Consider the following 71,218-nt stretch of genomic DNA (forward strand, 5'->3'; position numbering starts at 1 on the left):
GAGAGATGAACACGATTCTGTCAAAGCAGTGATCCTGTAGAAGGGTCTGGTCTTCCTATGGAGGTCCAATGGTGGTTAGGGAGTTCTTGTCCTCTGGCAATCCAGTAGGCAAGCTGCTCCTGGTGTAGCAAAGTGTCAGCTTATATCCAGGTAGGAATGCTTGGATCCTCCCCCTGGGCGGAGCATCCCACAATGGGAGGATGGAATTTTATCAGTCCTGCAGTGACACTCAATGGCCCATTCACAGGAGATATCTCCCCTGGAGGGCGTTATCAGGGCTGAGTCATGGAAGAGATAAAGAACTCTGCCCCACCTGTTTATAACAGTTGCTGAAGGTGGGGATTGAAAACATGCATTTGGTTACATCTTGCATGGCAACCTGAAACAGTGGGGTAATCCCTGCTCAGGGGGTGAACACCACCCCCCTTACCCAAACTGGCTCAGCTGTAAAACCCTCACCCTGGGAATGCCACGCATACAGGGGGCAATGTCACACTTGCCCTGCCCCAGGGGAGGGCTCTTTTTCCTGTCATTCCCTTCCTGTCCCCCCTTTTCTATCCCATTTACTTTTCAATAAAATTCATTTTGGGTTTGGTCTCATTATCACCTTAATTGGGGCAGAGGAATCTCTCTAACACTTTTCTTAACCAGACTCACCAGACTGTGAAATTATTTTGGCACAGTGAGTTTAGGCACTGTTCTCTGACCCCAAGTGCCTTTGACAACAGCATGGTGCCCTCCTCTGAGGAGGTTGTGGTTCTCTCTGGAGGAACTCTTTGAAACTGGGCTGCAGATTTCTCTGAGTGACTTATGGGAGAACCAATGAGGTAAATCGCCTTTGTGGGCCTGGAGAGTAAAGAAAATATTTTGTTGTCCTTCTATTACAGCGACCTGATGAAGGTCTTCAGGGTGAGAGAAGTGGATGAGAATCTTGGTTCATGATCAGAAGGCTGGATTTATTGATATATGATATATAATACATTATAACTATACTAAAAGGAATAAAGAGAAAAGTTGCCGAGGCTTGCTAAGCTAAGAATAGAAAGAAGAGAATGAATAACAAAATTCTGTGTCCAGCAGAAAGCAAGGACCAACTCTCCCGTGAGTGGTCAGCAAATCCAAACACTCACAGAAGACCGATCACAGATGCTCCTGTTACATTCCAAATCAGCAGATAATTATTGTTTGCATTTTTCTTCTGGGGCCCCAGCTTCACAGAAAGGACAAATCCTAAAAGAGAGGATTTTATGAAAAAATGTCTGCGACATCCTTCCTTGAAATGTTTTTTAAAATCACAGGAGGAAAGGGAGCAAATGATACCAGCGAGACTGACAAGGTTCATTCACCCCATGGTGAGGAACACAAGGCTGCTAAAAGTCCTACAAGAAGCTCAGCTCAAGTAGCTAAATTCCCAAATAACTCCTGAATTCCCAGGCTTGAGTGCTTTGCGAAATGTGAGAATCATTTTTCTCTTCATCCCTGCTCGCCTTTGTGACAGTTACAGAGTTTACTTTCCTTTTAATGATATCTGTATTGGGCTGAATTTACACTTTTATCAGAACGTGCTAGCAGCTGAGCTGGAGCTGTGCAGGAACCAGTGGAACTTGGAATTGCCACAAAATGGCTTGTACTGTCAGTTTATTAATGTTTGGGATTTGTTTGCATTTTCATCACATCTGACTTGTGGGAAAATCAAATATTCATCAAAGTGATTTATGCAGAGTCAAGTTTGATTTCTGCCAAATTATTTTGTCCAGTGCCCAGGGTATGCTCGAGGGGTCCCTGTGCCTCTCGCCATGGGGGATATTTGGCAGGGGTTTGGGGGTTTGTCCCTATCCCTGTCACCCCAGGCCATTCCCCAGGGGGTCTCCATCATTCTCACCCCAGAGAATGCCTGGAGGGTCTCCCTCCCTCTCACCCCTGTGCCAGAGGGTACTCAGGGCAGTCTCTGTCCCTCTCAGCCCAGGGGATGCTCGGGGGTCTCTGTCCTCTCACCCTGGGGGATGCTCAAGGGGTCTCCATCTCTCTGGCCTCAGGCAATGCCTGTGCAGGGCTGGGGACCAGGGGCTCTGTGTCCCTCTCACCGCTGAGGGTGCTCGGGGCTGGGGGGGCTCTCCGACCTTCTCACACCTGGGGAGGCCGGGGGGGTCTCTGTCCCTTTCAGCCCTGCTGTGACCCCACCCAAACATCATTGGGCTCTGGGTGAGCTCAATCCCAAACCCTGATCCTGGTCTCAGTCTCACTCCACATTTAGACACACTCACAGTTCTGTATTTATTCTCATCCCAGTTTCAGACTCATCTATCCCAAGACCCAACCCCAACCCCAGCCCTAAAGCCAATCCCATGTCTAGCCTTAACCCCAATCCCAGCACTAATCCAAATCTCAACCTCAACTGCAATCCCAGCCCCAATTCCAGCCCCTTCCTAAACCCTCAGCCCCAAACCAAATCCCAGGTTCAGCCCTTCTGGGGGTTTGGGGGTGTCTCTGTCCCTCTGAGCCCGATGATGTTTGGGTGGGGTCACAGCAGGGCTGAGAGGGACAGAGACCCCCCCGGCCTCCCCAGGGGTGAGAAGGTCGGAGAGCCCCCCCAGCCCCGAGCACCCTCAGCGGTGAGAGGGACACAGAGCCCCTGGTCCCCAGCCCTGCACAGGCATTGCCTGAGGCCAGAGGGATGGAGACCCCCCGAGCATCCCCCAGGGTGAGGGGACAGAGACCCCCGAGCAACCCCTGGGCTGAGAGGGACAGAGACTGCCCCGAGCACCCCCTGGCACAGGGGTGAGAGGGAGGGAGACCCTCCAGGCATTCCCTGGGGTGAGAATGATGGAGACCCCCTGGGGAATGGCCTGGGGTGAGAGGGACAGGGAAAACCCCCCCCAAGCATCTCCCAGGGCAAGAGGAACAGAGGCTTCACAAGCATCCCCTGGGCATCAGACAAAGTAATGTTTTTTCTTGTCAGAAATCAAAATTGACCGTAGATAAAATGCCTTGAATTTATTTTTCCCACAAGTCACTTGTGATGGAAAGGCAAATAAATCCCAAAATTTTATAAGCTTATAATAGAAGCTATTTTGTGGCAAATCCAAATTCCTTTGGTCTTGTAGAGCTCCAGCTCAGCTGCTGGCACATTCTAAAAAAAGAAAAGTGGAAAATAGGCCCAATACGGATTATGGAAAGGAAGGGGAAGCTATGTGTAGCTGTCACAAAGGTGACAGGGACAAAGAGAAAAAATATTCTAACATTTGGCAAAGTCCCCCAGCCTGTGAAACAGACCTCCCCTGGAGGGGGCCAAGTGTGTCATTGTCCCCTGTGTGTGTGGCCTTTTTGGGGTGGGGGTTTTACAGCTGAGCCAGTTTGGGTAAGGGGGGTGGTGTTCACCCCCTGAGCAGGGATTACCCCACTGTTTCAGGTTGCCATGCAAGATGTAACCAAATGCATGTTTTCAATCCCCACCTTCAGCAACTGTTATAAACAGGTGGGGCAGTGTTCTTTATCTCTTCCATGACTCAGCCCTGATAGCGCCCTCCAGGGGAGATATCTCCTGTGAATGGGCCATTGAGTGTCACTGCAGGACTGATAAAATTCCATCCTCCCATTGTGGGATGCTCCGCCCAGGGGGAGGATCCAAGCATTCCTACCTGGATATACGCTAACACTTTGCTACACCAGGAGCAACTTGCCTACTTAATTCCCAGAGGACAAGAACTCCCTAACCACCACTGGACCTCCATAGGAAGACCAGACCCTTCTACAGGATCACTGCTTTGACAGAATCGTGTTCATCTCTCCAACAGGACTGCACCACCATTTACTGGGACTGCTGCCACCACCCTGAACAACAGGGTGTCAGGTTATATCCTGACTCTGTCTGTTTAAGCCAGTGTTTCTGTAACATTGCCTTGATCCTTATTTTGTTACTGAATTTGAATTCTGGCTTAGACTCTTCCTCAGGTTTGCCTTTAAACCAGTACAAAGTTCATTGTGCTCATCCCTTGTTTTCCTCCCTTGTTTTAGGAATATGCCGTTCCTAAAACTTGGCCAGATGGCGGAAGACACCTCAAGGAAGATGAGGATGCCCCAGGACACCCAGGCAGGTGAGGAGGAAGTCAGTGCCCCTTTCCCCCTCTCTCCTGCTCCATCTCCCAGCCCAGAAAATCCCCTCTATGCAGGACAACCCCGCTGCCAACGCCATCCTGCTGGGGATGCACTGTGGGGATCTCCTTCCCCATCCCTCTTCACGGAGGGAAATCCCATCTTGTGCTTGTCCTTACTCTACCAGAGAAGGAGCTGAGGATCAAGATCAGGGACGACAAATCCCCACAGCAGAACCACATGGAAGAGGCCGGTTTGAGTGGCTCCATGGGAAAAGAATCCAATGGGGAGGAAAAGCCCTGGAGATCCCCCATGAGGAGGAGGTGCTCCAAACCCAACCCAGGGTTCTCTGAGGAGGAAAGACCCACCCTGAGCCAGGAAGGTGGACAGAGCTTCAGCCAGAACTTGGAGCTGGTAGTCCAGAGGCAGCTTCATGATGGGCACAAGCTCCACAAGTGCTTGGAGTGTGGGAAGAGCTTCAGGCAGAGCAGCACCCTGATCAGCCAGAGGATCCACGCTGGGGATTGGCCCTATGAGTGTGGGGAATGTGGGAAGGGCTTCAGCTCCAGCTCTGCCCTTGTCATACATCAACGCATCCACACTGGGGACAGGCCCTACGAGTGTCCCCAGTGTCAGAAGAGGTTTTAGAGCAGTTCCAGTCTCCTCCGGCACAAGCGGATTCACACGGATGAGAGGCCCTTGCGCTGCCCTGAGTGTGGAAAGGGCTTCAAGCACAACTCCAACCTCATCAGGCACCGGCACATCCACACTGGGGAGAGGGAGAGGCCCTACGAGTGTCCCCAGTGTGGGAAAAGCTTCACCCAGATCTCTGTCTTAACCAGACACCAACGGAGGCACCTGGAAGGGTAGCTCTGCCAATGCCCCAATGCAGGAGGACTTTTGTGCACTGCCCCAACTTCATCCATAGTTGGAGGATCCATGTTGGGAAGAGCCCTGGTGATCCATTTTTCCGTCGGATCCATGCTAGAAGACACCTGTCCCTTTTCCTGCCTCTGCCAATGACATGATGTGGGATGGAAGAACATGAGGGTCTTGCCATGACTGTGTCATTACATTCACTCCAACCTCAGGTCATTGCCAGGGACAGGAAAGGGACTCACTCTCTCTCTCTCTCTCTGTCCCTGAGGAGAAGGGTGTGCTTTCCAGGCAGGAGGAAATACGCGGCCAGGCAGACCCAGTAAGTTGTGTTTTAGTTTTCCCTGTAAACAGTTTTATTTATACACTCTGTTATCAATATTGTTTCTGTTCCATTCGTTCCTTATATCATTGTTGTTCCCAAAAAATTGTTCTTATCCCAGACCGGGATCTTTGCCTTTGTGCTTTCCAGGGGAGGTGGGAGGGCAGTGAGGGCAGCGCGGTTTTAGCAAGAGCAGGAAATTGGGGAATCCCATTCCTGAGCCCCGGCCCCTGGAAACCGAGCATCCCAGCTGGTCCCAGCCCTGGTGGCCATGGCAACAGCCTTGGGAGCGGGTCCCTGGTTGGGGCTGTGGGAACCTTTTCCCTCTGGGACCCAGGGACAGGAGTGGAGGGAACGGCTGCAGCTGAGTCAGGGCAGGCTCATGTTGGATGTCAGGAAAAGGTTTTTGCCCAGAGGCTGCTGGGGCCCTGCCCAGGCTCCCCAGGGAAGGGTCCCAGCTCCAGGGCTCTCTGAGCTGCAGCAGCGTTTGGACAGCGCTGCCAGGCCCAGGCTGGCATTGTTGGGGTGTCCTGTGCAGGGCCAGCAGTTGGACTGGAGGATCCTCATGGGTCCCTCCCAGCTCAGCCAATTCTGTGGTTCTGGGATCCCATGAGCCTGGGGATGGGGCTGCCAATGGTATCCATGGCAACGGGCTGTGGCTGCAGGCCTGAGCTGGTGTCCATGGCAACCACCCCGGCATGGGGTCTCCATGGAGCTGCCAAGGGACTGACCATAGCAACAGGGGGCTGGGGATGGTTGCCATGGAAACTGATCATAGCAACAGGGGTCTGGGGATGGTTGCCATGGAAACTGCGCATAGCAACAGGGTCCTGGTGATGGTTGCCTGCTAAGGATCACATTTGTCACAGGCCCTCAGAGGGGTTCTGTGGGGACTTTCCAAGAGTCTCCAGGCTCTTCCAGAGCTGGAATGTCACAGGCACAGACAGGGGCTCCATGGAGACCTCCCTGGGCTTTCTTGGGATGATAAAGAGCCCTGTGGTCAGAGGCAGTCACAGCCATTCCATGGTGACATCCCAGGGGACCTTGTGATGCAAAGGCATCGATCTGTCACAGGCGCTCGCGGGGGCTCCACGGTGACATCCCAGGAGTCTCCAGGGTGCCAAAGAGCTGGGGTGTCCCAGAAACTCACAGGGGTTCCTGTCATGGGCACAGTGGGATCTTCAGGCAAAACCTTTATTTCTTTTTTGGAGAAACTCCTGCTGAGACATGAGATGGAGAAATTACATACTGCAGGCACCATGGATCCTCAAACCCCTGCAGGGCCCCTAGACTTCTAAAATTCCTTCTAAGAGAGGAGACTGGGAGCAGTTGCATCCAATCCCACCTCCAGACTTTGTCAAAGGTGTTAAAGATTAGACACGTGGAATTGAACTTTAATGCAATTTTCCCCCCAGGGTTAAAGATTGAATACCAGATAAATTTATATAAATACAGCTCTGATTTTTTCTGATCATTATTAGACAGAATGGTTCATTCCCACCACAAAGTAAATGAAAAAAGGGAGTTTTTGTTACAGTCTGAGGTGGTCTGCACACAACCTTCCCCCAGAGTTTCTTGTGCCAATGGGTAGGAACCACGAGAGCACCAGCACATAGACACAGACAGACACACACACAGACACACATACACACAGACACACACACACAGAGAAATGCTGAAAGTGTCCAGGGGCCAAAGACAAAAACAAAGCAGAGTCCAGGGTACAAATACAGGGAAAGAGGGTGCAGAGTAGAGCACCGGGGATCCAATGCTCTGAGGGTTCAGGGGCGGTACACATGGAAGGGACCAATAGTAAATGCCAGTGTGGATGGGTAGGGTTACACACCAGTGGGAAAACAGGGAAGGGAGAACTCACCAGAACATGAACATGTAAGAGTTAAAGGGGTAGAGAAGGCCAAGGGAGAGTACAGAACTGGGACAAATTAACATAGTGCTGCAGAGCACCATGGGGAAGCCTCTTTCCTCGCCCTGAGTTGTGAGGAATGCCCAGAGCCTACAGTGTGTCTCTCCAGGGCATTTCTGCTGGCTTTTCCCTGGTAGGCTCACAGGTTTGCACAGTTGTGCAGTGTCACAATGATCTCCTTGGTTCTGCATTCCTGCTGTGGCTGCTGTGTAACAATGGACCTGTGATACCATGAGGCTCCATAGTGTCACCATGGTCCATTTGGTTACACAAGGCCCTGTTGGGACATGGTGGACCCTTGGTTCCATGAGGGGCCTGGGCTCCCACAGCCCCTCACAGACCCCTATGGCCTCTCAGAGTTCCCCATGGCCCCTCATGGCCTCTCAAGGCCCTTCATGACACCTCGTGACTGATGGCCCCTCACAGCCCCTCACAGCCCCTCTCAGCCTCAGGCTTGGGGCTCCACCCAAGGCAGGAGAACAGGTTGGGCCCTACTTGTTCTGCTTTCATTTCAGTCCCTTCACAGCCACGAGTGCAGAAAGGCTGAAATGGAGCCTTTCCCCGGCGTTTCCCTCAGGGTTAACTGCAGGCTGAAGCTCTGTGCTGGTGCTGGCCCGAGCGCCACCATCCCTGCAGCCGCCAGGCCTTTGCTGTCCCCCCGTGTCCGTTCCCTGTCCCCGAGTCCCGCCCGGCTCTGGCAGCAGCAGCAGCCGCAGCGCAGGGGGCGCCGGCCCGGCCCAGCCGGGGCTCCCGGCCAGGAGCAGCAGCAGCGCCGGCCCCTTCCCGCCTGCTCCTGCCTCGGCTCCCAAGGGCTTTTTCCAGCTCAATTCTGGAGCAGAGCAACCAGCACCCACACACAGCCCTGACTGCTCAGGGCCTGCCTGTGTTGCCCCGAGTAAGCCCTCAAAGGAAGAAAGGATCGGGTTCCAGCACTGTTTTCAGCGCTCTTTGACTCACCATGAGGTGACAGGAGGAGGCTGCTGGTGCCTTTGCCTTGGGAATTGCAGATCATGGCTGCTCTTGGCGCTCTTCTGCTTGCCACTTGAACTTTATCCATAAAAATGCAAGTGCCTCTTTCAGTTGGTTCTACCCACGGTGCTTTCATGACAGTGAAGTCAGTATTTTTGTCACAGGCATAAAGATCATCAGATACTGGAATGCCCACCAGCCCCTGAGCACTAAAGTGAGGGGAATTAAAGCCACACAGGCCACATTGGCAGAACTCAAACACAGCCCTGTTGCTGGCGTTGTTGAAATAGAATAAACTGACAGAGGCTGTCACAGAATTTGCCTCCATAATGTGGAATTAAATTTAAAAATCCATCAGGAGAAACAGAAATCAGAACTTCTCAACTCGCTTCATTTCTCCTTCCCAGCAGCAGGAAGCGGAGATGCCCAGAGGTGTTTTGCACTGCTGCTGCCCCCAGTTTGAGCCCAGGCTCTGCCCAGTCCCAGTGGGAACCTGAGCCCAGCCCAGGCAGCTCAGCGCACACGGAGCCAGGCCCAGAGCCCCGGGCACGGCCGCCCATTGCGGGGCAGCGGCGCAGACGGAATGTCCTGCAGCCTAAACCTCCTGCTCCTGCCACACAGCGCCAGCCTTCTCCCCCTCCTCCTCCTCTCCCAGCATGGCACAAATTCCAGCTCGGAGGAGGCTGCCCCAGAGAGGGCTTCAGCTCCTGTTCCAGCCTGAATGTCCCTGCAGAGGAACAGGGCATCTTTCAGCCGCTTCCACAAGCTCAGGCTTCGCACTTCATGGGGAATCTGGGATGCAAATGGCCTTGCTAAGAAAACCAAAAGCCAAAATGTATTAATAATTATTAGAAAAAATTCCCCTTTCTTCCAGGCAAAATTCACCAAGTCATTCTCTGCATTTCTCCTTTTCAGATTCTTTCAGTCAGCTACTCTGAGAGGTCCATCTTGTTCTGGTGCTTATCATGAACTGATTGTGCTCTTGATTTATGCACCAAGGCACCAGATGTGGAATCATCCACACTGAATTCAGAAACAAACTCCCTCTGTCAGAGCATTTTCACATTCCAGGTAATTTTCAAGATGTCCAGTGACAGGTTGGAATGATCATCACAACACTCTCCACTTGTGGCTGCAGGCTCTGCAGATTCTTTCTCTGCATTCAGCCAGGCTTGTATTCCCTAACAATTCTTTGTACCACCTCCTGTTTTCTTAGCCTGGAACAGGAACAATGAAAACCTTACCCATAGCACAACTCCCCAGTCCACCAGGAAAAGAAAGGACAAGTTGTCAAGTTCTCCAAACCTTTGTCCTGCTTTGCTGCAATAGTCCTGCTGCAGGCACAGTGTGGAAAGCCAAGAGAAGCCACAGTTGGTGGCACATCTTGTGACAGGAGCTCGACCTCATTCTCCAGGAAATGTTTTTGAAAAGGGCAGACAGGACTATGGAGAAGATTCCTGGAAAACTGAAACAGCTTTCCAGAAGTGAAATGAAAATGGAAAGAAATCATCTGAAATGTTTTCCTCAGTTTATTTCTGTTTTCCCCTTTTCCATCTTGCACTACTTCTCCATGCCATGAGTTCTAAATGCATCTCACCTCTAAGATCAATGACTTAGCGAGTTTTAGACACTCTAAAATACCATGAGCTGCACAAGGTTTGCCTTCCCCTGTTTTTGTTGGAAAGCAATGCTGGAGCCACAAGTGCAGCGCTTGGGTCGGGCACGAATTCCAATTCAATAACAAAATAAGGATCAAGGCAATGATACAGAAACACTGCCTTAAACTGACAGAGTCAGGATATAACCTGACACCCTGCTGGGCAGGGTGGTGGAAGCAGTCTTATTAAATGGTGGCTGCAGTCCTGTTGGAGTGATCAACGTGATTCTGTCGAAGGAGTGATCCTGTAGAAGGGTCTGGTCCTCCTCTGAAGGTCCAATGGTGGCTATAGAGCTCTTGTCCTCTGGGAATCCAGTAGGCGAGCTGCTCCTGATGTTGAAAGCCTCAGCCTATATCCATGTAGGAATGCTTGGATCCTCCCCCTGGGCGGAGCATCCCACAATGGGAGGATGGAATTTTATCAGTCCTGCAGTGGCACTCAATGGCCCATTAGCAGAACGTATCTCACCTGGAGAGCATTATCAGGGATGAGTCATGGAAGCCATAAAGAACACTGCCCCACCTGTTTATAGCAGTTGATGAAGATGGTGATTGAAAACATGCATTTGGTTACATCTTGCATTGCAACCTGAAACAGTGGGGTAATCCGTGCTTGGGTGGGTGAACACCACCCCCCCTTACCCAAACTGGCTCAGGTGTAAAACCCCCACCCTGGGAAGGCCACACACACAGGGGACAATGTCACACTTTGCCCCCTCCAGGGGAGGTCTCGGTCCCTGTCACGCTTTTTCACAGGCTGGGCGACTTTGCCAAATGTTAGAATAATTTTTCTCTTTGTCCCTGTCACCTTTGCGACAGCTACACAGAGCTTCCCCTTCCTTTTCATATTCTGTATTGGGCCTAATTTCCACTTTTCTTTTATTGGAACCTGCCAGCAGCTGAGCTGGAGCTGTGCAGGACCAATAGAATTTAGATTTGCCACAAAACAGCTTCTATTGTCAGTTTACAAAATTTTGGGATTTGTTTGCGTTTTCATTACGTGACTTGTGGGAAAAGCAAATATTCATTGAAGTATTTTATGCAGAGTTAAGTTTGATTTCTGCAAAGTTTATTTTGTCCGGTGCCCAGGGGATGCTCTGTGCCTCTCACCCTGGGGGATGCTTGGAAGGGGCTGGGGAGGGTCCCTGTCCCTGTCACCCCAGGCCATTCCCCAGGCGTTTGTCCTTTTCACCCCAGGCCATTCTCCAGAGGGTCTCCATCATTCTCACCCCAGGGAATGCCTGGGGGGTCTCCCTCCCTCTCACCTTGTACCAGGGGTGCTCGGGGCAGTCTCTGTCCCTCTCAGCCCAGGGGATGCTCGGGGCAGTCTCTGTCCCCTCCCTCTGGGGGATGCTCGGGGGGTCTCCATCCCTCTGGCCTCAGGCAATGCCTGTGCAGGGCTGGGGACCAGGGGCTCTGTGTCCCTCTCACCGCTGAGGGTGCTCGGGGCTGGGGGGCTCTCCGACGTTCTCACGCCTGAGTGAAGGTGCAAATGACATCGTGAGAACGCAACCTGTCGATCTGCTCGAACTCGGATTGTACTGAACAAGAAATGGAAAGGAGCGAGGGAGAGAAAGAAATCAGAAATGTTCTCAGAGCGAAAGGAAGAGGAAAAAGCCCCAACCCGGACTCCGCAGCTCTCGGGGACACCCGCAGGGCGAGCGCCTTTCAAAATTCCAGCCAATCAGAAGAGGCGCTAACCAATTTCCAGCCAACCAGAGCATTTCTCGCCGATGACTCACCGGTTGCCAGGCGGGCCCGCAGAGCCCGGCGGCCCCGGAGCGGAATTTGGGGCTCGGGCCGGGGGACGGATCCGCCCGGGGGGGTCCCCGAGCCCCTGCCCAGCCCTGGGGCCGATCGGGGGCTCCCCCAGCCAGCAGCCGGTGCTGCGGGGCCGCGGGGCGGAGCGGTGGGAAAGGGGGGTCCGGGCTGGCAGCGGAGGAAATGCGGGAGGAAGAGGAGGGAGAGGAGGAGCGGGAGCGGGAGAATCGCGGCGCTCGCAGCGCCCGCACGCCGAGCCTGCAGCACCCCCTGCCCCGGGAGCATCGCCCCCAGCCCCGAGCCGCAGGGGAGGGCGGAGGCCGAGCTCGCCCCGGCTCCAGCCAGGGGTCTCAGGGAGAATTTTTTGGAGAGGGTTCGGAGCCGGCAGATCCCGGACTCGAGCCCCGGGTATCCCCGGGCTCCCCAAGAGGAGCTTTTTCGGGGGCAGAGAAGCCGCGATCGCCCCTCGGGAGGGTCCCGGGGGGACCACGTGGGGATGGCCCGGTACCGACGGGGCGGGACATTGGTTTTGGGGATCCCCGTGAGACCCGGGGCTGTGGAACGGGGGACCCCCGGGGCGGGGAGAGGGGAAGGGGCGATACCGGAGCTGGGGGACCCCCGGCAGCCCGGAGATGAGGCGGGGACGGGACCCCCTGACCCTGAGAGGGGTGTCCTGGGGTGACTTCATGATGCTCGTACCCCATCAGTCTGTTTAGCCCAGAAATGAGTTCTGCACCTTTAAGTTTGATTCTGAGAGCGCAGGGGAGAAGGGAGAAGCAGTAGTTTGTTTTCATACACTGCACTCACTCCTCCACATTCCTGCTCCTGGACTGTTGTGATGCCTTAAGGAGCTGGAACAGTGGCCAGATGGAGCTGATAGGAATAAAGTGGATTTTTACTGAAATGCTTTCAAAGGCCACACCCTGGCAGTACCGGAGGCACAGCTGTGGCTCTTCCTGGATGGCTCCAAGATGGGAGCAAAAGAGGGCTTGGTCATGAGATCTCACATTTTTATGAGTTTTGGTCTATTTGCATATAGGAGTTAACTGCCCAATTAATAGCTTCAAATTATGAAGTTTAATCCTCCTTGCTTGCTTGCCCGCCCTCGTCTTTTCATGTTGTTTATGCTTTGGGCCTGAAGTTTGAAGAGATTGTCCTTGAGTCTCCAGCTAGAAGATGATTGTTTTGTCTTCAACACTCTGTGAAAAGATCCCAGTAACACTTAATATAAAGCTAAAAGCTGCACACCAAAACAGAACAGAAAAACTTAAAACCTAAGGTATCAGTTGTCTGCTGACAGACAGCAGGACAGAGCTCTCCTTTGCTTTTCATTAGTTTTAACTCTCTGAGGCAGAGAAGTTCCCTGGAGTATGGTTTTTCTTTTTCTTTGGAGCTGTTTAAACCTGCTCTGCACTGAACACCCAGAACACCGCTGGCAGCTCCCAACTGTGGCCCACCTGGCTGAGCCTGGGCCGCAGCATTTCCAGCAGTGGAAGGACTGATAAGAGACTGAGTGAGCAGAGCTACAGCCCACAGAAGGACTTTCTGAGATTGTCATCTCTTTTGTAGCGGCAAGAGGTTTTATTGTTTAATGTTGTTCATTTTTTGTGCTGATGGATGCTTTGCCTGTTAAATAAAGAGGTTTTTTCCCCTTTTCTCTGAGGAAGTCTTTTCCTGATCTGGTTGGGGGAGTGGCTGCTTGAATTTGCTTTTTAGAGAAAACCCCTTTGGAGGTTTTCTCCCAAATTTGCCCTAATCCAGGACAGGGTTGCGGGAAGAGAGAGGACCCCCAAGTGACTGGACTGGGGGGAGGCTGGAGTGGGGGACCCTGAAATCCCCCAGCATCCCTAAGCAGGACCCTGGAGAGAGGGATCCCCAGGACCCATGGTATTCCCAGCAGCCCTGAGACAGGGGACCACCAGAACCCCAGAGGGATGAGACTGGAAATGGGATGCTCCTGGTGGCTTTTTTTAATTCACTCTTGATTTTTGGAAATTTTTATGGGCACCAGATAACTTCTGGAGATGGATTTGGTTGGGAGGAATTCCCAATCCAAGGATTCACACCTTGTTTTACCCCAAACCAGGATTTCCCATTCCCAAACCTTCACCTGATGGAGGAGAAGGCTGCGAGGAAGAGGAAGATGCCCCAGGACACCCAGGCAGGTGAGGAGGAAGTCAGTGCCCCTTTCCCCCTCTCTCCTGCTCCATCTCCCGCCCCAGCATGGCCCCCAGCTGCAGGACAACCCTGCTGCCAACGCCGTCCTGCCAGGGATGCACTGGGGGGATCTCCTTCCCCTTCCCTCTGGCACGGAGGCAAATCCCATCCTCTCCTTGTCCTTCCTTCCCCAGAGAAGGAGCTGAGGATGGAGACCAGGGAGGACAAATCCCTGCACCAGAACCTCGAGGAAGAGGCTGTTTTTAGTGGTGCCACAGTGCAGAATTACAATGGGGAGGAAAAGTTCCAGAGATCCCACAAGAGGAGGGGCTGCAAACCCAGCCCAGGCTGCTCTGAGAAGGAAAGAACCGCATTGAGCCAGGAAGGTGGACAGAGCTTCAGCCAGAGCTTGGAGCTGGTGGCTCATGAGCAACTTCATGATGGGGAGAAGCCCTACAAGTGCTTGGAGTGTGGGAAGAGCCTTAGGTGGAGCTCCCACCTGATCCGCCACCAGATAATCCACACAGGGGAATGGCCCTACAAGTGTGGGGAGTGTGGGAAGGGCTTCAGCTACAGCTCCGCCCTCATCACCCACCAACGCATCCACACTGGTGAGAGGCTCTACGAGTGTCCCCAATGTGGGAAGAAGTTTCAGACCAGCTCCAATCTCCTCCTGCACCAGCGCATTCACACAGAGGAGAGGCCCTTCCGCTGCCCCAGCTGTGGGAAGGGCTTTAAGCACAACTTTACCCTCATGTGGCACCGGTGCATCCACACTGGGGAAAGGCCCTACGAGTGTCCCCAGTGTGGGAAGAGGTTCTCAGACCGCTCGTTCTTTACCCAACACCAACGGAGTCACCGGTAAGGGCAGCCCTGTGAGTACCCCAACTGCAGGAGGAGCTTCATGCACTGCTCCAGCTTCATCCCCCATGGGAGGACCCACGTTGGTCAGAAACCTTGCACTCTACATTCTCTGTGATGCATGTTGGGAAGACACGGGGCTGGTTATTCTTTTGTTTTGGCCCTAATTTTCTTTGCATTCATCTTCATCCCTTTAAAACAGAGAAAATTGGGGTAAAAATCAATAAATTCATCAAAGGCATCTAAAGGCTCACTTTTTACTTGTGTTTCAGGGGAATCTGGGATTCAGGGAGATAATTGGGAGAATTTGGGGGTTTTGGGGGTATTTGGTGTACTTGCTTCCCTTTCTTGGCACTGAAAGAGACAAGAGGGTTCAATCTGTCACCTAAATGCCACTGAAAACTACTCACTCCCACCCCAAAATTCCTCGATTCCACAACTCTTTGGTGTGGAATGGTGTTGGAAGGGGATTGAGCAAAGTGGGCTTCAAATCAGGAGGGTTGAGATGGGCATTAGGTGGGGCAGGATGGGTGGGACGGGGTTTGGGAGGTGGGAAATGGGGGAAATATGCCTTGGGAAGGGGTTGTTGATGTCCAGGAGTGGTGGGATGTGTCAGGGTTGGGATTGGGGAGGTGGGTTGGGGTCTGCAATGAGACAGCCAAAGTTTGAGGATGATGAAGGGAGGGGGAGCCCATTACTGAGTGAGTTTTTTATTAATCCACATTCCTGAAGATATTTTTAGGTATCTCATGTTTCTGAGGCAGTTTTGGGGCACTCCTCAGCTTTCAGGGGCTTTCCTGAGAGCAGCTCCATGGAGCCCCATTGCCAGGGGTGGTTGCCTTGGGCATGATCTCAGAGCTGTATCCAGAGTCCGTTGCCTTGGTGCTGGAGAGCAGAGAAATGATGAACGGCCCCAGACATCTGCAGTGTGTGTTTGGGGGCAGGGAGAGTTCTGCATAGGTGGGGTGGTCACTGCCCCACCCCAGCCACTGCAGCCTCTGGCCCAGCCCCAAAGTGGCTGCCAAGCCCCTGGCACCCCAAAAACCCCAATTGTTAGAGGGACCAGAGCAGGTCAGGCTGTGACACGGGTGTGACACTGACACGTCCCATGGCCCTGGAGCTCACAGCAACTGAGACCCAAGATTGACTGTGGATCTCTCTCTCCCTCTCTCTCTTCTCCTGACTTCCTCTTCTCAAAATCTGGATAACTTGAAGTTGGACAGGTTAGAGTTTGAGAAGTCAGTGCTTTGTCAAGTGATTTTCTGTAATTCAATGCTGTTTAAGATTTCCCAAGTACCTCATTCTCTGAAGTTTGCAACTAAAAGTTTGTTCTCCGCCCTCCTGAGAAGTTTGTTGTTTTCTCCCTCTGGCCATCTGTCCTGCAGGCTGTGCCCCCTGTGCGTGCTGCTCCTCTGCCCTGGCCGGCTGCACTCGCCCATCTCGCTGTGCCCCAGCATTTCTCACCCAGCGTTTCTGTGCCCTCCCTGGGCTCCCTGCACCCAGCGCTGCCGGCTCCTGGCACACAGAGCCAGGGCAGGAGCCCACCCTGCCAAGGGGCTCTGGAGCAGGGCAGGGGCTGCGATGGCTTCTGAGCTCAGCAGCTGCTCCTGGCATGGTTCTATGGAGACCGAGCACAGCAACGCTGCTGAGCATTGTCCCTGCTGAGGGTCACACACTGCTGGGGCACATTCCCTGCCTGCAGGATTGCTGAGCATTGTCCCTGCTGAGGGTCACACACTGCCGGGGCACATTCCCTGCCTGCAGGATTCGTGCCCGACCCAAGCACTGCACTGATGGCTCCAGCATTGCTTTCCAACAAAAACGGGAAGGCAAACTGTGTGTAGCTCATGGTATTTTAGAGTGTCTAAAACTCGCCAAGTCATCGATCTTAGAGGTGAGATCCATTTGGAATTAACTGGATGGGAAAGTATTGCAAGATGGAAAAGGGGAACATGGAAATAAAGAGAGGAAAACATTTCAGATGGTTTCTTTCCATTTTAATTTCACTTCTGGAAAGCTGTTTCAGTTTTCCAGGAATCTTCTCCACAGTCCTGTCTGCTCTTTTCAAGAACCTTTCCTAGCAAACGAGGTTAAGCTCCTGTCACAAGCTGTGTCCCCAACTGCAGCTTCTCTTGGCTTTCAGCACTGTCCGTGCAGCAGGATTCTTGCAGCAAAGCAAGACAAAGCGTTTAGAGAACTGGACAACTTGTCCTTTCTTTTCCTGGTGGACTGGGGAATTGTGCTGTTGGTGAGGTTTTCATTGTGACTATTCCAACCTTGGAAAAAAGGATGTAGTACCAAGACTTGTTGGGGAATGCAACCCTGACTGAATTCAGAGAAAGAATCTCCAGAAGCTGCAGCCGGAAATGGAGAGTTGTGTGATAATCATTCACACATCTCCACAGACACCTGGAAAGTGATCTAGAACATGAAAATTGGTTGTCAGAGGCAGTTTCTTTCTGTTTTCAGTTTAGATGATTGTACATCTCTTGTGCTGGTATAAATCAAGAGCATGAAAACAATAGGTTCATGATAAGCAGCAGAACAAGCTGCATCTCCCAGAGTAGAAGACTGAAAGGATCTGAAAAGGAGAAATGCAGGGAATGACTTGGTGAACCTTGCCTCTAAGAAGGGTAATTTTTTCTAAGATTTTCCAATCCATTTCCTTTTGCTTTTCTCCTTCTTAATATGGCCATTTCCATCTCAGACTCACCATGAAATGAGTAGCCTGACCTTGTGGAAGTGCATGAAAAATGCCCTGTTCCTCTGCAGGGACAGTCAGGGTGGAACAGGAAGCAGTTTTGATATAATTGTGTGATAGATGAGTAATGCGATGGTTGAGTCTCACAATTAAAAGGCAGATATTATGGATATGTTAAGACAAGTTTTATAGATTTACAGTTATGTTTTACACCTCCTTGTGTTGTTATCACAAGGTTACCTGGTAGTTGGGGTATTTGGGAGGGTTGGCTTATTACTATGGCAACACCTGACTGTCAATCAAGATGTAAGGACATGACCTCCACCACTGGACAACAAAGAAAGAGTTGATTAACAAGATTTGAGAGGGGCTAAAGGGTTAAAAGGTGAAACATCCATTGTGTGGACAAGCACATAGTGGGAAAAAATCCTTTGCTCCCAGTGCCGTAATATTTTCTGTATTCAGTCTTCTGTTGTATTTTTTGAGAAGGTTTTAATAATCCTTTTAAATTTTTGGAAGTGAGCATCATTTCTCACAAATGGGGACTTGTCCAGGAAATACACCTGGTGGGCTTAGGAGTTTTCAAAAGGGGCGCCCCCCGCTACAGATTGGGCGTAGTCTGTCGGACTCTCCCAGTTCCACCAGTGGTTGCAGGCTGTAAGCCCCAAGACATCAGGAGACTGGATAATGAAAAGAGGGGAAGAGCGGTGGGTACCATCCACATAACTGATTCTGGCCAGATTGTGACTCTGTAATTCCGGTGTATGAAAGTGAGCTTCATATTAGTAATATACTGGATCCATCCTGGTCCCTTGAAGCATCAGGATATTGGACAGTAGAAAGGAAAAAGGAACAGTGGCATGCATGGCGGGGAGGAAAGCGGGGATCCCATAGACAAGGACCCCATGGCCGGCAGGACACGTAAGACTGAAGGGTTTGTGGGGACTTGTGAATGGGGTTCACCCATTGGGGAAACCGTGTTTGTGCCAGGACGGGGACCCACAGCGGGATTCCCAGCCAGCACACACCAAGGGAGCCAGTGAGCTCTGTTTTTACCATATTTCTAGAGTCCGATACCTTATGGGTGGTTTCCTCACAAGCAGCTCTTCACAGCAGTGTTGTTTCTGCTTCTTCATCAGGGCTCCTCTAAGGCTCTCCCTGGCCGGCCAACCAACCCTTTTGTCCCAGTTATCTTCATTAGCCACAGCTGCTGCCCATTTAGAACAACTAGGTTTGGGGCAAGGCCACTTATGCAATACATATATTTTACTAGGATTCAAAGGCCACCTATACAATACACACTAAGATTCAATGGCCACCTATAAGCTCCACGTGACACTGTGGCTCGCACGGTGCTCAGAGCGGGGGCAGCCTCTGGAGTGCAGCCAGTGCTGTAATTTCCAGGGCCGGACAAAGCCGGGCTGGAAGCAGGGTGATCACCAAGGGGTTTGCTGCAGGGGATCACCCAGGAGCTGGTGCAGCAGTTTGTGTGCTGCCGAGCCAAGGGGGTCGGGGCAGTCTGGCCACCCAGCCAAGTCGCATCAGGGCAGAGCTACCAAACCGAGGAGGTCAGGCTGGGCTGGCTGCTGAGCCGAGCCAAATCTGGGCAGGTGGAGCCGCTGAGGCTGAGCCAAGTCAGGCCAGGGGCAGGACCGCAGCTGCCGAGCTGAACTGGGACGGGCAGAGCCTCCGAGTTGAATTGGGGTGGAGAAACCACTGAAAGCTGAACCAAGTTGGGTCAGAAGTTGGATGGAAACTGCTGAGTCAAATCAAGGCAGGCAGAGCCACCAAAGCTAAGCCAGGTCGGGCCAGGAGTGGGACTGCAGCTGCTGAGGGGAATTGGGCCAGGGGCAGGCCATAACCGAGCTGAGCCAGGCGGGACAAGGAGCAGAGTGTGACCGTGGGACCGGAGCATTGAACCGAGGAGGAGAGGAAGGGCAGGGACCAATCCACTGATGCAGAAGCCCCTGGATCAAAAGTTTTTTTATTTTTACTTGTCAAAATAGAAGTACAGATTTTTGCTTTTTTTCTCTCTCTTCTCTTTCCTTCTCTTTCCTCCTTTCCTTGTTTCTTTTTTTCCCACCCCGCTTTCCTTTTCCCTTCTGAGAGGCAGGCTCTGTCCAGAGGGCCTGTGGTTAGAAAGGTGGGCTCTGTCGGGGCAGGGCCTGTGATCACCAGTCAGGATGGGGCTATGGGCAAATAGAGAATCCCCAAGGGGAGGAGTAGAAATTGAAGAGGTACCAATAGATATACCCCCAGATGGCCCACTGGGAAGGAAACTAGCCCAATGGAAATATGACCCAAATACCAGAGACAAGGATCAGCTCAAAGTGATTCACTATTGCATGGTAGAATGGACCAAAAGGGAAATTAGGAGCAATCATGTATACTGGCCGAGATACAGGTCAGATGAAGGGTGGATGTGTCAGGCATTAAACATCCATGTAAGAGCTAAGAAACCATTCAATCAGGAAGAGAGTGACTACGCTTCCTGCTGTGGGAGGGGGAGACCTCACCCTCAAAGATGAGCATGTTTAAGGTGTCGTGGTCCGTCCGAGTGAATGGGTGACGGATGATTTTTTGTGCAAAAAAAAATAACCAGCAAGGCACAGGAGGTTTGCAGTAACAAATCAACAAAATGCAATTTTATTGAAATAACCACAGCTGATATGCGTTGGTGAGGGAATCTGGGGAAGAGAAGGGTAAGACCAGGGAAGAGGGAGGAAAGGAGGACAGGTAGGGTATAGCTACTGAAACGAGTCGTTGTCCTTCGGGGGTCCAGCTGTCGAAGCTCACTGGTGCACGTCGCAGGGAGATCTCAAAGCACGGTCAGATTGCACTGGGAAGGGTGGCCGAAATAAGGTTTCCAAGGAGGGGAAAAGAATAGGAACAGAAGGAGGGGGGTTTATTCCATTGTTTTCATGACCGAATGCTCGCAGGTGCATTTATTCTGGGCAGTATTCCCCCCTTTGTGCACACCTCCCCCCTGAGCTGGGGGGGTGTTCAGTCCCACTCTCTGGAAGGGGGTGCCAAGGGGGTTTCTTGTCTTGTCTTGGTTCCTTGATGAGGGGATTCGCATCTCTGTTTCGGTGTCATCTGTCTGTCACGGTGGTTGAAGGCAGGCAAGAGGGGTCTTCTCTTTGAGGGAGAAACCACCCCAGAGCTCAGACCAGCGAGGTCAGGAGGGACGGAGAAAGTCCAGATCCATTGTTCAGAAAGGGCAGCATGCCCCTTTCGAGTTCAGCATGGCATGTTCTGCAAACAACACCTGTGAACACACTGAATAAGCATAAGATTTTCTTTCCCAACTGGCTCAACAGTTTTTAACCTTTCAGTGGTCTTTTCTCTTCATGACAATTGTGAGGCAAAAATGAAAGATTTTCGGATAGACTTTCACATAAGGTATCAGAAAATAAAGAATGGGACCCATTAGAACACTTACCCCCTCCACCTCCAATAGCTGCAGATACACCTCCCCTACCCCCTGATGGGCTTAGTCAAAACACCAGAAACAGGGTGGCACAATGAGAGGAAAACAGATCAGGGGATGGGAACCAAGCAGCGGGAATATATGCCCTGAGGGAAGTACCCCTGTGTGGGATGCAGGGAGGAATTAGATTTGCAGTTGTGACTCTCAGTTCTTCTGAAGTGAGAATGTTCAAGAAATAATTGAAAGGATTACTAGAGGACCTCACTGGGTTAGTGGAACAGTTAGACGGGTTTCTGGGGCCCAATATTTATACATGGGAAGAGATGCAATCAATAATGACCGTGCTATTCACACCAGAAGTAAGGCACATGATCCGGGCAGCTGGGATATGGATATGGGAAAGGGGGCATGTGCAAGGACCTCCTGGGGATCTGAAACTGCCCATAATGTGCCCCACCTGGGACCACAACAGCACTGGGGACAGGCGAGACATGGAGAAATATAGAACATTGATTATAAGAGGTATCAAAGAGGCAGCTCCCCGTAATTAAAATGCTCATAAAGCTTTCAATGAGCAACAAAGAAAGAAAGAAACCATGACAGAGTGGCTAGAGAGACTGAGAAGGAATATGAGGCAATATTCAGGGGTTGACCCTGGCACGGTAGCCAGACAGATCTTACTAAAGATAAATTTTGTCACTCATGCCTGGCCAGATATATGGAGAAAGTTAGAAAAGCTTGATGGTTGGCAAGAAAGGAGGTTAGAGGATCTTCTAAGGGAAGCACAGAAGGAGTGTGTAAAGAGGGATGAAGGTAAGACCAAGGTAATGGCAACTGCCATTAGGGAAGGAAACCAGCACATGAAGAACAACCCAGGTAAGGGAGGGGGATTCTAGTGTGGGAAGATAGAAGGAGGGGAGATGCAGCTCCTTGGGACTGGGCACAAAAAGGTGAGTTTGGGAAACAGGGGAACTTAGGACCAGTCTGCTTTTACTGTAAAGAGAATGGACATATTAGAAGGAATTGCCCCCAGAAAGAAAAGGGTCTATGAGACTGGGCAAAAAGGAGACGTGGAAGACTAGGGATGTCAAGGGCTCTACCTTCTCATGACAGACTACCATCAGGAGCCCTTGATAACTTTAGAAATAGATTCCAGGAGAAAGAATTTGAATTCTTAGTAGACACGGAAGCTGAAAGAACTTGTGTTTGTAGAATCCCAAAGGGGGCAAGTAGTAGGTGCAAAAGGAGAGGAGTTCAAGGTCTCAGTTTTAAAGGAAGTAAGGTTTGAAGGGGCAAATAAAGTAGGAATCAGGGATGTTCTATTAGTTCCAGAGGCAGGGTGCAATTCATTAGGGCAGGATTTACAGGTGCATTAGCAGTTAAGCATTGGAGTACTCTCAGAGGAAGGAAAAATGGTAGTTAATCTTCTCCCATTAAGGGAAGAGGATGAGGGCAAAATTCATGAGATGATGTGGGCAAAACTGAAAAATCAAGGCAAATTGAACATGAAACCTATAGTAATAAAATGAATTGATGAGAGCCATCCAGTCCAGGTATGACAATATCCACTCTCCCTGGAAGGGAAATGAGGACTACGGTCGGTGATCCAGGACCTACTTGAGGACAGGACCTTAGAACCTTGTATGTCCCCCCATAATACACCCATATTGCCAGTAAAGAAGTCAGATGGGACTTACAGGCTTGTCCAAGATTTGAGAGAAGTGAACAAAAGAACTCTGAATGGATGCCCAGTAGTGCCTCACCCCTATACACTACTATTATCCCTACAGCACACCAGTGGTTTAGCATGACAGACCTAAAAGATGCTTTTTGGGTGTGGCAGAGGAAAGTAGAAGTAGGGATACAATAACGTTTGAATTGGAAGACCCTGATTCTGGGAGGAAGCAACAGCTTCAGTGGATTGGGTTATCCCAAGGGTTTTCTGAATCCCCAAACCTCTTTGGTCAAGCCCTAGGAGAAATAATACAACTCTTTTCCATTAAACCTGAGATAAAGCTCATCCAATATGTAAATTATTTGCTTTTCTCAGGATGGGAAGAAAAAGAAGTTTGGGAATCCACCATAGTGTTGTAAATTTTCTGGGGAACCAAGGACTTTGGGTATCAAAAGGTAAACTCCAATTTGTAGAGTGGGAAGTAAAATTCCTAGAACATGTGATTTGTCAAGGGAGCTGGTGGCTGAACCCTGAGAGAATTACAAGGATAGTGTCACACCCATGGCCAAAAACTAAGAGAGAAGTCAGAAGGTTTTTAGGCCTGTTGGGATATTGTAGGCTATGGATTGAAGAATACATGCAGACCATCCAGTTCTTGTATGAAAAGTTCGTTGAAGAAGAGATTAGATGGGAAGAAGATGAACAGAAGTTTGAAGCTTTGAAGCAAAAATTAGTCAGTGAATTGGCACTGAGTCTTCTTGCCTTAGACAAACACATCTATTGTTTGTCGATATAGAAAAATGGGTAGCACATGGAATATTAGCCCAGGACTGGGGAGGATCCAAGAAACCAGTGGCTAATTTATCAAAATTACGAGACCTTGTCAGCTGGAGGTGGCCAACCTGCATTCAGGCTGTGGCAGTGACTGCCCTGCTCCTAGCAGAAAGCAAAAATTAACTTCTCGGGGAAAATTGAAGATATATATCCCAAACTCAGTAAGGAGTATCCTAAGCCAAAAGGCTGAGAAATGGCTCACTGATTCCTGAGTGCTAAATTATGAAGCCATCTTAATACAAAATGGTTTAGAGCTAATATTGAGAAACCAAATCAACCCTGCCCAGTTTTTGTATGGAGAACCAGATGAGAAACTAATACATAATTGCCTAGAGGTTATAAACTATCAAACTAAAATAAGAGAGGACCTAACAGATCAACCACTCCAAGGTGGAAAACGATTGTACATCGATGGATCTTCCCGGGTAATAAAGGGGCACAGGGTATTGGGGTACGCTATAGTGCATGAAGGGTTGGTGGCCATAAAAAAGAGAAAGTTGCTTTCCAACTGATCAGCCCAAGGTGTGAGCCATATGCCCTAAAGTGAGCTCTGGAAATATTAGCATGGAAATGGAGAACAACATATACAGATTCAAAATACACTTTTGGCATAGTGCATACCTTTGGAAAAATTTGGGGAGAGAGGGGGCTATTCAATTCAAAGGGAAAGGGACTATTTAACAAAAAAATTATTTTACAAGAGTTAGAAACCTTACAATTACCAGAGGAAGTAGTGGTGGTTTATATTAAAGGACATCAAAAAGGGGAGCAAGGGAACAACTTAGCCAATTTAGAAGCTAAAAATGCAACTGAATCAGAGACAGAAAAACTAATAATAGTACTAACACCCATGAGAGAAATGCAAAAAGTCCTGCTATTCAGTGGGACATAAAAGGAAGAACGCCTCAAAATGCGAGCCAAGAAAAATAACAAAGGGAAGTGGAGATTAGCAGATGCGAGGCAAATGTTGAATAAGGCCTTTGCCAGGAAAATACTAGAAGGCATACATGGAACAACACACTGGGGTACACAAGTGCTAAGTAATCAATTTCTAAGGGATTGGGGAAGCAAAGGAATTTTCAGAATAGCTAAGCAAGTAAGTGAATGGTGTGTGATATGTCAACAAGTAAGTAACAAAATTATTAGGAAAACACCCAGGGGAGGTTGAGAACTAGCCTTAAGGCCCTTTCAAAAATCCAAGTAGACTTTACTGAGCTTCCCCAGGTACAGTGGTGGAAGTTTTTGCCAGTGATAGTAGAACACGTGACTCATTGGGTAGAGGTGGTACCCACTGTGAAAGCCAATGCCAATGTTGTGAGTTAAACCGTTCTAGAATCAATCAGTCCCCGATATGGAATGGCAAACAGGATTGATTCAGACCAGGAAACTCATATGACATCGAAGATATTGCAGAAAGTTGTTCAGACCCTGGGAGTAAAATTGGAATTACACGCTCCATGGCGTCCACAGAGTTCCGGTCAGGTTGACAGAATGAATGAAACTTTTAAAAGAGCTCTAGTTAAGCTAATGATTGAAACCCAAATGTCATGGACAAAATGTCTCGCTTTAGCCTTATTAAGAATTAGAACCCAGCCTCGTCAGGTCTGGGGGTGTCACCCTATGAAATGATGTATGGGTTACCCTTCCGGACCTCACCCCAGAAGGTTGCCACCTTGTGGGATCTCAGCGCCTCAGGACTGAGGTGCAGAGTGACCGAGACCACCCTTGGGGGGCTCGGGAGTCCTGGAATGTTGCCAGAAGTGTCTGGTGGCTGGACTTTGATCCTACACAGGAGACGACACCTGTATGAGGATGGGAGGATTTCACTGGGTGAATGGTGAAGAGATAAGTTAATTAGAGTGAAACACAGGGTTTAGGATTTCTGTACAGGGGGGTCTAAAGAAGTAAGATGGAGGAATTGGGGCGTGTCCTGTCCTTCTTCTTCTTCTTCTTCTTGGCCTCCATCTTCTGTGGTGATGTTGGCACTTTGGGATTGGTTATTACTAAAAGTGCACTGGTTAATAAGGGTAAAAGGTATTGGGGAGAAATGATAAATATTGTATACGTAACTTCGAGTATAAAGATAGGTGACCGCCCCGGGGGCTTGCAGTGTGCTCATGGCTGGCTGCTGAGCAGACCTCTGTCGGGCCAAGAGAAAATCTTTTAGATAAACAATTAATAAACACCGAGACCGAGAAAAGATCTGAAGTCTCTTCTCGTCCTTTGAAGCGCGGGCTGTCCAAGGCCACCCTGGGCCTTTCCAGGTCACCTAAACAGCCAAGAAACCGACAACTGACTATGGGTAGCAGCCACATAGGCTCGGTAGATGGGAGTCAAAGCCATACTGGACCTCTGTGATGTCCTTTTGTCCATTCCAAATAAGTGTGTCTGAGGAAAATCTGAGATTTTTTTTCACCTGTTCCCACTGTCCTTGCCCACATCAACAGATGCTGGTGTGACTCATTCAAGAGAGAGAGAAAATTTTTTACTTAATTGTTCAAGCAAAATGACTTAGAGAAAAAGAAAAGGGGGGAGTTTTATAGATGAGTGATTGTATGGTCGACTCTCACAATTAAGGGGTGAATATTAAATATATGTTAAGAGAAGTTTTGTAGATGTATAATTATCCTTCCCCTCCCCCTTGCATTGTTATCACAGGACAGCCTCAGTAGTTGGGGCATTTGGGAGGGTCAGCTTGTTACTATGGCAGCACCTGACATCCAATCAAGGTGTAAGACAGTGATCTCCACCACTAGACAGAGAAAAAGGAGTCGATTGACAAGACTTTGGGAGGGGCTAGTGATATAAAAGACAGAGCATCCATTTTGTAGATGAGCACATGGTGACTGAATTCTTTGCTTCTGGCACTGTATTCTTTTCTTTATTCAGTCTTCTGTTGTATTTGAAAAGATATGAAAATTAAGACCCTTCTGTTGTATTTTGATAAGGACTTAATAAACCATTGAAAATATTGAAAGTGAAAATCATGTCTCACATGGGGTTGGGGAATCTGAGGCATGGCTGTCCACACTGGACTCCAGTTCCCATGTATAACTCTTCTGACATGGCCAGACCCCCTTAGGAGAAGCACTACAGCAATATCAGGAACAGAATGCTGCAATCACCTCTTCTCAAAAGAGAAAAGTAATAAAATACAGTCTTTAAAATAGGATTACATATTTCTTAGAAGCTCATTGAAACATTTCTCTGTAACTGTAAAAGGAAATCTTCCTGATGAGCTGCTCCAGACCAGAGGGAAATCAAGGCAGAGCCATGGTTTGGCAGGACTTGCCTGATCCTAATGAGTTCTGAGGTGCATTTGAAGCTGAGCCCTTGAACCTCAGGGCCTGAGAGGAGATTGCACAAACCTTTCCAGGAGTCAAAGTCAGAGGAAAGACCCAAAGTGTCTCAAAGCATGAATGGGTCCCACTGAGGTCCCTCTCCAACACAGGCTCCTCATGGACTCCTTGCAGGAGAGAATTGGAGGCCAGGATGGCACAAAAACCTCTCAGAGATGGAGAGTGGAGAAAGAAAAATCCAAAGTACCTTAAAACCTTGAGTACCTCAAAGCATTAATGAGCCCCACTGAATGTCAGTACAAAGCTCTAAAGGGACTCATTAAAATAGATAATTGGGGCCATGATTGCACAAACCTGTCACAGAGTCTGTATCCAAAGGGCAACACCAAGTACCTTAAAATAACTGAAGTACCTTGAAGCATTAATGACCCCCAATGAGTGTTGTTACTGACAAAGCCTCTCCAGGGACTAATTACAGTAGATAATTGGAGGCCATGATTGCACAAACCTCTCAGAGACTCCAAGGCAAAAGCCAAACCCAAAGTCGTTTGAAAAACCTGCAGTCCCTTCAGGGAGCATTCAGGAGCCCCCAGGGCCATTCCTGAGCAAGGCTCCCCAGGGACTCCTTCCAGCGGATCCTTGAGGCCACTGGGATGTGGGCTAGGGGGGGATGCTGAGGGCAGGACAAAGGGCTTACAGTGCCTAGCCTGGCTGGGGCTGTTCCAGGAGGCCCCAGGGCCTCAGCAAAAGGTGTATCCTCCCAGCCCTTGGTGGCACAGACCCTGCTGTGCCCCAGGGCACGAAGACTTGGCTTCTCTTTGTCCCCACCTGTCATCACTGCCTCCAGTTCTCTGCTCTGCCTGGGGCCTGGGGACACTTTCTCTGTTGTGTTCCTCAGTGGGACCCATTAAAAGTCCAAGAAACCTTGGAATTGGATTCTGACTTGGAGTTCTGGAGAGGTTTCTTCAGCTCCCTCTCAGCGCCTGATGTTCAGGGCCTCAGCACAAAGCCCCAGAGGCTCATTAAAGTCCTGGTGCTGTGTCTGTGCTGCTGAGCTGGGCTGGGCTCCTGGCACAGAGGCAGTCCCTGGTAACCAAGAAGAGCTTCAAAAGCACATTTCCCTTGATGAGCAGCTCTTCTGCCAGCCCAGCAGGGCTGGGGCACTGCCTGCAGCCACCCTGGGCACAGCACAGAGGCACAGAGAGTTTCAATCAGTCAGGGCTGGGAAGGTGCTGAGAAGTGCCCAGGGCAGAATCACTGCCAGCCCTTGGCACAGGAACCTCTGGCTGCAGGACAATGCAGCTGCAGCTCCTGGAATGATCTCCTCAAGCTGGAACATCCCAATGACTACAGACCCTGTGAGTACATTCTCTGATTGTCCCTTGTGCAGAGCAGCCAGGGGTGCCCAGGGCTGTCCTGCAGAGCAGGGTCCTGCAGAGCCCAGGGCGCTGTGCTGGGGCAGGGACTCTGCTGCCTGCCAGGGAACGCTCTCAGCCAGCCCTGGCAGCTGCTCCCAGCAGTGGGGGACAAGATCTGGGTGGGAGGAGACAGCTGGTAAGGCTTGGAAGTGTTCTGCTTGTGTGGGGAGGATGCTGCATTGTTCAGGGCTGCTCTTAGCATGGCATTTAACTGCAGCACATTTGCAAGTATATTATACAGGGAGCATAGCAAGGCAGGGGCTGCATAAAAGCGAAAATCCTGCTTTTTTAATATACTGCTCTGGGTTGCCTGGATGGAGCCTATAGATTTTCATCTCTCAGTTCAGAATGGAACAATAAAAACATTTTGTCTCAGATCTGAATAAAGCAGGCAGTGACAGATATCTGCACAGGGCCCCTTTGAGGCAGCATCAGTGTCTCTTTTCCAGCCTCCTCAGGGTTGCTCTGACATTCCTATCAGAGCCTGCAGAGCCAGAGCATCCCCTGGGCAGTGCCAGAGCTGGGAGGGGTCTTCAGGGCAGAGCTGAGCCCCCAGGGCTGGCTGGGCTCTGGCAGCACTGGCAGGGCCCAGCCCCGGGCACAGGGAAGCAGCTGCTGGCAGGGATTGCTCCAGGCAGCAGAGCCCTGGGCAGGCAGTAGGGGGAAAGTGCCCCCAAGATGTGCTGGGATATTTAAAGTCCTCTCCAATCCCAACTATTCCATGATTATTTTCTTACAGATCCCCATGCCAAGACAGCTCAAATGTCCAACAGCAGCTCCATCAGCCACTTCCTCCTGCTAGCACTGGCAAACACGCGGCAGCTGCAGCTCCTGCACTTCTGCCTCTTGCTGGGCATCTCCCTGGCTGCCCTCCTGGGCAACGGCCTCATCATCAGCGCCGTAGCCTGCAGCCACCAGCTGCACACGCCCATGTTCTTCTTCCTGCTCAACCTGGCCCTCAGCGACCTGGGCTCCATCTGCACCACTGTCCCCAAAGCCATGCACAATTCCCTCTGGGACACCAGGTCCATCTCCTACAAAGGATGTGCTGCACAGCTATTTCTGATTTACTTCTTCCTTGGAACAGAGCTTTCTCTTCTGATCATCATGTGCTATGACCGCTATGTGTCCATCTGCAAACCCCTGCACTAGGGGACCCTCCTGGGCAGCAGAGCTTGTGCCCACATGGCAGCAGCTGCCTGGGCCAGTGCCTTTCTCTATTCGCTGCTGCACACAGCCAATACATTTTCCTTGCCCCTGTGCCATGGCAATGTCCTGGGCCAGTTCTTCTGTGAAATCCCACAGATCCTCAAGCTCTCCTGCTCAAATTCCTCACTCAGGGAACTGGGGCTAATTGCAGTTAGTGCCTGCTTGCTATTTGGTTGTTTTGTGTTCATTGTTTTCTCCTATGTGCAGATCTTCAGGGTCGTGCTGAGGATCCCCTCTGAGCAGGGGCGGCACAAAGCCTTTTCCACCTGCCTCCCTCACCTGGCTGTTGTCTCCCTGTTCATCAGCACTGTCATGTTTGCTCACCTGAAGCCTCCCTCCCTCTCCTCCCCATCCCTGGATCTGGCCCTTTCAGTTCTGTACTCAGTGGTGCCTCCAGCCCTGAACCCCGTCATCTACAGCCTGAGGAACCAGGAGCTCAAGGCTGCTGTGAGGAGACTGATGACTGGGTGCTTTAAGGAACATTAAACTGCTGGTCAATTTCTGCAAATCACTTGTAATAAAACTAGTTTTTGATACTTCTTGTTGGTTTCATTTTGGAGATTTCTTTCCTTTGTTTTAGTTTTTCCATTCTGTCCACAAAGAAACATCATTGCTTGTGCTATTTCTCATTTTGTTTCTCTCCACGTTCCCTGTGGCCACAGACTGTGTCAATGGGGGACTGCACTCTTGGTGTATTTAAAGGAAGTAAAGGATCTCCCAGCAGAGTTTTCTGCAGAGATGCCCTTTTGTTGCCTTCTCTGGAGCTGCAGCAGCAATGTCTGTGTGCAGAGCTGGGGGCAGATCAGTGCTGGCACATCAGCCCTGCTCCTGCCGGCCACACCATTCCTGAGCCAGGCCAGGAGCCATTGGCCTTCTTGGCCACCTGGTCACACTGATGGCTCATGTCCAGCCTTCTGTCCATCAGTCCCTCAGGTCCCTTTCTGCCTGGCTGCTGTTCAGCCACTCCATCCCCAGCCTATAGCACTGGGGCCAAATTGCAGGGCCAGGTACTTGGATTTTTTAAACCTGAAATTGCTGGATTCAGCCTCTCAATCCAGCCTGTCCAGGTCTCTCTGCAAAGCCCTTCTATGCTCCCACAGATCAACACTCACATCCAGCTTGGTGTCATCTGCAAAGATGTCCTAGGTTCCAGGGGGCCTCTCAGTGTCACAATGGCCTCTTGGTTACACAAGGCCCTGCACTGTCACACTGTTCTCCTTTGGTCCATGAGACCATGCAGAGCAACAATGGTCACCTTGGTTCCGTGGGGCCCCAAAATGTGACAATGGACTCCTTGGTTCCATGGGGCTTCACATGTTCTTGTTTGTGCTGCAGTTTCACAGTGGCCCCATGGTTCCATGAGGCCCCAGAGTGTCACCATGGCCCCATGGTCACATGAGGTCCCACACTGTCACCATGGTCTCTGTAGTTCCACAAGTCCCCTCAGTGTTCACAATGGACTCCTTGTTTCCACGAGGCCACACAGTGTCACAACGTTCTTCCAGATCCCCTGAGGCCCCCTCGTGTCACAGTGGCCCCTCGGTGACACAGGATCCTGCACTGTCACAATGTCCTCTTGGTTCCATGAGGCCCCGCAGTGTCAGAATGGCCTCTTGGTTCCACTGGGCCCTGGAGTCTCTCAATGGTCTCCTTGGTGTTCTAGTGTCAAAATGGTGAAACCCCTTGATTACACAAGGCCCTGCAGTATCACAATGGCCTCTGTGGTTCCACAAGGACCCAGAGTGTCACGGTGCACTGCCTGGTTCCATTTGGCCCCAGAGCACCACAGTGGACCCCTGGTTCTGTGGGGCTGCATGGTGTCACCATGGTCCTCTTAGTTCCATGAGGCCTTGCAGTGTCACAATGGCCCCAGAGTGTCCCAATTATCACAGAATGACAGAATCAAATAGACTGGAAAAGACCTTTGGGATCATCAAGTCCAACCAATGCCATCCTGGCATAAATATTTCTGATTAAGGCAATTGTGTCCAATTATTACCATAATAGATAATACATATTTATATAAATATATCTGCCCATGACAGGAACCCTGTTAATGTCTGAGACATCCTGGGTCTTTGGCAGCCTGGGGACTCCTGGGATGTCACCGTGGAACCCCCGTGAGTGCCTGTGACAGATCAGTGCCTTTGCCGGCCAAGGTCCCCTGGGATGTCACCATGGAATGGCTGATACTGCCTCTTACGACAGGGCTCTTTACCATCCCCAGAAAGCCCTGGGAGGTCTCCATGGAGCCCCTGTCTGTGCCTGTGACATTCCAGCTCTGGAACAGCCTAGAGACTCTTGGAAGGTCCCCATGGAATCCCTCTGAAGGCCTGTGACAAATCTGATCCTAAGCAGGCAACCATCACCAGCCCCCTGTTGCTATGGTCAATTTCCGAGGCAACCATCACCAGCCCCCTGTTGCTATGGTCAGTTTCCATGGCAACCATCACCAGGCCCCTGTTGCTATGCTCAGTCCCTCGGCAGCTCCATGGAGACCACATGCCAGGGGTGGTTGCCATGGACACAAGCTCAGGCCTGCAGCCACAGCCCGTTGCCATGGCAACCATTGGCAGCCCCATCCCCAGGCTCATGGGATCCCAGAACCACAGAATTGGCTGAGCTGGGAGGGACCCATCAGGATCCTCCAGTTCAACTGCTGGCCCTGCACAGGACACCCCAACAATGCCAGCCTGGGCCTGGCAGCGCTGTCCAAACGCTGCTGGAGCTCAGAGAGCCCTGGAGCTGGGACCCTTCCCTGGGGAGCCTGGGCAGGGCCCCAGCAGCCTCTGGGCAAAAACCTTTTCCTGACATCCAACCTGAGCCTGCCCCAACTCAGCTGCAGCCGTTCCCCCCACTCCTGTCCCTGGGCACCAGAGGGAAGAGGTTCCCACAGCCCCAGCCAGGGACCCGCTCCCAAGGCTGTTGTCATGGCCACCAGGGCTGGCACCAGCTGGGATGCTCGGTTTCCAGGGGCTGGGGTGCAGGAATGGGATTCCCCAATTTTCTGCTCCTGCTAAAACCGCGCTGCCCTCGCTGCCCTCCCACCTTCCATGGAAAGCACCAGATAAGGAACAAACTGGAACAGCAACAACACTGGTAACAGAAAGGAGCAGAAAAACTATTTACAGGGAAAATTACAACACCACCTACTGTCTCTTTCCAGCCACACATTCACTCCTGCCTGGAAAGGACACCCTTCTCCTCAGGGGAGGGAGAGAGACAGTCCCTTTCCTGCCCCTAGCAATAACCTGATGTGGGAGTGAATATAATGACACAACCATGGCCAGACCCTCGTGTTCTTGGACCCATATCATGTCATTGGCAGGGACAGGAAAAGGGACAGCTGTCTTCCTAGCATTGATGACAGGGAACATGGATCACCAGGGGTCTTCCCAAAGGGGATCTTCCAATGGGGGATGAAGCTGGAGCAGTGCAAGAAGCGTGGGGGCATTTGCAGGGCTTCCCTTACCAATGCCTCTGTTGGTGTTTGGTCAAATGTGAGCTCTGGGTGAAGCTTTTCCCGCACTTGGGACACTCATAGGGCCTCTCCCTGGTTTGGATGCACCAGTGGGTAACAAGGCTGATGTTTTCTCTAAAGTCCTTCCCGCACTCAGGGCAGCGGAAGGGCCTCTCCTCTGTGTAAATCTGCTGGTGCCTGACGAGAATGGAAGTGGTGTGAAACATTTTTGGACACTCGAGGCACTCGTAGGGCTGTTTCCTGGTGTGGATGTGTTGGTAGGTGACGAGCTCAGAGCTGCACCTGAAGCCCTTCCCACACTCCAAGCACTTGTAGGGCTTCTCCCCATCATGAAGCTGCTCCTGGGCCACCAGCTCTGAGCCCTGGCTGAAGCTCTGTCCACCTTCCTGGCCCAGGGTGGGTCTTTCCTCCTCAGAGCAACCCAGGCTGGGTTTGGTGCCCCTCGTCCTGTGAGACCTCTGGGACTTTTCCTCTCCATTGGATTCCTGCACAGTAGAGCCGCTCAAAGTGGCCTCTTCCATGAGGTTCTGCTGTGGGGATTTGTCCTCCCTGGTCTCCATCCTCTGCTTCTTGCCTGCAGGAGGAAGGACAAGGACAGGATGGGATTTGCCTCTGTGCCACAGGGAAGGAGAAGGAGATGTCCCCAGTGCTTCCCCGGCAGGATGGCATTGGCAGCAGGGTTGTCCTGCAGCCGGGGGCCGTGCTGGGCCAGGAGATGGAGCAGGAGAGAGGGGGAAAGGGGCACTGACTTCCTCCTCACCTGCCTGGGTGTCCGGGGGCATTGTCTCAGTTTAAATAGACAGGTGTCTGCTAAGGAAGGCAAGAGCCTCCCTTGAAATGGAAAAAAGTAAACAACCTCCTTCCGAACTGTTCTAATTTTGAAATTATGGAGCTCTAAGGCAACAGATATGGGACTAGGAATAACAGTTATGTAGCCGTAAAATTAAAATATAAATGCAATAGTACAGAGAAAAAACACCGACAGATTCAGAATACAACCTGACACCCTGTGGGTCACAGTGGCAGTGGCAGTCCCAATAAACGGTGGCTACAGTCCGCCTGCAGTGACAGGTGTGGCTCTGTTGAAGCAGGGATCCTGTAGGAGGGTGGCGTTTTCCTCTGAAGATCCAGTGGTGGTGGTGTTTGGCCTGGACTTCCTATGGGAATCCTGTGGAAAAGGCTGACTCTGGTCTTCCAGCCCTCTGATTATATCCAGGTAGGAATGCTTGACTTCTCCCTCTGGGCGGAGCTTCTCACAATGGGATGATGGAATTTTATCAGTCATGCAGTGGCGCTCAATGGCCCATTAACAGAAGATATCTCCTGGGAGGGAGGATGGGTTTTGGAAGAGATAAAGAAAACTGCCCAATTAACAGAAGATAACTGCCCCATCAGATAGGAATAAAATACACGCCCCATGTCCAACTTAAGATAGCTGGGAAATGCTTTGCAGCACTCTGTGTCTGTGTCTCTGTGTTCGTGTGTATTTTACACTCAAAGTCCCCCAAATTTCCAAGAAGTTTTCCCAGGGGTGTTGTCTTGTCCTTGTGTCCATCTGCACCTCCCTATGTCACTCTGTCACTGTCACCTCCACACATCTCTGAGCCCACTGGCGCCTCCCAGGTTTGCACCGAATCCCTCCCTCCTGCCCTCCAGCACCAGCAGTGACCATGGCAGGGAGCTCAGAGCAGGAGCACCCAGGCCAGGGCTAATGCCAGGATCAGGAGCACCTGGCAGAGGCAGGAGGAATCCCCCATTCCAGGGGGTGCAAGGGGGGCACCCGTGTCCCCTCCCAGCCCCAGGGCTACAGACCAGGGAGGAGATGCCTCAACTACCTCAGCTGAAATGATCCCCTCAACCCTTGGCCTGGGAAGTCTCTGGCTGGAGCACAATCTCTCGAGGAGAGTTCCCACAAGGAAGATAAAGAAAGGAATTGTTTCTTCCCTTTCTCTCATCCCTGCCCCGTGTGCTGATTTTCTTGTCATCTCTTAGCAAAACCAACAAAAAAGCATCTGCAATGAGGTGTTTCCCAGGGACAGTTCCTAAATGGGGCCAAAGGAAGGTTTCCTGCCACAGAAAAAGTAAGCAATGTGGGATTTGTTCAGACGTTGAAAACATGACAATTTCTAAGCACTGGAAAGCCAGAGACTATAAAAACAGAGTTTGCAGTTTTAATGGTCTCTCCCTTCTCCCACTGATTTGTCACATCCCAACTCCAAAGGAGCAGATTATGGAAAGAAGACTCCAACAGCGGGTGTTGGAGCCCTAATCCCAGAGACAGGAAGAAAGAGTTAAATTGGGAAAAGATCTCCAATTGTTTTCCTATCATAATGACGACAAATAGCTCTGTAGTCCATGTGCAATATCCAGATGAAGAGGCACGTTCCTGGTTTTTAATGCCAAATTGCAGTACTTTGGAACATCTTTCTGGATGAGAACAAACCACAGGCCAATAACTGACCCACTTTTTTTTAATGATTTCCCAAATCAGAAATCATTCAAATTCTACCAAGATGTCTTTCTCTGCAGGTGTCCTGGATTGCAAGGCAAGATGCATTCTATTTGCTATCTGTATGGCAGTTTTCCTTATCTCTTCTACAACTACTCCTCCCTTCTGGGGGGACATCTGCTGATAACAGGCTATTGAATGTCACTGCATGACTGATAAGAACTACAGCATCCCACTGGGAGATGCTCTGCCGAAAGGGAAGAGCCAAGCATTCTAGCCAGCTAGAATCTGGAGATTCTGGAATAGCAGCACAACTTCTCCACTGGATTTCCCAGAGGAACAGCGGCTGCCTCTTCTTCCCCTGGATCCTCAGAGAAAGACTACACCCTTTTCTACAGGACCCCCTGCTCCAACAGAACCTGACACTCCAGGAGGACTGCAGCCACATTTCCAATTGGATTGCTACCAACACCCTGACCAACAGGGTGTCAGGTTGTGTTCTGACTCTCTAAGTGCTGTTTTAGTTTACTGCATTGTTTATTTTATCCTTTTATTTTCTTCTCTATGAAAGAACTGTTATTTCCTGCTCCCATATTTTTTGCCTGAGAGCTCCCCTTAATTTAAAATTTCTAGCAATTTGGTGGTGGTGGGGATTTTACATTCTCCATTTCAGGGGAGGCTCCTGCCTTCCTTAGCAGGCACCTGTCTTTCCAAACCAAGACAGCAGGACAGAAGGCACTTTGATTCCTTTTGTCCCAAGTTTCTCCTGAGTTCATGACTTCAGATGATCAGGAACAGCCACGACAGCACAAAAGCAGCTGCAATGAGCAGGATCAAATCCCCAGGTCACCATTAAATGCACTCGATCCACGCCTTCCACAGCCCGGCATCAATTCCTGCCTCGGCCCCAGCTCTGGCTCAGCCTGAGGGGCATCGCTCTGGTGTGTGCAGGGCCGGCTCCTGCAGGACACAGCACTGGGAGCCGCTCTGTGTCCCGCAGCTTCGGCATCTCAGGCGCCGCTCCACAGCTGTGGGGCTGTGCCACCACTGTTCCATGGCTGCAGTTCCGGTGCCACCACTGTTTCATGGCTGGAGTTCCTGTGCCACCACTGTTCCATAGCTGCAGTTATTGTGCCACCACTGTTCCATGGCTGTAGTTCCTGTGCCACCACTGTTCTTCCTTTTCTATGCTCACTCCACTGCTGCTCAGAAGCTGTGCTGTGCTGTTTCAGCACAGTTCCTCTGCTCTTTCACGGCTGCTCCACTGCTGCTCCAACACTGCTCATCTCCCACTGTTCCACTGCTCCTTCTCTGCTCCTCCCCTGCACCCCTGGTGTTCCACAGATGCTGCTTCTGTTCTAGTGCTGCTGCCACAGCTGCAGAGTCACAGAGTGGAGAACATTCGGGCAGCACCACTGTGGTGTCACAGAGACCGGGAAAATGGGACTGGCACAGCTGTGGTTTCTTAGAGAGGGGAACACTGGGGCTGCCACTGCTGTGGTGCCATAGTGAGGGGATCTTTATGGCTGACACCACAGTGGTATCATACACATGGGAACACTGGGGCTTCCAGTGCTGTCTTGTCATTGAGAGGAGAATATTGGTGCTGCCTCTGCTGTGGAGTCATAGAGAGGAGAATGTTGGGGCTGCTAAAGCTGAGGTGTCACAGACGGGATGCTGGAGCTCCCACCACTGTGATATCACAGACAGGGCAATGTTGGGGCTGCCAAAGCTGTGGTGTCACAGGCAGGGGATGCTGGGGCTCCCACTGCTGTGGTATCATAGAGAGGGGAGTGTTTGGGCTGCCATCCTTGTGGGCTCAAAGACAGGGGAACCTTGGGGCTGCTACCCCTGTTTTGTCATATCCCTGTTTTACATAGAGAGGGTAATCTTGGGGCTGCCACCGCTGTGGTGTCATACAGAAGTCATTGTTGGGACTGCCAACTCAGTGGTATCACAGAGAGGGGAATGTTGGGGGAGTCACTGCTGTGGTGTCACAGACAGGGGAGCATTTGGGGCTGCCACCCCTGCAGTGTCATAGAGAGGGGAATGTTGGGGCTGCCACTGTGGTGCTGTCATAGAGAGGAGAACGCTGTGGGTGCCACCTCTGTGGTGTCACTGTCAGGGAAACACTGGGGTTGCAATTGCTTTGCTGTCATAGACAGGGGGACATTGGTATTGCCACTGCTGTCATGTCACAAACACGGGAACTTTGAGGTTGCCACCACTGGGGTGTCACTGACAGGGAAACACTGGGGCTGCAAATGTTGAGGAGTCACAGAGAGGGGAATGTTGGAACTGCCACTGTGGCGCTGCCATAGAGAGTAGAACTTTGGACGGCCATCCCTGCAGCGTCATAGAGAGGGGAACTTTGGGGCTTCCACTGCTGCGGTGCCACAGAGAAGGGGACATTGGGACTGGCACAGCGGTGGTGTCACTGGGAGAACTTTGGGGCTGCCACCACTGTGGTATCACAGACAGGGGAAGGTTGGGGCAGCCACTGCTGTGGTGTCAGAGAGAGGGACGTGGGGCTTCCACAGCTGCAGTGTCACAAAGAGGAGAAAGTTGTGGCTTCAACTGCTGTGGTGTCACAGAGAGGGGAACGTTGGGGCTGCTACTACTGTGTTTTCATAGACAGGGCAATGTTTGGTGTGCCACCAATGTGGTGTCAGAGAGATGGGAACATTGGTGCTGCCAGCACTGTTTTCTCATAGAGAGGGGAATATTTGATCTGTCACTGTGTTGGTGTCATACAGAGGGGAACGCTGGGGGTGCCACCTCTGTGGTGTCACAGAGAGGGGCAAGAGGGGTGGCACAGCTGTGTTGTCACAGAGACAGGAACACAGGGGCTGCAACCACTGTGGTGTCACAGAGAGGAGAATATTGTGGCTCTCACTATTGTGGTGTCACAGAGAAGGAATTTAGGGCAGCCACGGCTGTGGTGTCACAGAGAGTGGAATTTTAGAGCTACCACAGCTATGGTGTCACAGAGAGGAGAACATAGGAATTGCCACCCTTGTGGTGGGACAGAGAGGGGACCGTTGGAATTGTCTCTGCTGTGGTGTCACATAGAGGGGGACATGGTCCTGCCCAAGCCGTGGTGTCACAGAGTGGGGAACACTGTGGCTGCCACCCCTGTGATGTCACAGACAGGGCAATGCTCAGTCTTGTACCGCTGTGGTATCATAGAGAGGGGAACGTTGATGTTGCCACCACTGTTGTGTCACAGACAAGGGAACACTGCCAAACCTCCCCTGGTGCTTTGCCCACTCCAGTGCTGCTCCTCTGGGACACTGCAGGGCCTCCTGGGGACATTGTCACACTGCAGTGTCTCCTGGGGACATTGTCACACTGCAAACCCTCATGGGACTATAGCAGCCATGTGACACTCCAGGGTCTTGTAGAATCCAGAGACGCCTTTGGGACCATGGGCCTCCATGGAACCAAGAGGAGACTGTGAAACTCTGGGGCTTCATGGAACCATCCATTGTGATACCTCAGGGCCTCATGGTTCCCAGGAATCCTCGTGACACTACAGGATGAAATGGAACCAAAGGGACACTGTGACACTGTGGGTTCTCATGGAATCCAGAGGCCCTTTTGACTCAGTGAGACCAGTTGGAAACAAGGATCCTTTGGGATACCTCAGGGCCTTGTGGTATCCAGTGATCCTTGAGACATCATGGGGCCTCATGGAACCACAGGGACCCAGGAATGCTGATGACAGAAGGCCTGACAATGTCACAGTGGCCCCTTGCATGCAGCCCTGCAGTGTCACAAAGGCCTCTTGTTTCATGGTACCCCACAGTGTCACAATAGTCTCCTTGGTTCTGTGGTGCCCCACAGTGTCACAATGCTTTGCTTATTCCATGAGGCTTCGTAGTGTCACAATGGTCTCCAGGATTCCAAGAGTCCCCTCAGTGTCACAATAGCTCCCTGGTTCCATGAGAATGTGAAGTGACTTAATGATCTTTCCATGGTTCCATTGTTGCATGAGGCCTTGCAATGTCACAGTGGACATTTGGTTCCATGGGGTCTCACAGTGTCACAATGGCCCCTTGTTTCCATGACACCCCAAAGTGCCATAATGGTCTCCACAGTTCCATGAGGCCCCTTGGTGTCACAATGGTCCCTTGGTTTGATGGGGCCCCTCAGTGGCACAATGATCCCTACATTCCATGGAGTAACACAGTGTGAGTACTGTCCCCTTGGTTCCATGGGGCCCAGCAATGTCACCATGGTCTCCATGGTTCCATGAGGTCCCAGAGTGTCACAATGGTCCCTTGTTCTCACAGGGCCCCACAGTGTGACAATGGTCCCTTGCTCTCACAGGGCCCCAGAGTGTCACAATGCTCCTTGGTTCCATGGGCCCTGTGCTGCTGCATTCCCCCCATCCCTTCTCAGGCCACCCTGCCAGCTGAGAAATGCTCCTTGGGCCTCAGCCTTGGCCAACAGCCCCTGGGCTCAGCTCCTCTGCAGCACATCACAAACACTGTCTGCTCCAGGCACTGCTGCTGCCCAACCAGCTCCTGGGTCCTTTAGCAGCAGCCCTGGGACCTGTTTCTGTTCCCTCAGTGGCACAACATCCCTGTTCTCACACTGTCAAAGAAAGCTGTTGGTGCCAAGTGTGGCCAGGATGAACCATTGCTGGGACTGAAGCCCCTCTCTTGGGGCCCCACAAACAGCGCTGTAAAAGGAGCCTTTGGAGCTCTCCTGGGCCTGCGACTCCCTCTGAGTGGGGCCTCTCCCAGCCGGGAACTCTCGGAGCCTGGGCCGATCCCCCCACTCCTCCAGGCTCCACCCTTTGCCCTTTGCTGGGGAGATGCCAAAGGATCCACAGGGAGCATTTCCTGCCCTCAGGGGAATTGCTCACAGGTGCCTTGCACTGACTCTTGGTGTCTGTGTGCACACAGGAGTGCCTGTGCTGGGGAAATGTGGCAGAAATGCTGCTCTCTGAGGGGTCTGAGTGCCTTGGATGGCTGAGCCAGTCAGGCCTGTAGGTAAGGGTGAGTCACAAACTGTAAGCTAAGTTAAATGCTGCTAGGAGTTTTTCTTTTGCTAAGTAGTGAAGTTTAACATAAGTTATAAGCTAAGCTGAATATTGTTAAGTGTTTTTCCACTGTAAAATCATTGAGTCCTAGGTTATAAGTAAGGTTAAGTACTGTCAAGTGCTGTTATTTTGCTAAATACTGAAGTCTAAGGTATCAATCAAGGCCTGTTAAATTTGAGTTCTGTTTCGCTTTTAGGCTGCATTCATTTTATCCTTGCCCTCACTGTCCTTTAGGCACACATTCAGGTGCACAAATTTCGACAGTTCTTAGTTCAAATTTCTGGTTTGATTGCCTGGATTTTGATTGGTTTTGTTGTTGCTTTGTTTCCTTGGTTTGCCTGAAGTGTCCAGTCACCAGCAGAGTGACTCTTGCCACGGAACTCTGTGCTGCTGTCCCTTAATATTCAGTCTGGTTTTTGCTGCTCCCTTGCTGGGGATTTTTTCAGCGCTCTCAAGGCCTCGTTGGTAACAGGGTGAAGGAGCCCTGGCCCAGGCTCTGGCCCTGGGGGACACGAGGACGCTGCCGGGGGGTCCCTGTCCCCCTGTGTCACCCCCAGGGCCCCGGCCCCCCGTCCCTGTGTCAGGCTCTGGGGTCGATCTCGTGGAACATCCTCTGGGGGAGGCTGAGGGGCCGGGGGCGGGGGGACCCGGGGGGAGAGGGGACCCCGCTGTGCACGAGCAGGGTTGGACTGCTCTGGGGGAACTGTGAGGGGGGCCGGGGCAGAGTGACCACCCCAGGGACCTCACACAGCCCCTGTGATATCACACAGCTGCCTCTGTGATGTCACACTGCCCCTGTGATGTCACACAGCTCCTGTGATGTCACACTATACCCTGTGATGTCGCAGAGCTCCCTTGTGATGTCACACTGCCCTTGTGATGTCACACAGCCATCTGTGATGTCACACAGCCACCTGTGATGTCACACAGCCTCCTGTGATGTCCATAGCCCACTGTGGAATGTCACAAAGCCATCCTGTGTCACCGAGCCAACACTGGCATATCCCTCTTTGATGTCATACAGCTGTGCTGTGATGTCACAGAAAGCTCTGTGATATCACAAAGGAACACAATGATGTCACTGTCCTGGGATGTCACAGCCTGTTCTGTGATGTCACTCAGACACCCAGTGATGTCACAACCCACTCTCTGATGTCACAGAGCCACCCTCCATGATAGTAGAGTCTGCAGTATGGCCTAATACACTACTCTGTGATGTCACAGCAACCTCTGTGATTTCATAACCCCTCAGGAAGCTCCCTGTGACCAACCAAAGCCCCCTCAGACTCCCTCATTCACCCCAAACCCATCGCACACCCCTGTGTTTCCCGTCGATGCCCCCAAAAATTCCCAATTTCCCCTCAGACCCGCCCCAAACCGCCCCAGTTTTCCCCCGTCCCCACCTCAGCTCCGCTCTCCCCTCACAATCTCCCGCCCCTGCCGCGCGCCGGGACTCTCAAGAATGGCAAAGCGCCCCGCCCCGAGCCAACCAACCACCGCCCTGCAAGTCTCTGAAGTAACCAATCACAGCATGACTGCTCTCAGCAATGCCCGCCTCCCCCGCGCCGTCCCAGCCAATCAGAGGCGAGTCGGAAGCGGCGCCCCCTCCCCCGCCGCCGCCGGGACCCGCCGGGCTCGGGACAGGAACGGGAGGGGCCTGAGAGGGGATCGGGGGGGGGGGGGGGGGAGGGGGAGGGTCTAGGGGGGCTTTGGGGAGGGGTCCGGGGGTTTGGGAGGGTCTGGAGGGTCTGGGGAGGGGTCCTGGGGCATTGTGGGGGGACCTGGGGGGTGCGGATGGCTCCTAAGAGGGGTCTCGCAGGGGGGCGGAGGGGTCGTGGGAGGGTCTGGGGGGGTTTTGGGGAGGGGTCGTAGAAAGGTCTTGGGAGGGTCTGGGGGTGTTGGGATGGTCCTGGGGGGAGTTTGGGGAGGGCTCTGGGGGGTGCTGAGGGTGTCCTGGGAGGGTTTGGAGGTTTTGGGCAGGGGCTCTGGAAGGGTTTGGGGAGAGGGTCGGGGGGGGTCTCAGGGGACATCCAGGGCTGGGCCCGATTGGGGTCCGGGGGCAGGTTCCTTCCAGCCACAAGCATTCCAGCATTCTGTCAGGGACTCCCTGCCCTTCTTCCCTCTGCTCCCAGCTGCAGAATGTGCAGCTCGGGGAGCCCAGCCAGCTGCTGCAGCCTAACCCTGCCCTGCACAGCTCCCCTGGCAGGCACGGCAGGAGCAGCGCACTGGCAGCCTCAGCAATTGCCCTCTGACATCTCTGGCACTCACTGCCATGGGCTGCAATTCCAGCTGCCAGCAAGGAAAAGATGCTCCTGCCCTTCAAGGCCAAATTCTGAAGGGGCCAAGACACGGGTGCAGCAAGATCTTACACAGACATTTCACTGCCAGCCTCCATAACTTCATCCAGGGCTGTTTGAGCACCTGGATTGGGAAAAAAAAAAAATCAGGAGAGGGTCTTTGGCTGAGAGCTGCCACAGGTAAAGAGAGACCCTGTGGAAGGGAAAAGGAGCAGACAAAGGAAGGCGTGAGAGAAAGCAGGACACAAACCAGCTGAGAAGGTGGCACTCTGAAAACCAAACCTGGACTTACGGAACAGGAATGGGACAGAAAGGAAGAATTCTGAAACTTTATTTACTCGGCTTCTCTGAGCAATCTGTGAAGCCAGGACTTCACCATCCTGACAGGGAAGAAGCATTTTCTAGATCAAACCTGAATTTGATCCCTTTTACTCTGAGCCCAGTAAATCCCAAGGAAGTCATTTGTGGTCATTTTCATCAAGGGCCCAAGCTCTTGTTCCAGCACATCCAGCAAGCACCAGGCAGAACAGCACAGGAACCCAACTAACAGCTGAGGGACTCAGAACATCTAACACCAGCAGGGCACATTGCTCATTTTTGCTCCAATAGAGTTGAGAAATGAAACCCTGGAGATGAGAGTTCTTTTTCAGAGCAGTATTTGCTAGTTGATGTTAATGAAGTTGATAGGGTCTGAATTTGAAGTGTTGGTCTGTTGTTAAACATTGAATGTTACAGTTCTAGGACTTGCCTTTAGTTGCCGCTGTTCAGTGTTACCATTTTACCCTGTATTTGTATCTCTCCCCGTCACACTCTGTATTTGTGCCCCTTTCCGTCTCAGCCGGGATTTGTAATCCCTTCCCGTCCCAGACTGAATTTAAATGAGAGGCTGTGGTAACTCCATGAACCCTCTCAGAACAACAAACCAGCACATAAACAATGACTTTAACCCAGCAGAACCGCACTAAATCACCCACCCTTGACCAGAGCCGGATTCCGTCCTGCCATCATAATTTTAATAGTGCTCAGCTTGGAGGATCCCCCTAAACTCCGAGCCAACGTTGCCTTCCTAAGGACTCTGGTGAGGACGGAAGCCCCGGCTGTGCCGAGAGACAAAGCTGCGCTGTTGCTGCTCCTCCTCCTCCTCCTCCTGCTGCTGCCGCTCAGCGCGGCCCTGTGGGAGCAGCGGCGCCATGCGCGACCCCTCGGGTTCCGCACCCAGAGCTGTCTTTAATAAAGGCCTTTTGAAAGGAGCTGCTCTCCTGGCCCTGTTCATCACACTGCCAGAGCCCCCAGAGCCCCTGCCCAAAACCTCCAAAACCCTCTCAGGACACCCTCAGCACCCCCCAGAGCCCTCCCCAAACTCCCCCCAGGACCATCCCAATACCCCCAGACCCTCCCAAGACCTTCCTACGACCCCTCCCCAAAACCCCTCCAGACGCTCCCACGACCCCCCCTCCCCGAGACACCTTTTAGAAACCATCCGCATCCCCCAGGTTCCCCCACAATGCCCCAGGACCCCTCCCCAGACGCCCCGAAACCCCAGGACCCTTCCCCGCCCCGCCCCCGATCCCCTCTCAGGCCCCTCCCGCTCCTGTCCCGAGCCCGGCGGGTCCCGGCGGCGGCGGGGAAGGGAGCGCCGCTTCTGGCTCGCCTCTGATTGGCTGGGGCGGCGCGGGGGAGGCGGGCATTGCTGAGGGGAGCCGCGCCGTGACTGGTTAGTTCGGGTACGTGCAGTGCGGCGATTGATTAGTTCGGCGGGGCGCGCCGCTATTGGCTCGGGGAGCCTGCGCACGCGGTGGCGGCGGGGGGGAAGCTTGAGCGAGTCTGGCGCATTCTCTGGTGGGTTTAGGGCGATCTGAGGGGAATTGGGAGGGTCTGAGGGCATTTTGGGGGATTGTGAGAGGAACTGGGGGTGTTGTGAGGGCATCTGGGGGTTCTGAGGTTGGTCCGGGGAGAAATTTGGGGAGTTCGAGGAGATTTCATAGGGTTTGGGGGAGATTGAGGGGTCTGAGGGGGATGTGGGACAGTCTGATGGATTTGGGGGAGGTCTCAGGGGGTCTGGGGTGAATTCTGTGGGGAAATGGGGGGGTCTGAGAGTCCTGGGGAGGTTTTTGGGGTCCAGGGTGGTTCTGGGCCAACACTGGGGGAGCTCTGGGAGGTTTGGGGGTTCCTGGAGGGGTCTGGGGGAAGATTTGGGGGTCCCAGGGGGTCCCAGGCCCACTCTGAACCGGTGTCTGGGGGTTTCGGAGGGAGGGGGCACAACAATTGTTTCCCCCCCCCCGGTTTTTGGGGGGTCTCCCATGGTGTCCCCTCCCCAAAGAGCTCCGAGGGCCCCCCTGAAGTGGCTCCTGTTCCACCGGCCGGTGCCCCCTGATCCAGGACGGCCCCACTGAGCCTGGGGGGCTTCTGGGGGATTTTTTTGGATTTTGGGTTTGAGAGGGTTTTTGGGGAGGCTTTTTTGGCTTGGGGGGGTTTTATTGTGAGTTTAGGAGGAATTATTGGAGCTTTTGGGGGAGAATTACTGGTTTTGGTGAGAGCTACGTGATTTGGGGGGTTTTGGATTTTTAGGGCATTTAATTGGCATTGTGAGGGGTTTCTTGGGAGGTGGGATTTATTGAAATTTTTGGGAGTTTTTTATAATTTTGGTGAGTTCCACTGGGATTTTCAGAGATTCTGTGGGGTTTTTGAGGGTTTTCTTGTAATTTTGGGGGATTCTGTGGATTTTAGTGGAATTTTAGGGGGACTTTGGGACATTGCCTGGGTGAGGGGAAGGGCTCAGAGGCACCAAAATCTCCTTAAAAGTCCTGAAAGTCCCAATAAAACCCACAAAATCCTGATTAAATCTCTCAAAATGCCACCTTAGAATCCCAATAACAGCCCACAAAATCCTTTGAAATCCCAATAACCCCAAAAATCCTGATTAAACTCCACAAATCCCCCCAAAATGGCCCCAAAACCATAAATGTCCCATAAAATTTCCGCCAAGATCTAAACAACATCCTGGCAACACCCAACCCCCCCCCCCCCCCAAATCCCACCAAAATCCCAGAAAAACCCAAATCCCCAACGAATCCCACTAAATGCGACCACGATCCCAATAAAATGCCCCAAAATCTCCTAAAAATCCCAATAAAACCCCCAGAATTTCTGAGAATCCAAAAAATCCCCAAAAATCCCAGTAAAACCCCAAATTCAAAACAAGCCACAAAAAAATTCAATAAACCCCAAACACCCCAGAAAAACTCCCCCTCAAACTGCCAATAGAATCCCCAAAATCCACAAAACCAGCCACTTCCAGTCCATCCCAGTATGATTCCAGTCGCTCTCAATGTGATCCCAGTGTAACCCAGCATGGACTCAGCTGCTCTCACTGTGATCCCAGTGTGATCCCAGTTGCTCCCAGCATAATTCCGGTTGTTCCCAGTTCCTCCCATTATGATCCCAGTTGCTCCAAGAATACTCCCAGTCCCTCCCAGCAGGGTCCCAGTCATGCCCAGTTGCCTCCAGGGTAGATTCAGTTTCCCCCAGCATCGTCCCAATTGCTCCCAGCATGATCCCAGCTGTTCCCAGTGCGGTTCCAGTCCCCCCAGTATGGTTAGAGACACTCCCAGTTTGTTTTAGTTACCTCAGAATGATCCCAGTCTTGCCCAGTTACTCCCAGTTTCCTCTAGCATAATCCCAGTTTCCATCTGTTGCTCAAAGGGTGGCCGCAGTTGCTCCCAGTATGATCCCAGTTGCCCCAGTTATAGTCTCAGTCCTCTCAGCATGGTTCCAGTTCCTTCCAGCTGTTCCCAGTTGCTCCCAGTGTGTCCATTTTCCTCCCAACATGGCCCAGTAGCTCCCAGTAACCCCCAGTCAGGTTCCATTCACACCCAGTATAATCCCAGTATGAGTGTAGCCACTCCCAATCTGATGCCAGTGCCCCCACTGTGATCCCAGTTGCTCCCAGCATGGGCCCAGCTGTTCCCAGTGTGGTGCCATCACTCCCCTATGGTTACAGACACTCCCAGTATGGTCCCAGTTGGACCCAGTTGCCCCTGCTATAGTCCCAGTCACTCCCCATATGATCCCAGTCCCCCCAGTATGGTCCCACACACTCCCAGTTGCCCCAGTGTGGTCCCAGTTCTCCCCAGCATGGTCCCAGTTGTTCCCAGTGTGGTTCCATTCATTCCAGTATGGTTACAGACACTCCCAGTATATCCCAGTTGCCCCCAGCATGTCTGTAGCCATTTCCAAGCACTGCCAGTGGCCCCAGTAAGGTGTCAGTTATCCCAGTATGATCCCCCACTCATGCCCAGTATATCCCAGTTGCTTCCAGCTTGCATCCAGTCCTTCCCAGTTCCTCCAGTTTGCTTGCAGCATCATCCCAGTTTCTCTCAGTTGCTCCCAGTAGCCCAAAGTGTGATCCCAGTTGCTCCCTTTCAACCCCAATATGTTCCCAGTAAGCTCCAGTTTGATCCCAGTCACATGCCAGTCCTCCCAGTGTGGTCCCAGTATAATCCCAGTTGCTTCCAGTCTCTCCCAGTATGGTCCCAGCTGCCTCCAGCATGGTTCCAGTTGCTTCCTAGATCAGCCCAGTCAGTCCCAGTATGATGCCATTTGCTCCCAGCGTGCTCCCAGTTGCACCCGGTCATGCCCAGTATGGGGGATGATGTGCAGGGTGTGTTCCCAGTCACTCTCAGATACTCCCAGTATTAGTCCAGTCCCTCCCAGTATGATGCAAATATGGCCCCAGTGTGCTCCCAGTCCCTGCCAGAATAAACCAGTTTTGCTCTACATGGTTCACGTTCCTCTCCCACTCACTTTTGTACCAGTCGTTCACAGCATGTCCCAGTGTACCCCAGTTCCCTCCAGCATCTTTCCAGTTCCTTCCAGTATGATCCCATTTGCTCCCAAGCACTCCCAGTCAACCTCAGTGTAGTGGCACTCGCTGCCAGTATGATCCCAGTCACCTCCACATGATCCCAGTTCATCCCAGTATAAGCCCAGCAGTTTCCAATCACCCCCAGCATGCACCCAGTCACTCCCAGTTCCTCCCAGTTGCTCCTAGCGTGTTCCCAGTTGCTCACAGCTGCTCTCAGTCACCCTCAGCATAATCCCAGTCACTCCCAGTATATCCCATTTGCCCATAACATGGTCTCATTTGCTCACCGCCGGCTCCTACTCACTCCCAGTATGATCCCAGCATGATCCCAGTCTCCGTCAGCGTGATCACAATCTGCCCTGGTATGGCAGTATGATTCCAGTATGATATCCATACAAACCCAGTACCATCCCAGCCACTCCCAGTACGATCCCAGTATGATGTCAGTACAAAGCCAGCACAGTCCCAGTCACTCCCAGTAGGATCCCAGTCCAGCCCAGTCCCTGGCAGTGCTGCCACTGCTGGGATCCCCCAGCCCTGTGTGCGTTGCCCCCCGGCGGATGTGCCGAGAGGAGCCCCAAGGGCTGGCAGTAGCCAGGCAGGGTCCCCAGCAAGGCCCAGTTGGGATGTGCAGCCCCCAGTGTGCCCAGTTTGCCTCTCCTTTGGCCCGGCTCGGGCTCCCCCCGTCCGCAGCGCCTGGGAGCAGCCGAGAGCCCCGCGCTGCCCATGCCGACCTGTCCCAGCTCCATCCCTGCTCCTGCCGCGGGCTGTGAGGGCTGCAGGAACGGGCACCGAAGGTGTGGCTGCTGCTGGGGGAGGAGGAGGAGGGAGGGAAGGGCAGGGATGAAGGGGGAGGAGGAGGAGGGGTTAGGAGGGAGGAGGAGGAGAAGGAATGGAAGGGGAGGGACGGAAGAGGAGAAGTAAGTGGAGATAACACAGAGGAGCGGGAAGAGGGATGGAAGAGGAGGAGCGGGAGGAAGAGGAGGGGCAAAGGCGGATGAAGGCTGAGCTGAGGGAAGCACGCGGTCGCTCTGAACCCGGCCTGAATTCGCAGCCCCCACCTGTGGGATCATCGCCCCCCCCCCCCCCCCCCCCCCCCCCTTCCCCATCGCACAGGTGAGCGGGGAGGGGGAGCTCGGCCCAGATATCCCGGAGGGTCCCTGGGTTGGGGTTTTTGGGGGGATGTTTGGAGAATGAAGCAGTCCAAGGCTGAGCGGAAAAGGCCCCTCGGGGGGACATCTGGGGGTGGCGGTGGCGGCTGCCGGCAGAGGCAGCCTGGAGGAGCAGAGCCCTGTGTGCCCCAGGAGCCCAAAGTGGGGAGCCCAGAGAGGGGGGAGCGCCGCCATGGGCGGGAGCCTCAAGAGCCTGGAGAGGGGCAGGGGGGACTCCTTGGAGCCGCTGCAGCCCCAAGCAGAGAATGAGGGGAAAAGGGAGCCCGGGAGCCCAAACAGCCCCGGCATCCCGAAATGGGGAGAGCGAAGAGGGGGGAGCTTTTGGCATTGCTGGGACTGCCAGCAGCCTGGGCAGGGCGGGCACCGAGCACAAGGGGGACCCTGAATCCAAGCGTGACCCCAGCAGCTGGGACAGGGGGGAACCCCCGAACACCAAAGGGGAGGGACCAGAGATGGGGAACTCCAGGGAGGCTTTTTCAGGGCCTAATCTTGGTGTTTGAGAGTTTTTTCTGGAGCTCAGGTGTCCTGTGACTTGTAGTGATGGACACAGGCAGAGGGACCTTCAAACTCAACGTGTGTTGGGGAAGATGAAACAAGGAAGCCTTATAAATATGATTGTCTGGCAAATAATTTTGGGAATATAGAAAGGAGAAGCAAGACTGGAATGGAAGCAAGCTTTTAGGTACCTTAGTTAGTGAACAGTTGGAAAGCAATGGTGTGGCCTGACTGAAGGTAATCAATCCCCTTTTGATGAAACAATTCCCTCTGCTTGCAGACAGGTCCCAGGGTCAGAGCAGACTCTACTAGCTCAGCAGAAGGTGTCCAAAGAGTAGTATTTAGGGTTTAAAATGTAACACAGTATGATGATGTAATGATTTTTATAGGCTGTATGTAAATGCTATAGGATTTGTATCTTGTACTAGATTGGTTAGTGAGAAATAGAATATTCAACAGAGAAGAAGATTTAATGTATTGTAACAGGAACCTTACTCTCTTATGCTCTTACCCTCTTACTCTCTCACCCTCTCATCCTCTCTGCCCCTCTCTTCTCTCAGGCCTGCACTGAGCTGTGACTGGCAGCTCCAAGCAGGGCCCTGCACCCAGGCCCTTTGCAATAAACCGCAAGTTCCACGACCTGGCTGAAGAGATCTCTCGTCTCCGTCCGTCCCGAACATCCTACCCCCCGACACTCCTAGAAACGTGCTCATCCCTTGTTTTCCACAAACCAGGATTTCCCATTGTGAGGAAGGCTGCAAGGAAGAGGAAGATGCCCCAGGACACTGATGCAGATGAGGAGGAAGTCAGTGCCTCTTTCCCCTCTGTGCTGCTCCATCTCCCAGCCCAGCACGGCCCTGGCTGCAGCTCAGCCCTGGGAGGATCTCCTTGCCCTTGCCTGTGGCACGGAGGCAAATCCCATCTTGTCCTTGTCCTTCCTCGCCCAGAGCAGGAGCTGAGCATGGAGAGCAGGGAGAACAAATGCCCGCAGCAGAACCTGGTGGAAGAGGCCGTTTTGAGCGTCTCCATGGCTCAGGAAGCCAACGGGGAGGAAAAGTCCTGGAGATGCCGCACGAGGAGGGGCTGCAAACGCAGCTGGCGGGGATCTGAGGGGGAAAGAGCCAGCCTGGGCCGGGAAGGCGGCTGGAGATGGAGCCAGAGCTCGGAGCTGGTGCTCCATGAGCAGCTCCATGATGGGGAGAAGCCCCACATGTGTGTGGAGTGTGGGAAGAACTTCAGGAGGAACTCTGAGCTGATCAGGCACCAGAGGACCCACACTGGGGTGAGGCCCTATGAGTGTTCCAAGTGTGGGAAGGGGTTTCCAACCAGCTGCTGTGTCCTCCAGCACTATCAGAGTCACAGAGAGGAGAGGCCCTTCCAATGCCCCGACTGCGGAAGGGATTCAAGCACAACTCCACCCTCTTCACCCACCGGTGCATCCATACAGGAGAGAGGCCCTACGAGTGTGATAAATGCAGGAAGAAGTTTCTGACCAGCTCTAGTCTCCTCCAGCACTATCGGATTCACAGAGAGGAGAGGCTCTTCTGCTGCCCCGACTGCCGGAAGGGATTCAAGCACAACTCAGACCTCGTCACCCACCGGTGCATCCACTCAGGGGAGAGGCCCTGCGAGTGTCCCCAGTGTGGGAAGAGCTTCTCCAGCAGCTCTACCTTGGCCAAACACCAACAGAGGCACTGATAAGGGAAGCCCTGCGAGTGCCCCGAGTGCGGGAAGAGCTTCGTGCGCTGCTCCAGCTCCATCCCCCGCTGGAGGAGGCACCTTGGGCACAGCCCTGGTCACTCACATTCCCTGTGATCCATGTTGGGAACACACCTGGCTGCTTCTGCTTTTGGTTTGGCCCCAATTTGGAGCAGTGGGATGGGGATTGTGTGGGGCTGGGTGTGTGGGATGTATTTGACTGCAAATAAAACTTTCAGAGTTACTGATTCTGTCCTATTTTCTGTAAGTTCTGTTTGCAGAGTGCCGCCTTCTCAGCTGATTTAATTGCTATTAAAATCCCTTTTTTAAAATCTAACCCAAACAATCCAAAAACCAATATCCAAATAAAGCCACTCACCCACAATTAAATTTTTTAAAAGTAATTTTATTTGTTTTAGAATACTTAAGGGAATTATTAAAGTTTAATTGTTGGTTAAAATTTCTGAGAAATTACAGTGGTGTTTGGGTTTGTGTTTAGTATATTTGTAATAGGAATTTTTTTTACTTAGGTGTGTTAGATTCTATGTTAGTTTTTTAGATATGTTTTATCTAAAGTATATTGGTTACTGAGTTAAAACTTACAAAAGGTATTTCTTTGTATATAATTTGTTTTTTTCTTTGGTAATGTATATTAATAGTTTACTGTTGTTTTGGCTTGAGTTATTATTGGAATATTGTAAGGAAGAGTTGAAATTATATTTCATTTTTATATTTCATTTTTATTCTAATGTATTTCATTTTAATTATAATTTATTGATTTTTAATTTATTATAATTTGCTGAGAGGATAGGAAGGAAGTTCAAGGGCAGGAACATTTTTTCCTGGCTTGGAACTGGAATTCCAGACCCTGGGAGTGTGTGCAGGAGCACAGACTGGGATCAAGTTTGGGCTCGGGTTAAGTATGGACTGGGATCAAATATGGACTGGGATCCTGTGGGTTTGGACGGCACAGAGTGGGACCATATGGATCAGGACCACACATAATGGGATAAAATGGACTGGGATCACGTGGCCGAGCATCACGTGCACTGGGATCCTGTGGATCAGAAACCTCCAGACTGGGATAGGCTGGAGTGGGATCAAGTATGGACTGGGACTGTATGGACTGAGATCCAGTGGACTGGGACCACACAAACTGATCAAGTGGTCAGGGATCAAATATCGGCTTGGACCATTTGGAATGGGACCATACAGATCAGGACTGGGATAAACTGGGTTGAGATTTTATGGACTGGGATTGCACAGACTGGGATTGCACAGACTGGAATGACACGGACTGGGAAAAAGCTTTGGCTGCCTTTGGCTGCCAAGCACGTCTGAAGGCAGCCACATCAAGTTGGCCATATCCTATTTGGGGGTCCCATCCCCCTCTTCCCTCCGCGCTCCCGCCCTTCCCCATCGTTCCCCCAGTCCCCAATCCCCTCCCCCGTGCTTGGTTTTGCGGGTTCCAGGCACCTCCTGCTCCCTTTGGGGGTCCCGACCCCCCTTTGGGTTAATTTGGGGCCCTGCCCCCTTCTCACCGCGCCCTCCCCTCCCCCCGCGGCCGGGGGGGCTCCGAGCACCCCCAGTGCCACCAGTGCGGCCCCGGCTGCCCCCGCACGCCCCATCCCCATTGCCGGGGTCACCTCCCCCCGCCCCAAATTGCGCTCCTGGCAACTGATGAGTCATCAGCGACAAACGCTCTGATTGCCTGGAAATGGCCCTGGAGCAGCGGCACAGGCACCTTTGCAGCCTGAGCTGCCCTTGTTCCTCTCTGTCCGTGCCCGGAACACAGCAGGCAGGAGAAGGGCAGCAGGGCCCTGCATGTCCCCGGGCTCAGGTTTTGCACCGCTTCAGCTCCACGGAGACGCGGGTCAAGTGAAAAACACAATTTATTAAGGGAAAGCGAAGGTAAGGGGTGAGCTGGGAGGCAGAAAAGGGGATGGGCGGGGCCTGAGGGCTGCGGGGAGGGAGCTGCCAACAGGGGGATGGCAGGAGCTGCTGGAGCTTCACACAGGCTCAGCTGTGAGCAGCCAGAGCCGTGCGTGGAGCTCCAGCTGGTCACTTCTGCTCTGCAGGTGCTCCCATCTTCAATGGGCACTGGAAATCGCCGATGGATGCTGGTACATCTCACCCAGCAGATGAACAAAGTCGTGCACATCTTCTTTCAAAGGTCATCGAAAGTAGTTTGCTCATGCATGATGGATTCTCATCTTCCTTCAGGGCTTGAGGAGCTGGAAGAGTGGAACAGAGCCAAGGTCAGAGGCCAGATTGAGGGAATCCAAGGAAAGCCTCCTGCCAGGGCCATCCCAGCCCGCTCTTGCCATGGCCAGGAGGGAGCAGCAGACAAGGGCTTCGGCCGGAAGGTGCTGGCCACGGATCCCCCCCGTGTCCCCGAAAGTTCTCCGGGCTGTGCCCCTGCCACCCCTGGTCCGCACAGGCAGCAGAGCCCTGCGCAGCCCGGGCACGGATTGTAGCTGCGGAGCCGGGATGTGCAGCTGCCCCCGGCGGTGCTCGCTGCCACGCGGCTGCCCTGACTCACCCTCAGTGAGGACCCGGAGCTCCTCCTGCTGCCCCATCACGAGCACTCCGGCCACCCCTGGCAAGACAGAGCATGTGGCGGCGCCAGGCGGCACAGCTGCCCGACACGGGCTCTGCCAGCCCTGCAGCCGCACGCCCTCCTGGCGGGCAGGGCTGCTGCCGGGCCCTGCCGCGCGCTGCCGCCCCATCCAGAGGGCACGGCTGCGGGAGGGCGGCGGCAGCAATGCCCAGGGCGGGCGGGGCTGCAGCGGCCCGGGCGCGGCTCCCGCTGTAGCCGGGGCAGCAGCCGGGCCGGGGGCAGGGAGGGGCGCGGGGCTGCCGGCTCACCCATGGACCTGACGGCCGCCTCTCGCAGGGGCCTCTGTGGGCTCTGCAGGTGCGGCAGGGCCCAGCGCAGGTGCTCGGCCGCTGGGCTCTCGTCCTGCAGCACTGCGGGGAGTGCCGGCAGGGAAGGCTCGGCGCGGGCTCTGCCCCTGGGGAGAGTACTATACAGTAAACAGTACAATAATGTTAGAAATGAGAAGCATGACTAGGTCATTATTCAAGCAGCAATCAATTTACTTTTACTTTTTCTATACCTTAAACACTAAAATGCTAAACTTTCCTCAACTTAGTTTAAGGAATCTCTGTTTTATACTATGAATCTGCATTCTTGCTTCTGGCACCTAAATTTGGAAGCCCTTTCCAAGATCCCCGATCAAATCCTGTGTTTAATTTTAAGCCTTGGCTTACAGGTCCAAAGATCTGAGATTTCCCTGCATTTGGGTTTCCAACAACACTGATGCTGTTAGTTCCAGAGTGCCCAGGATCCCTCTTGCAAGTCAGCTCTGGCAGGAACAAGGCGGCTGCCAGGGAGCTGCTTGTGGCCTCTGACAGCCCATTGCTCAGGGCTTGCCAGTGCCCCAGCCCCTCAGGGGCTGCCCCAGCTCGGCCAAGCTGCCCGGCAGCAGCGCCGCAGCCCCACAGCAGCTCCAGAGCAGCCCCATCCAGAGGCACCTGGGAGCCCTCAGCAAGGCAGCCAGCAGCACACGGGCAGGAGGATACAGAGGGTGGTTCCTGCCTGGCACAGGGCTTGTGGCCATCTCCAGGCACTGCTCTGGCAGGGATCCCTGCAGCCCCGGCCCCTGCCCACCCGCTCTGTCACCAGCACAAAGGCTTCAGCAGTACCACCACAGGACAAGGGGCTTCTGGCCATTTTCCCTTGACCACTGCACGCCTGGGCAGCTGGCTGAGCCAAGGTACCTTTCTCCCCCTCTTCTCCTATGCCCTGCAGACCCTGGGTAGCAAAAGAAAGCTCCTGGGAGTCTGTGTATTATAACACACTTTATATTCATATACTAAAGACAAAAAAAACAAAAAGAAGAAAAGAACAATCTTGAAGAAATGGAAAATTCCCGCTGGCTCAGGTGGCCCCAGCAGACAGGGCCTCTGGCATCAGCTCTCTGCAGAGCTGCAGCAGCGCAGCCAGCCGAGCCCCGACAGACGAGGCCGTGTCCTCCATGTCCTGCGGAGCTGATCTTGCAGCCTCTGGAAGAGGGAATATCGCTCACTCTGCAGTGCCTGGAGGCCATACAGTGTTTCTAGTGCCACGTCCAACACGGTACTGCTGATGTCCTTGGTCAGAAGTTCAAGGGCTGCAAGAGAGGGGGACAGAGCCACGGTCAGATCCCGGATCTGCAGGGAGCCGAGGAGAGCCCCCTGCCAGGGCCATCCCAGCCGGCTCTTGCCATGGCCAGGAGGGAGCAGGGACCAAGGGCACCGGCCCGAAGCTGCTGGCCACGGATCCCCAAGGTGGCCCTGAAATCTCTGTGTGCTCTGCTCACGCCGCCCCATGTCCGCACAAGGAGCAGAGCCCTCTGCAGCCGGGGCAGGGCTTGCAGCTGCCCCGGCAGGCCCCGCTGTCAGCCCGCTGCCCTCACTCACCAGTGCAGATCAGCTGCAACTCTTGCCGCTGCCCCCTCAGGCGCCGCCCGGCCATGCCTGTGAACACAGAGCCTGTCACGGCCCCAGCGGCACAGCTCCCTGCCAGCGGCGCTGCCGGCGCTGTGGCCACACGGGCTGCTGGCCCGGCAGGGCTCAGCCCGGCCCTTGCCGCACGCTGCCGCCCCAGGGCACGGCTGCCAGAGGGCGGCAGCAGCAATGCCCAGGCCAGGCGGGGCTCCACGGCGCCCCAGGGCACGGCTGGCGCTGCCAGGGCAGCAGGCGGGGCTGGGGCCGAGCTGCGGCGGGCCGGGGAGGGGAGGGGCAGCCCGGGCTCGTGGCTCATCATGAACCTGACGGCCGCCTCTCGCAGGGACTCCCCTGGGCTCTGCAGGTAGTGCAGGGCCCGGCGCAGGTGCTCGGCCGCTCGGCTCCTGTCCTCTGCCAGCTGCAGAGAGCGGCAGGACGGAAGGGTTGGCGCGGGCTCAGCCCCTGGGCCCGGCGCTGCCTGCGCCCAGCCCCGGCCTCCCCTGCCCGCACAGCCCTGAGGCGCGGCCAGCAGCCGCTGGCCAAGGGCTCCCGAGGGGAGGGGGCAGAGGGCCGGCTGCTGCCCGGGGAGCCGTGGTGCCGCCCCGCAGCCCCGCCGGGCTGGGGCTCCATGGGCACCCGGCTCGGGCCCACGGGAGCCTGGAGAAGAGCCCGCGCGGCCTCTGCGTGCAGCACCGGGCCAGGGCACAGCTGCCAGCCCTGCACATTGAGCACCGCGCTTGGGGGGCTTCTCCGGGCTGAGGCTGGGGCTCGCAGGCTGTCCTCACCAGACACTCACTGAACTTCCACAGATTCTGCCTTTTCACCAGTCTTTCAAGATCCCTTCTCTTCAGGAACTCGGCCACACCAAGCAGCGTTTCCTGAGAAGCCTGGAGAGCAGCAGAGATGCGGAGATGGCCCCACAGCGCAGGGCACAGGACCCACGTCCCTGTGCCATGGCCTGGAGGAGGCTGCAGTCCAGCAGGCACAGGGCAGGAGACAGCCGAGCCCCCTGCCAGGGGGACAGCAGCAGCCCACAAGTCCTCACCTGTGCCACAAGCCGCTTCTCATCATGGCAGTGGAAGAAGAGGGGCAGCAGGCTCTGGCGCAGGGCTGTCTTCAGGGCCTTTTTTTCCTTTTCCTGTGGAAGAGTCAGCAATGTTCGGAAAAGCAGTATGGAGATCAGCTGAACCTGCCAATTGTTCTGTATGGAAGGAAGAACAAAAGACCTCAGCATTGGCTGCACAGGGCTCAGCTTGGCACAGGCCTGCAAATCCACAGGGCACAAAGTGTCCGGACAGCACCCAGTGGCTGTGGCTGGGAGCAGTGAGCCTTACGTGGTCAAAGAGTGGCAGGAGCGCCTCAAGCAGCTGCATTGTGATGGGACCAGGCATCAGCATGTCATTGTCCAAAATGATAAAGCTGAGGAGCATGACTGTCATGAAAACTATCTCTCCATCTGCATCCCACAGGAATTCCACAAGGCTTTCAGTCAGGCTCCACATTTTTTTGGTCTGTGAGGAGCACAAGTTTGTGAAACGCCATCCTGCTGCCGCAAGGCCCAGAGGCCAAAGGCCTGTCCCGAAGCACTCGGGCAGCTGAACTGGGAGGCAGAAGAGCTGGGAGCAGCTGCCCCAGCAGCCAAAGCCCTGCCAAGCCCAAGCGACTGCATTTCCCAGCTCAGCCTCAGCTGCTGCCCCCTTCTCACCATGGAGGGCTCCTCAATGAGCTCTAGAAGGGCCCTGAGTGCCAGGCGACGTTTGTCCCTGCACTCGCTCTGCAGCTGCCTTGACAAGATTTTCAGGACTCTGTTAGCACCGCGTTCACTCAAGTCCAGGCACTCGAGGACCTGAAAGGCACAGGGCAGTGACAGGGACCCGGCTGTCAGGAGCCCAGAGCCGCACGGGGCTGGGCCCAGGCAGCAGCACAGGCCGCGGGCACCGTGCCAGGCAGCTGCGGCTGTGAGAGGGCAGAGAGCTGGGAGGCAGCTCAGCCAGGCAGCGCTGGCCATCAGGCTCACCTCCACAAGGAACACCAGGGCGGGCAGCTCCCAGCGTGGCTCCTGTGTGCTGAGCAGCCGGAGCAGGTAGCGAGCGATCCGGGAACACAAGGGGATGGAGACACAGCACATCTCCCTGGCAGGAGAAAAAGGAGCCAAGACTCGGGCCCACGGGAGCCTGGAGAAGAGCCCGTGGGTCCTCTGCATGCAGCAGCGTGCAGGGGCACAGCTGCCAGCTCTGCACACTGAGCACCGCACCCGGGGGGCTTCTATGGGCTGAGGCTGGAGCTCGCAGGTGAGGCAGAGTAAAGATCCATTCTGAATTAGGTGAAGTTTCTAAGAGAGTTGAAAAGTCTGTGAGGCCAAAGCTGAAGGAAGAACTCGCATGCCGAGACAGCAAGGAGACAGAGAAAAAAAACAGGAAAGACCACAAGGTCGATTTGCCCCTGACTTAGAAATTCCTTTGATAAAGAAGAACTGGTGCTAAATGTCACACGGAATGAATATGTATGAACTTATTGTGAAACTGTATGCATATGCATTTGGAAGGGGGATAAAAGAAGACCCGAGGTCTTCAGAGGCACGCATGCCTTGTTGGGGGACTTGCGTCCGGCGCATTGTAATAAAGACATACCTGGCTTTACAACTTTTACAAAGTTGTGAGGTTTCTTCTTTTCTCCGCAAAACACAGGCTGTCCTTACCAGACACTCGCTGAACTTCCACAGATTCTGCCTCTTCACAGCAGCAATGGCAGCACAGGGGGCGCTGGCCCGGCCCAGCCGGGGCTCCCGGCCAGGAGCAGCAGCAGCGCCGGCCCCTTCCCGCCTGCTCCTGCCTCGGCTCCCAAGGGCTTTTTCCAGCTCAATTCTGGAGCAGAGCAACCAGCACCCACACACAGCCCTGACTGCTCAGGGCCCACCTGTGCTGCCCTGGCCCAGCCCTCAGAGGAAGAAAGGATCGGGTTCCAGCGCGGTTTTCAGCGCTCTTTTACTCACCCTGAGCTGACAGCAGGAGGCTACTGCTGCCTCTGCCTTGGCAATTGGAGATCACGGCTGCTCTTGGCCCTCTTGTGCTTGCCACCTGAATTTTATCAGTACAACTGCACTTCCCTCTTTCAATCACTGCTGCCCACTGTGCTTTTGTGATGGTGAACTCAGTGTTTTTGTCACAGGCATCATGATTAGCAGAGACTGAAATGCTCACAAGTCCTTGAGTATTAAGTTGAGGGGAATGAAAGCCTCACAGATCACATTTGCAGCACTCAAACACCACCCTGCTGCTGGTGCTGTTGAAATAGAATCAACCTACAGAGACCATCACAGAAATTGCCTTTGGAGTGGCAAATCAAATGAAAAAATCCACCAGGAGAACGAAAAAACAGAACTTGACTGCCTTCATTGCTTCCTTGGAGCAGCAGAAAATGGAGATGCCCAGAGGTATTTTGCACTGCTGCTGATCCCACTTGGAGCCCAGCCCTCTGCAGAGTCCCAGCGGGAACCCGAGCCCAGCCCAGGGAGCTCCCAGAGTGTCCTGGAGATTCTCTCTGCATTCGGTCAGGCTTGCATTCCCCAGCAAGTCCCCAACAAAACCTACTGTTCTCTTGGGTTAGAACAGGCACAATGAAAAACTCAGCAATGGCACAACTGCCCAGCCCACAAGGAAAAGTAAGAACAAGTTGCCAAGGAATCCAAACATTTGTCTTGCTTTGCTGCAGAAGTTGTGCTGCACTCACGGTGTGGAAAGCCAAGAGAAGCTGCAGTTGGGGGCACATCTTGTGACAGAAGCTGCGCCTCATTCTCCAGGAAAGGCTCTTGAAAAGGGCAGACAGGACTGTGGAGAAGATTCCTGGGGAATTGAAACAGCTTTCCAGAGGTGAAATGAAAATGGAAAGGAACAATCTGAGATGTTTTCCTCTATTTATTCTGCGCTCCCCCTTTCCATGTTGCACTGCTTCTCCATGCCATGAACTCCAAATGCATCTCACCTCTCAGATTGGTGACTTAGCGAGTTTTAGACACTGCAAAATACCATGAGCTACACCCAGTTTGCCTTGCCCTGGTTTTGTTGGAAAGCAATGCTGGAGCCATCAGTGCAGTGCTCGGGTCGAGCACGAATCCTGCAGGCAGGGAATGTGCCCGGCAGTGTCTGAGCCTCAGCAGGGACAGTGCACAGCAGCGAGCGGGGGATTTGCTGTGCCCTGTGCAGGAGTCAGGACTCTGGATCTGGGCTCAGCACGGCAAAGTTGCCGTGTTTGGACAGACTCAGGGGCTGCCCCGAGGGCAGCGAATGGGAGAGTTCCTGGCTGGGAGAGGCCCCAGCAAAGGAGGGGATCTTGTCCCTCCTCGAGGCCCTTTAAGGGTCTCCAGGCCCCTTTGAAGTGGAGGTTTTATCTTTTGAGGGTTTTTTTGGGGGGATCCCACCACTCCAAGGGTGTTTTTTCCTTCCCATTTTAGGGTGTTTGTGGGGCCGCAGCCACACAAGCCCCTTTCAAGGGATGATCATGACAGCTTTAATTGGCATTTTTATGGGGCCCCCACTCCAAGCCCCTGTAGGGGATGTTTTGCCTCCCAGGGTGGATTTTTGGGGTTCTCTCTACCATCGCCGCTTTAAGGGCCCCACTATGGTCGGGTCCCACTATAAGTCTCCTAGAAAGGACAACACTGCTCCCATTGATTCCGACAGTGGAGCCCGGGAGGGGGAGTTGGAGATCCTGGGAATGTTGGGGGTCCCAAGGGGGTTTGGGGGTCCCGGGAGGGTTTGAGAGTCCCTGGGTGATGGCAATGGGGACTCAGTGCTGGGTATAAACTGTTGTGAGGGGTTCCTGGGGTGTATACCGGGGATTTTGGGGGGTCATGGTGGATTTTTGGGGGTTCCCAAGGAGGGGTTTTTGGGTGTCCAAAGGGGGGATTAGGTGATGCCAGGGGGAACCCAAGGGTGTTTTGGGGTACCTGCCAGTGACAGAGATGGGGATCCCGTGCCAGGTATGAACCTTCTCAGGGGCATCTGGAGGGATGTTGGGGGACCTCCTGTGGGAATTTTGATGTCCTGGGAGGGTTTGGGGGGATCTGTATGGGGTTTTGCGGTCTTGGAGAGCTTTTGGAGAGCCCAGGGATGATTTTGGGGTGTTCCAGGGGGTTTGGGGTTCCTGGGAGGTTTTGGGGGTACCTTGGCAATGCCGGTGACAGAGCTGGGACCCCGTGCTGGGAATGAGCCCCCTCACTGAGCACAGGCAGCATCAGCGTGTTCAGGGGGATCCTGGGGGCCCGGGGGGTCACCCCAACCCCCAGGGGACCCCAAATGCAGAGGGACCCCCAAACTGCCCTCAGTGCTGGATCTGCTGCAGGCAAGGGGCACCAGCACTCAGCCCCCAGCCCCACCATCACAGTGGGGCTGTGGAAGAAATCTGGGGGGGCACGGACAGGTCGGGGGGGACCCCCCAAAATCCTGGGAATGGGGGAGCACAGGGGAACTCCCAGGAATCCCCATGTGCGGCTTATGGGGGACCCAGGAGGAGTTTGGGGGGGGCTGGGTGGGACATGGGGGACCCCCAGAAGTCTTGGGAGGGTGAACCCCAGGAAGGGATGGGGGGAAGCGGATTGGAGCCTCCAGACGCCGAATCCGATGAGGAGAACAACGCCGATGGCAGCGCGGACAGACCCAGGGAGCACCAGGGTGAGATTCCCGCTGGATTCCGGCTCTGGGAAGCACGGCATGGTGAGGTGGGGAGGGGAACACCCATCCCGCTGCTCCACATTCCGAAAGGGAGGAATAGGGGTCAGGGGGTCTCTGGGTGAAGGAAAATGGGGCTCCGGGGGCTGGGAGAGGGGGGATGGCCGGGAAGGGGGTGCGGGGGTTGTTGGTGCCGGATAAGGGGGCGCAGGGTGGAACCCATGCCCGGGAATGGGGGTGCGGGGGGATGGCGACGCCAAGGACTGGGCGTTCAGGGGCCCCTCGGTGCTCCGGAACGGGCGATCACAGAGTCCCGGTGCCGGGGGTCCCCCTCAGCTCTCGCCGCCCCCCGGGGCCCAGGAGCGCCCCCAGCCCCAGCGCTGGAGCCATCGCGCTGCTCTGCTGCGGCCCCGCCCCCTGAGCCGCCTCCGGCCCCGCCATTGGCGCCGCTCTTTGCTGCCCGCCAATGGTGGCCCGAGTCTTTGGTGGCGTCACCGGTCGCCGGGCAAAGGGAGGCCTGGGGGTGAGGGGCCCCCGGCTGGCCGGGAATGGGGTCCGGGGGTCCCCGGGCTCATGGAAACGGGGGATCCAGGGGCTGCCAGAGGAGGATACCCGGGAAAGGGGGTGCAGGGGGTGTGGGGGCAGGATAAGGGGGTGCAGGGGGTCCTGCAGTTGTGGAAGGAGATGCGGGGGGTCCCAGTGCCCAGGAATGGGCATTCAAGGGGGTCCCCGGGGGGCTCCCCAAAGCCCCTCCCGGGGGGCAGCAGGAGCTGGCTCAGGAGCTCTGGGCAGAGAAAAGGGGGTGACCCCGGCTTGGGGGCACAGTGGGGACTCACACACGCCCCCGGGGGTCGTGTCCCCGCCCTCACCTTGTCCCGCAGGGGAGGCCCAGCCCCAGCCCGGGCAGACGAAGCCCCCGAGCCCCGGCAGCATCTTGGGGAGCGTCCGGGGCCGGGAGGGGCAGGATCCGGGAAACGGCGGCGGCTGCGGGGCCGCGGGTGCCTGGGAACCGCGAACGCGGCGGCGGCGTCTGCGACAGCGGCGCGGCCTCAGCTGCCCGAGAACGCGGCCCTGGCTGGGTGTGCGCAGCCTGGGCTCCTGCAGGCGGCTTCCCTGGGCGATTCGCCAAGGGAATTGTTCGCGGAGCATTGGCCTGCGCAGAGAATTCCTAAAGGTGCAGAGCATTGGCCTCTGCAAAGTTCTTACACCTGCAGAGCGTTGGTCTCTGTGAAGATTTCATCAACGTGCAGAGCATTGGCTTCTGCAAAGGTCATCAACGTGCAGAGCATTGGCCTCTGCCAAAGGTTCCTGAATTTCCTTTGAAGGTAAAGATTGACTCAAGTTGAACTTTTTGGTTTTGTCTCATCTGCACTCTGAGAGAGAATGGCAAAGGGAAATATAGGATGGGATAGGGCCCATCTTCTGGTGCAGCAGTTTAGTGGTTTGCCCAGCTGAGTGGATGAACAATATATGCTCTACTGATTGTGCTTTTTTTTTGCAATGAAGAAATGCAACATTTTCAAAATGTACTGGTCTATACATTTTTTTTTCCTATAGTGATTGCTTAACTGCTTAAGAGTGAACGAGTTCTGTTCAAGTTTCAGTGGGTTGTTATCATCTGGTTATTAAAATTATTAGGGAGATGCCTCTGAATTGCTGCAGCAGTCTGGTTGCCATCAGTTGACATTCTGACCAGAAGCCTGTGAGCTCACCCAGCACATCAGAGAACCCACACAACAGGAATTCCATCCTTGGGGAGGGGATGGGGTTTCACTATGTCAGGTTGCACAAAGCTCCCGCTCCTGGACAATTCCTGGGATGGCACATCCACTTCTCTGAAGAAACAGTTTCAGTTTTGTTCCACTGTCATCATTGCAAATTATTTCCTCCTTCTAACAAATGTAAATCCCGCCTCATTCACATTAGAGATATTGACTGTGTTCTGCCACTGCAAGATTTGCCTGAAAATAGCTTTGACCTCTATTTTCCCATTTTCACAGACCTTGGAGAGGATGCAAAACCCTCCCAAGATGGGGTTTTGAGGCCTCATTAATAACCAGCAGGTGGAGGCTGCAGGCTCTGGGCTCAGTGGGGTGGAGACTGAGGACAGAACAGGAGTAGCCTGGCAGGGGCTGAAGGGTGGTTTCAGAGAGGCTGGAGCTTTTCTTCCTGGAGGATATAAGCATGAGAAGGAAATAATGGCAGCAAGGGCAGCTGGGGAGGTCCAGCCTGGGCAGCAGCAGAAAGGAATTTCCCTGCCAGAGCCTGGAGCAGCCCCAGGCTCTGTGTGGGTAGGCAGAGGCAGGCAGGAGGCAGAGCTGTCAGCAAAGGAAGGGCCCAGCCAGGTGGGGCAGCCGGGGGATGCCGACAGCCTGCAGGGACAGAGGCGCAGGGCAGGGACACCGTGGGACAGCCTGGGCTGCACAGGGCACAGGGATGGGCAGCAGCTGCAAGACAGCCCTGACAGAGCCAACTTGGGCAGCACTTTGGCCATGGCTGCTGGGCCTGGGCCTGAGGCAGGAGCAGGAGACAAGTGACCCTTGCAGGCCTCGGGCCTCATTGCCTCCTTGTCCCTGCTCAGCAGCCTGGCAGGGGCCGCCCCATGCTCCTGCCCTTGCCATTGCACAGCCCCACATGCCAGTGCCCATCCCGGGAAGAGCCCTGAGCAAGGAGGGAGGGACAGGATCTGCCTGGCCAGGGGCTGGGGCTCAGGCCTTGGCCCTTTGCATTCCTGAAACACATCCAGCTTTGCTCAGCACCAGAGACACCTTTGCCTTGCTTGTCCCCAGCTGTCATCACTGTCTCCAGTGTTCAGCTCTACCTGGAATTTGGGGACACTTTCTCACTTGTGTCCCTGATAGGGATCTCTTCAAAGTCCAAGAGACTTCAGGGTTTCAATGTAACTGATTTCTTGAGTGTTCTGTGAGATCACAGAGCTGGATGTGTCATCACATAGTAGGATATGAGACCATAGAGCAGACTCTGCCATCATAGAGTGTGGCTCTGTGGCATCAGAGAGTGGGTTGTGACTTCACCGGGTGGCTGTGTAACATCATAGAGCAGGCTGTGACATCACAGAACAGACTGTGACATCACAGTCTTTTATGACATCACAGCACTGCTGTATGATGTTACAGGGTAACTGAGTTAGTTGTGTGACATCAGAGGAGCTGTGTGACATCACAGGTGATGTATGACATCACAGGGGCAGTGTGACATCACAAGGGGGCTATGTGACATCAAAGGAGCTGTGTGAAGTCACTGAGGATGTCAATCCTCCCCAGCCCCCCCCCACAGTTTACTCCAGAGAAATCCAACCCTGTTCATGCACAGTGGGGTCTCCTGTCCCCCTGGGTCCCCCTCCGCCAGTGTCACAATGATCCCTACATTCCATGGAGCCACACACCTCTATTCCATGTGTGCAATGCCAGCTCTGTGGCCCCATGGAATGGAGGGATCATTGTGACACTGAGAGGCCCCATGAAATCAAGGCTCTATTGTGACATTGCAGGGCCTCCTGTCATCAGTGGTCCATTGTGACGATTGGGAACCAAACAAGACCATTGTGACACTGCAAACCCCCTGTGCCCAAAGGTCCATTGTGACATTGCAGGGCTCATGGAATAGACGAGTCATGTGACACTGTGGGGCCTGGGGAACCACAGAGACCATTGTGACACTGCAAGGGCTCATGGAATCCTTGGGACCATTGTGACACTGCAAGGGCTCATGGAATCCTTGGGACCATTGTGACACTGCAAGGGCTCATGGAATCCTTGGGACCATTGTGACACTGCAAGGCCTCATGGAATCCTTGGGACCATTGTGACACTGCAAGGCCTCATGGAATCCTTGGGACCATTGTGACACTGCAAGGCCTCATGGAATCCTTGGCGCCATTGTGACACTGCAAGGCCTCATGGAATCCTTGGGACCACTGTGATACTGCAAGGCCTCATGGAATCCTTGGGACCATTGTGACACTGCAAGGCCTCATGGAATGCAGTGCCCCTTGGTGCCAAGATCATCAAGAATTCAGTTGTCTCTTCTGGTAATAAAACACTGGGGCTCCGTGCTTTCCTTCCTATAGAAAAAGAACTCTTCCTTCTTCTCCAAGCATCCATGGCCAAAACTGGGATTTCACCTCCAAATTTCCTTATGTCCAGGTATTGTTCCAATAGGAATGTTGCCAGGACAAGTCTGGCTGGCAGTGGTTTTACAAGGGTCAGCTCTCATCTGTCTCCAAAACAGTGGGGAAGGCTCCGTACTCTCTTTCCTATGGGAAAAAAATGTCCTGATTCTCCAGGTGCCCATGGCTGAGATTGAGCTTCCACCTCCAAAATTCCCTAAATCCAAAGACTGCTCCCAGACAAAATCTGCCATTCCAGTCTGACTGGCCTTGGCCTAGTGAGGCTCTCGCCTGCCTTCTAAACACTGGGGCTCTGTGCTTTCCTTCCTATGGAAAAGAACTGTCCTTCTCAGCCAGGTGCCCATGGCTAGAATTGGGATTTCACTTCCAGCATTCCCTGTTGTGACAAACTGGAGGAGATTGTTGGCTGGAAACATTTTGTGTGTGGGGGAGGAAGGGGCAGGTCCAGCCTTGTCCTGCCCTGGAACCCCAATCCCCCCAGAGCCTCTATCCCAGCCCAGCAGTGTCTGCCAGTCCCTGGCACAGCACAGGCAATGCTCCACAGCCACGTCTGCAGCCCCAGCCCAGCTCCTGAGGGACCAGGAAGACCAAGGGGTATTGAAGGCTGACCACAAGGCAAGCACACATCTTGACCCTACCTCCTCCTGGAATTTCGATCTGAACATAGCTGGACTCCAGGGACTGGCAGCTGTGTGTGTGCTTCTCTAATATTTTTTGTTTCTTTCTCTCTTTCTGTGTCTTCTTCTAATTTCCTCTTCTTGCAAATTTCGATTAACTTAAAATTGAATAGGCTTAGAGTTCGTGAAGTTGAATGGGCCAAGTCAATGTAATGAGAAGTGTTTCTTTTTGATTGAATGTCATATTAAAGATTTTGCCAAAGTTTCTCTGATTTTCTAAAGTTCCCAGTAAAGACTGTTTTGTTGTTTTGAGCTCCTGAGTATCTCTTATTGGTATTTCTCCAGGAAGTCCAATTCAGAATACAGAAACAATTGTAATTCCTTTTAAATATCTCCTTGACAGAGTTTTCTACTGGATGGAAGTCAGGGCTTGTGTGCCCTGCTTGGCCCAGCCCAGGCAGGGCTTTCCCAGCCACATTCCACACTCCATTTCCCAGCTGGAGCCGCTGGTGCCTCTGAGTTGTGCTGCCCCAGGGACGCTCTCCTTGTCTGCCCATTCCCCCACGGTCTCTGGGCAGGGATGGCCTCAGTGGGGGCTGCTGACATCCTCAGCACCTTGGAGGCTGCTGCTGAATTTTCCTGCTCCAGAGGCTTGTTCAGCCTTCAGCTCTTGAGTGCAGGAATTCAGTGTCCCAGGGCTCATTAACATTCAGAACAGCTAAACAAGCTAAGCTTCTGGGAATAATTTGATTTAAGCGTTCAAATCAAATGTGTGGTTAATTAGTCAGATTTCAGAAGCCAATTCAATGTGAATACCCTGAATTTAAAAAAACAGGAAGAAAATATTTTTTTAGGTCCTGTAATTTTTTTTTTACTAGTAATTCATTGAAATGTGCAATCTCCAATTGACATTGAATCCAAGTACCTCCTCATGCAGTTTGACTGGGTATGAAAATCAGGACCCTTCATGGCTGACAATCAATCAGACTCTGTCCCTACCCCCACCCCACCATTTTCCCCATCCAAGGCTGGCACTCAGAGCAGCCTTGTGCAAATCTGAGCTCCCTCCAGCCCACACTGGACCTAGCCAACAGACCACAGCTGAACAGGATATAACTTAACAAAAATTACACCATTAAAATAACAATCACACAATTACAAACTCTTCCCTGAGCTATGTGCAATGTCCCAGTAGTGTCTGATGAGTCCACTGTTCACAACTGATTTGCATACTAAAATTAATTTTTGACTAGTGTGGTTCTGTGATAGATATAAACACAATTACGTTCTTGTATCAGGATTCTTGTCCTGGACTGAGGACAGAACAGCTCAAACAATTCCTGATTTGCAAATCTATCAGTGGTGGATGGAGAAGGGAGGTCAGGCTGCTCTTGGTGTTGAGGAAATGCTGAAAGCAGCCTGACTCATTTCATCTGCTCATGCCCTGGCTGATCTCCCCTCTTTCCCCTTCCACCCATCGGCTTTTGTCTCCCCCCAGCCCCCTGTGAAGAGCCTGGCTCTGTGTTCTCTATCCCCTCCTCGCTGGCACTGCCAGGCTGGCATGAGGAGCCCCTCAGCCTTCCCTGCTCCAGGCTGGACCAGCCCAGCTCCCTCAGCCTCTGCTCACAGCCCAAGGGCTCCAGCCCCACCTTGGAGGCCCTTCCCAGACCCTGCTCCAGCTGCCAGACATCTTTCCTGCCCTGGGGAACCCAACCCAGGTCACAGTGATCTGGATAATCCCTGTCCTTGATGTCCTGGTCAGACAGCCCTGGCCCCTTGTCCCCTGTCAGGCTCTGGGGTGGATCCTGTGGAACATCCTTTGGTGGAGGCTGTGGCTCCAGGTGGGCCGGGGGGATCCCGGGGGACAGGGACCCTGCTGGGCATGAACAGCATTGGACTTGTTGGGAGAAACTGTGAGGGGGAGCTGGGGCAGAGTGACCAACCCAGTGACCTGACACAGCCCTGCTGGGATGTCACACAGCCCTGCTGGGATGTCACACAGTCCCTCTGGGATGTCACACAGCCCCTCTGGGATGTCACAGCCCATTCTCCAGTGTCACAAAGCTGGTCTCTGATGTCACACCAGAGTCTGTGATGAAATAGTCTGCACTGTGATGTCAGACCTCTGCCCTGTGATGTCACAGCTGGATCTCTGATGTCACAAAGGCAGACTATGATGCCATGGCTGCTCGATGACCTCACCTAACCCACTCTGTGATGTCATAGCCCACTCTGTGACCTCATGTTATCAGATGATCAATTGTCTTCACCAGGTGAGCACACACAATGCTGGTTCTCCACAACCCCAGCCCTATGGAAACCACACAATGCCCATTGTGTGAGAAGGGAACTGGAAGTTCAGCAGCCTCACTGTCCTGCCAGCTCAGCCAGGCCCACTGGAACATTGGGGTCCACGACCACCAGGGACCACCAGAGAGACCCCCAGGACAGAAGAGCACATGGGTAAAGGGGAGGAGAAATATGTTAATGATTTTGGGGAAATTATTATCATATGCATGTTTAGTCCAGGGCAATCAATGAATATGTGTGCAAAATACAGAATATAAACAGAAACTTTACTGTACTCAGCATGCACGGCTTTGAGAGGAGCTGTTCCCCGTGCATCCAGCTGAATAAATAATGGTGTTTCTAAATGCTACACTAGGGTTAAGGAATTTTCTGTTTTACAGAATTTAACATTCCCACTGCCAAGGAAAGCTCTGTCTGCTGCTGTTCACAAACAGAGAAGGGCTGGTGGCAGATGTGGGGCTCAGAGGCTGCCTGGGGCACAGTGACCATGAAATAATCAAGTTTTCAATGTTCTGTGAAAGAAGGAGGGGCAGCAACAAAACTTCTGCACTGGAATTAGGAAGGGCAGACTTTGGCCTATTTAGGATGCTGATTTGGGGAGTACCAAATCAGGTACTGATTCTTTAAAGGGAAACAGCCCTTAAAAACAAAAGGGTCCAGGGAGGATGGACACACTTCATGAAAGTAATCTTAAGGGGATGGAGGAGCCTCTGCCAGTGTGGCAAAACATGATCTAGTGAGGAAAATGACTGTCCTGGCTGCCCATGGAGCCTTTGTGGGAACTCAGGGGTAAAAAGAGGGTGCATCACTTTTGGAAAGAAGAACAGGGAACTCAGAAAGTGTTTAAGAATGTTGTTAAGTTATGCAAAAAGAAAAGGAAGGAGGTGAAAGCTCAACTAGAGCTTAACCTGGCCACTTCTGTGAAAAATAAGAGGAAATGCTTCTATAAATAAAATTATAGTAAAACACCAGACAAACACAACCTCTACTATTTATTGGATGCAGTAGGAAATACAGTAACTAAAGATAAAGACAAGGCTGAGCTACTTAACACCTTGTTTGTCTCAATTTTCAATATTAGGAAAGGCTGTCCTCAGGACAAGTGCTCTCCTGAGTGTCTAGATGGCCACAGGGAGCAGAACAGCCCCCTGGAATCCAGGAGGCAGCAGTTGGTGACCTGCTGAGCCTCTCAGATTCTCACAGGTGTATGGGATTGGATGGGATCCCTCCTAGTGGGATGAGGGAGCTGTGGATGAGCTCCCCAGGCTGCTCTCCACCATTTACCATCAGTGCTGGCTCAGCAGGGAGGTCCCAGAGGACTGGAGGTGCCAGTGTGAGCCCATCCCCAAGCAGGGCTGGAAGGAGGAGCTGGGGAACTCCAGGCCTGTCAGCCTGACCTGGGTGCCTGGCAAGGTTATGGAAGAGATCACCCTGAGTGCCATCACAGGGCACCCACAGGATGGCCGAGGGATGAGAGCCAGCCAGCGTGGATTTAGGGGTGGCAGGTCCTGCCTGACCAACCTGGTCTCCTTTTATGACCAGATGACCTGCCTGTGCATGCCGGAAAGGCTGTGGATGTTGTGTGCCTGGACTTCAAAGCCTTTAAAGCCATGAGCCACAGAATTCCCTGGAAAAACTGCAGCCCATGGCTTGTACATGTTCACCCTTCCCAGGGTAAAGAGCTGGCTGGAGGCTTGGCCCAGAGAGTGGTGGGGATGGTGCTGCACCCAGCTGGTGTCCAGGCACTGGTGGTGTCCCCCAGAGATCTGTGCTGGGCCCAGTCCTGTTTAATATCTTCACTAATGATCTGGCTGAGGGGATCGAGTCCACCGTGCACAAACTGCAGATGGCACCAAGCTGGGTGTGAGTGTGGATCTGCTGGAGGGCAGGACAGGAAGACACAGCCTTAAGCTGCATCAGGGGAGGTTCAGGCTGGACAATAGGAAGAAGTTCTTCACAGAAAGGGTGAGTGGGCATTGGAATGGTCTGGCCAGGGGGGAACGTGGCAGAGTCACTGTCCCTCTCCAGTGGCACTCAGTGGCATGGTCTGGGTGACAAGGCAGTATTAGGGCATTGAGAACATTGTGACACTGTGAAGCCCCACAGAACCAAGGGGTCAACTGTCACATTTTGGGGCCCCATGGAACCAAGGACACCATTGTTGCTCTGCATGGTCTCATGGAACCAAGGAGAACAGTGTGACAGTGCAGGGCCTGGTGTAACAAGGAGGCCATTGTGACACTGAGGGGCTCCACGAAACAAAGGACGTCTTTGCAGATGACACCAAGCTGGATCTGAGTGTTGATTCTGTGGGAACATAGGAGGGCTCTGCACAGGGCCCTGGGCAGGCTGGATCCAGGGCCCAAATACAACAAGGTCAGGTTTAAAAAGACCAAGTGCCGGGTCCTGCACTTTGGTTACAACAAGCCCTGCAGCACTACAGGCTGGGGACAGAGTGGCTGGAGAGCAGCCAGGCAGAAAGGGCCTGCAGGGACTGATGGACAGCAGGCTGGACATGAGCCATCAGTGTGACCAGGTGGCCAAGAAGGCCAATGGCTCCTGGCCTGGATCAGGAATGGTGTGGCCAGCCGGACCAGAGATGCTGTGCTAGCACTGATCTGCCCCCAGCTCTGCACACAGACATTGCTGCTGCAGCTCCTGAGAAGGCAACAAAAGGGCATCACTGCAGAAAACTTTGCTGGGAGATCCTTTGGGTCCTTTAAAGCCACCAAGAGTGCTGCCCCTCATTGACACAGTCTCTGGCCACATGGAAGGTGGAGAGAAACAAAATGAGAAATTGCACAAACAATGACATTTCTTTGTGGACAATATGAAAAACTAATACAAAGGAAAAAAAAAAAACAAACCACAACCAAAGCAACAAGAAGTATGAAAGACGTCTTTTAGTACAAGTGATTGGCAGAAATTGGCCAGTAGTTTAATGTTCCTGAAAGCATCCAGTGATCAGTCTCCTCACTGCAGCCTTGAGCTCCTGGTTCCTCAGGCTGTAGATGAGGGGGTTCAGGGCTGGAGGCACCACCGAGTACAGAATTGACAGGGCCAGATCCAGGGATGGGGAAGACATGGAGGGGGGCTTCAGATGTGCAAATGCTGCAGTGCTGAGGAACAGGGAGACGACGCCCAGGTGAGGGAGGCAGGTGGAAAAGGCTTTGTGCCGTCCCTGCTCTGAGGGGATCCTCAGCACAACCCTGAAGATCTGCACATAGGAGAAAACAATGAACACAAAACAGCCAAAACCAAAACAGACACTAACTGCAATGAGCCCAAATTCC

Source organism: Melospiza melodia, unplaced genomic scaffold, assembly GCF_035770615.1.
Source record: "Melospiza melodia melodia isolate bMelMel2 unplaced genomic scaffold, bMelMel2.pri scaffold_55, whole genome shotgun sequence".
Taxonomy (NCBI): domain Eukaryota; kingdom Metazoa; phylum Chordata; class Aves; order Passeriformes; family Passerellidae; genus Melospiza; species Melospiza melodia.